Source organism: Triticum aestivum, chromosome 4D, assembly GCF_018294505.1.
Source record: "Triticum aestivum cultivar Chinese Spring chromosome 4D, IWGSC CS RefSeq v2.1, whole genome shotgun sequence".
In the NCBI taxonomy this organism is placed as follows: Eukaryota; Viridiplantae; Streptophyta; class Magnoliopsida; order Poales; family Poaceae; genus Triticum; species Triticum aestivum.
In genome coordinates, this window is record NC_057805.1 from 469,912,857 (window position 1) to 469,984,945 (window position 72,089).

A 72,089-nucleotide genomic window follows, 5' to 3' on the forward strand; every position below is an offset into this window, starting at 1 on the left:
TTGGCACATACAAATTTGCTTAGAACATCAAAAGAATACGACATATAGGTAGATATAGTGGACTCATGTGACAAAACTGGTTTAAAGATTTTTGAATGCACAAGTAGAGATCATACTTAGTGCAAAATGAAGGCTAGCAAAAGGTTGAGAAGCGACCAACCAAGAAACGAATAATCTCATAAGCGAGCGTTAAGCATAACTAACACTGAATAATGAACCACAAGTAGGATGTAATTTCATTTCATGACTATTGACTTTCGTGATGGTGTCTAGATTGGATCTGGCGGTTCTGGACTCTGCGGTGGCTGGAATTGATTTTCGTCGACTCCCTAGGGTTCTGGAATATTGGAGTATTTATAGAGCAAAGAGGTGGTCCGGGGGGCACCCGAGGTGGGCACAACCCACCAGGGCGCGCCTGGGCCTCCTGGCGTGCCCTGGTGGGTTGCGCTCCCCTCGGAACACCCCCAGGCGCTGCCTTGGCCCATTCTGTGTCTTCTGGTCCATAAAAAATCTCCGTGAAGTTTCGTTGCATTTGGAATCCGTTTGGCATTGATTTCCTGCGATGTAAAAAACATGCAGAAAACAGCAACTAGCACTTCGCACTATGTCAATAGGTTAGTTCCAAAAAATGATATATAAGTACTATAAAATGATTATAAAACATCCAAGATTGATAATATAACAGCACGGAACAATCAAAAATTATAGATACGTTGGAGATGTATCACGCCGTACTAAGCAAAATAAGATGCATAAAAGATAAACATCACATGCAATCAAAATATGTGACATGATATGGCCATCATCATCTTGTGCTTTTGATCTCCATCTTCAAAGCACCGTCATGATCTCCATCGTCACTGGCTCAACACCTTTATCTCCATCGTTGCATCGTGGTCGTCTCGCCAACTATTGCTTCTACAACTATCACTAATGCATAGTGATAAGGTAAAGCAATTACATGGCGTTTGCATTTCATACAATAAAGAGACAACCATAAGGCTCCTGCCGGTTGTCGATAACTTTTACAAAACATGATCATCTCATACAATAACGTATATCACGTCATGTCTTGACCATATCACATCACAACATGCCAAGCAAAAACAAGTTAGACGTCCTCTACTTTGTTGTTGCAAGTTTTACGTGGCTGCTACGGGCTTCTAGCAAGAACCGTTCTTACCTACGCTTCAAAACCACAACGGGGATTTATCAAGTTTGCTATTTTAACCTTCAACAAGGACCGGCCGCAGTCAAATTCGATTCAACTAAAGTAGGAGAAACAGACACCCGCCATCCACATTTATGCAAAACTAGTTGCATGTCTGTCGGTGGAACCGGTCTCATGAACGTGGTCATGTAAGGTTGGTCCGGGCCGCTTCATCCAACAATACCGCTGCATCAAAATAAGACATTGGTGGTAAGCAGTATGACGATCACCACCCACAACTCTTTGTGTACTACTCGTGCATATCATCTACGCATAGACCTGGCTCGGATGCCACTGTTGGGAGACGTAGCATGCAATTTCAAAAAAAATCCTACGCTCACACAAGATCTATCTAGGAGATGCATAGCAACGAGAGGGGGAGAGTGTGTCTACGTACCCTTGTAGACCCAAAGCGGAAGCGTTTGACAACACGGTTGATGTAGTCAAACTTCTTCTCGTTCCGACCGATCAAGCACCGAATGTACGACACCTCCGAGTTCTGCACACGTTCAGCCCGATGACGTCCCTCGAACTCTTGATCCAGCAAAGTGTCGAGTAAGTAGATGTGTTCCGTCAGCATGATGGCGTGGTGACGGTGATGGTGAAGTGATCCGCGCAGGGCTTCGCCTAAGCACTACGAGAATATGACCGGAGGCGTAAACTGTGGAGGGGGCACCGCACACGGCTAACAATTGTTGGTGTGTGTTCTAGGTGCCCCCTCCCCACGTATATATAGGTGGGAGGGGGAGGGGAATAGTCTTGGGGCGCCCCAAGTAGGAGGAATCCTACTTGGGGCCATAGCCCAATTCGCCCCCCCTTACCATGTTTTTCTGAAGGGAAAGGAAGGAGGAGGGAGGAGGGAAGGAAGGGGGAGGCCGAATCCCTCCCCTTCCTTCTCTCTTCCCCTCTTCCCTTTCTCCCCCCTTATTGTCCTATATATAAATTTTACCTCTCGACCATTTCGAGACTCCTCGTCATGTCTGTGATCTCATCCGGGACTCCGAACAACATTCGGTCACCAAATCACATAACTCATATATTACTATATCGTCATCGAACAATAAGCGTGTGGACCCTACGGGTTCGAGAACTATGTAGACATGACCGAGACACCTCTCCGGTCAATAACCAATAGCAGAACCTGGATGCTCATATTGGCTCCTACATATTCTACAAAGATCTTTATTGGTCGAACCGTTATGACAACATACGTTATTCCGTTTGACCATCGGTATGTTACTTGCCTGAGATTGGACCGTCGGTATCCACATACCTAGTTCAATCTCGTTACTGGCAAGTCTCTTTACTCGTTCCGTAATACATCACCTCGCGACTAACTCCTTAGTCATTTTCTCGCAAGCTTATGATGTGTGTCATCGAGAGGGCCCAGAGATACCTCTCCGATTCGGAGTGAGAAATCCTAATCTCGATCTATGCCAACCCAACAAACACCTTTGGAGATACCTGTAGAGCGTCTTTATGATCACCCAGTTACGTTGTGATGTTTGATAGCACACAAGGCATTCCTCCGATATTCGGGAGTTGCGTAATCTCATAGTCGAGGGAATATGTATTTGACATGAAGAAAGCAATAGCAATAAAACTGAACGATCAATATGCTAAGCTAACGGATGGGTCTTGTCCATCACATCATTCTCCTAATGATGTGATCCCAATATAAAATGACAACTCATGTCCATGTTCAGGAAACCTTAACCATCTTTGATCAACGAGCTAGTCAAGTAGAGGCTCACTAGGGACACAATGTTTGTCTATGTATTCACACATGTATTTAGGTTTCCGACCAATACAATTCTAGCATGAATAATAAACATTTATCTTGAATAAGGAAATATAAAATATAAAATTTATTATTGCCTCTAGGGCATATTTCCTTTATTGGGAGCCTCCAATATTGGTTGTGGAGATTGCCCCAACCTTGTTTGTAAAGGTTCGGTTGCCGCCTTCAAGGGTACCACTAGTGGAATCACGACATCTTGTATTGTGTGATGGCGTGAGGAGAATACCATGGCCCTAGTGGCTTCTTGGGGAGCGTTGTGCCTCCACACCGCTCCAACGGATATGTACTTCCCCTCAAAGGGAAGGAACTTCGGTAACACATCCTCGCCTCCACCGGTTCCACTTGTGGTTACTTCTTACCATTACTTGTGCAAGCTTTACTTGTGTTGTATCTCTTGCTTGCTTGTGTTGTTGTTGTTGCTAGCATCATATAGGTTTTTCACCTAGTTGCATATCTTGACTACCTATTTGTTGCTAAACCTAATTTATTAAGAAAAGCTAAAAATTGGTAGTTGCCTATTCACCCCCTATAATCAACCATATCGATCCTCGTACCTCCTCCCCTCATGGTAAGAATGGTACGGGAACTCATGCCTCGGTTCCCCCTCCCTCGGTCTATGGAGGATCGGTCCCCACACCTCATATTAACAACCTTGGTCCTCCTCCTAAGCTTGTGAAGAATTATTTTGCTAATAGGGTTTTTTTGCATCAAGTCTCATTTGAATCACAGCTCAACAAATATTTGGAGAATCATCTAGCAAGGTTACTACCTGCGTGATCCAAACAACCTTGCCCCAAGAGAAGAGGCCAGATCCCAGATGTCGGGAGGGTCGGAGTTATCAGGGCGATACTCCGCGTGGGAGATTGGCAGATGAGTTCCATTCTCAAAAGATCGCGGGTTAGAGACCCCGTTCTCCTCATCCGGTGTCGAATTTGTGGTCGTTGGGCGAGCCGATCTGGCTTGGAGGTCGGCCTCGTCGGATGTCTCTGGCGGGCCGTCGTTCGACTCACTTTCTAGGAAGTATCTCAGCCCCTCGTCCTTAGGGGAATTCCCTGCAGGGACCGAAGAAGGGTCATGTTTCGCCCCCTGACTACGTGTTGGTGACCGAAACTTTGGGCGTGTGAGCGAGCCCTTTTGGTTCGAGGACATTGACCGGCGATCCCCTCGATCTCTTCGTCAATCGCACAGCGGAACTCTCAATGATAGCACCGGTGTCGGTGTCAAAACCAGGAGAGCTCGGGGTAGGGGTCCCGAACTGTGGATCTCGGACCGGGGGTAACGGGAACGAAGGAGACGATGTTTACCCAGGTTCGGGCCCTCTTGATGGAGGTAAAACCCTACGTCCTGCTCTTGTTTATATCAATGGAGATGTATCAAGTACAGAGTTGATCTACCTTGAGATCGCGATGTGTGGTCTAACTCTAGAGCTAGGTGAATGATTTTGCGTTGATGTCCCCTCTACGGGCTAAACCCTATGGCTTATATACACGCCAAGGACGTATCTAGGATTACAAGGTCGGTAGCTACGAGCCAGGCAGTGGCAGAGATCTTGGAGTATATGCCAAGTCTTCAGGGGAGGTAGTCTTAATCACGCCTCCTGCGTACGTCTTCCGGAGTCCATCTTGATCACGATTGAAGGCTTGCCTACCCAACCCGAGGAGAAGGGGCCGGCTGGGCTAGTACCCCTTATGCAGGACACTGTCACTGGGTACATCGAGCGTCTCACACCGCTTGTCCCCAATCACGCCTCTGGAACCCACCGACCTCCTTTGGCCCCAACCACGCTCGATAAGCCTGCCATGGCATCTGCCTTGAGCATACCACGATAGCCCCTGAATGAAATGAAATGGCACCACTATTGTCATGACAACGGCCATGAAATCCTGCAACACCCACACTATGCACGAGAATCTAGGCAGTCCCATTAGTTACGCCGGTACACGAGGCATCACCATACGATAAGGTATGCTAACCAATGGGATGTGACCTAGGTGGGGCTTACGACCCCTAATGTCCTTCGCACTGACTGACAATCAAAATAAAGTAATCTAGCTCAACCAACTACAGTGTCTGATGTGATCCTGGGTCGACACCCCCTTGATACGTCTCCAACGTATCTATAATTTTTGATTGTGCCATGCTATTATATTATCTGTTTTGGATGTTTTATATGCATTAATATGCTATTTTATATTATTTTTGGGACTAACCTATTAACCTAGAGCCCAGTGCCAGTTTCTGTTTTTCCTTGTTTTTGAGTTTCGCAGAAAAGGAATACCAAACGGAATAAAACTTTCGCGATGATTTTTCTTGGACCAAAAGACACCCCGGAGAATTGGAGTTCAAGTCAGAAGAGCCATGAGGCGGCAACAAGGGGGGAGGGCGCGCCCCCTACCTTGTGGGCCCCTCGGTGACCCCCCGACCTAGATCTTCCTCCTATATATTCACATATTTTTCCCAAACCACCAGAAGCATCCACGAAAACACTTTTCCACCACCGCAACCTTCTGTTCTCGTGAGATCCCATCTTGGGCCCTTTTCCGGCACCCCGCCGGAGGGGGATTCAAGCACAGAGGACATCTACATCAACTCTATTGCCCTTCTGATGAACCGTGAGTAGTTTACCACAGACCTACAGTTCCATAGCTAATAGCTAGATGGCTTCTTCTCTCTCGTTGATTCTCAATACCATGTTCTCCTCGATGTTCTTGGAGATCTATCCGATGTAATCTTCTTTTGCGATGTGTTTGTCGAGATCAGATGAATTGTGGATTTATGATCAGCTTATCTATGAATATTATTTGAATCTTCTCTGAATTCTTTTAAGCATGCTTTGATATCTTTGTAATTATCTTCGAACTATCGGTTTGGTTTGGCCAACTAGATTGGTTTTTCTTGCAATGGGAGAAGTGCTTAGCTTTGGGTTCAATCTTGCGGTGTCCTCACCCAATGACAAAGTAGGGGTAATGAGGCACATATTGTATTGTTGCCATCGAGATTAAAAAGATGGGGTTTACATCATATTGCTTGAGTTTATTCCTCTACATCATGTCATCTTACTTAAAGCGCTACTATGTTCTTCATGAACTTAATACTCTAGATGCAGGCAGGAGTCGGTCGATGTGTGGGTAATAATAGTAGATGCAGGCAGGAGTCGGTCTACTTGACACGGACGTGATGCCTATATTGCATAATCATTGCCTTGGATATCATCATAACTTTGCGCTTTTCTATCAATTGCTTGACAGTAATTTGTTCACCCACCGTGTTATTTGCTATCATGAGAGAAGCCTCTAGTGAAACCTATGGCCCCGGGTCTATTTTCCATCATATTAGTTTCCGATCTACTATTTTGTAATCTTTTATTTTCAGATATATAAACCAAAAAACCCAAAAATATTTTATCTTTTGTTTAGTTTTATTTATCTATTTCTATCAGATCTCACCTTTGCAAGTGACCGTGAAGGGATTGACAACACCTTTATCGCGTTGGGTGCAAGTGTTTGATTGTTTGTGCAGGTATTGGTGATTTATGCATTCTTCTCCTACTGGATTGATACCTTTGCTCTTAACTGAGGGAAATACTTATCTCTACTTTGTTGCATCACCCTTTCCTCTTCAAGGGAAAAACCAACGCAAGCTCAAGAAGCAGTAGGAAGAATTTCTGGTGCCGTTGCCAGGGAGATCTACGCCAAGTCAAGACATACCAAGTACCCATCATAAAACTCTCATCTCTTGCATTACATTATTCGCCATTTGCCTCTCATTTTCCTCTCCCCCAACTTCCAAAACGATTTTCTGTAGCGACCCGACCCGAATGGATCAAGTCTCTGTGCTTAAGTGTCATCCCTGGATCGGTATGCTGACACACACAGTACTCGAGGATTTATAACAGAGGTAAATCACATGTATAAAGTAACGTAAATACTATTACCTCAATCCAAATAGCGGAAGTAACAAGGTTGTGGATTCCCATCAACACCAACGGCAAAGTTGAGTGTAGAAATCGTAACCCTAACGTATCACTTACTCGTCGTAAGAATTCTGCAACATGAAACGTTGCAGCCCGAAAACGGGTCAGCACATGGAATATGCTGGCAAATTCACACCATAGAGAAATGATGAACAATGGCTATCACTACATGCATATATGGCTGGTGGAAAAGCTCTATGGTTATAATGTTTTTGCGAAAAGCCAATTTTTCCCTACTGCAAAGGAATAAATTTTATTTAACTATCATGGTGGTTGTGAAACATTGAGATGGTTGACAGCATCTCAATCCCAATTAAGTATCATCATTAACCCAACAAATTAATTAAAGTAACATGATGAGATCAACGGGATAATCCAAGAACTAGATACTCAAGATGTCCATAACCGGGGACACGGCTAATCATGATTAGTTTGTACACTCTGCAGAGGTTTGTGCACTTTTCCCCACAAGACTCGATCTCCTCCATTGGATTTCTCGCACTGCATGGTGTTTGAGAAACGGATGACCGAGACACAGTCTTTCAGAAGCATTAACTCTAACCTTGGGTAGACCGTACCACCTACACCCCCTACATCTGCTAGCCTGCCACTGGAAGAGGTCATGCAACATACTCAACTATGCTAGAGCCCATAATAGCTTGTGGCTGCACACGGAAGTTTCTAGCATGAATAATCTTATGATCCCTTTGAGTCTGGGTGGCGGTCCATAGGATGATCACACAGGTACTCCGGATATCCAAAAATACAGGCACCACTGGGTTCTCCAGGTGCCTCAGTCCACCCAGATGTTTAGTTAAGTAGCCACCTTAAGTTGAACCATTAATTAACAATCTCACATCTGTCATGGAAATTCACTCAAACCCAATCCACGTCTACGAGCATAGCATAACAATATAAGCAAACATAGAAGTAACTCCCAAAGGTTTGGTAATAAACAGGGCAATAGGTTCCTACCTCATCAACTACTTCCCAATACCCACATGTTATCAATCCTACTCATGCAAATGTTTGAGGGTTGAATCTAATGCATAAAAACTGGGTATGAAAGGGATATGATCAAGGTGTGAACTTGCCTGCGATGTTAATGAAGATGATTCGCACTCAATACTCTGATAGATCTACTCGTCACACTCCGGTCAATCTATCGTAAGCAAGCAATAGTAACCACACATAAGCAATCACTCAAAAGATCGAGAAGAACGAAGAAGACACTTCGGAAAACATCAAAACCAAGCAAATAACTCTTGCAACATAAAACAATTTCTAACAGTACCAAAATTATGTGAATTTGGCCTTATCAGAAAGTTTAGGTCAAGAGCTTCGCTTTGCAAAAAGAATCAACTCAAACGGAGTTACGGAACTTAAGTTATGAACAAAAGAAGTTTGAATATGAATTTGAACAAATTTCGAAATTTGAAAATTTCAAAAGTTGACGTGACAGGTTAACTGGATAGGTGAAAACAAGACGAAACTATAGGCGCTGGTTTCATCTAATTTGGATGAACGAGTAAAAAGTTATGGCTATTTGAAAAATCAGGGCCAAGCTGTTTTGCAGAAGAAAATAATAGCTACGGATAAAAGAATTCTAGATCTAACGTATAAATATAGAGAACGAATAAATATACCTTTATAAGGTATAGAAAAGACGACTTCGGAGTGTGGAGACAATTTCCAAAAGTCCCGTCGAAGAGGAGAAATATATTTTTAGCTAGTCAAATCAAAATATTGATTTAACACGCAATGGATAATTTTTGGAGGCTCTATGGGTCTATATTTATAGGTGGAAAAGAGGTTTAGGGGTTAAAGGCTAGGCAATATGGGACTAAACGTAGACGAACAAATAAAATAAACGGGGAACCGCATGGGCTAAAAGAACCACGCGCCGGCTGCGCGCCCACGTACGTGGCGCTGCAGTTTCTTTTTTTTTTGAAATTGAAAAAAAAGAAAAGAAAAACTATGGAGAGAAAAAAATGGGGAAGCATTATGGCCGGCTGGGCCTGGCCCATTTAGGAGAGAAAAAAACGATGGGACGCCAGTTGCTATTATGCAGCGCAAGGGCGATAAATAAATATGGGCCGTACGTATTGTTTTTTATTAGAAACAGAAAGGAAAACTGTATAACGAAAACAAAAATAAAATTGTACATAGGCATATTATATATCAAAATTTTCAGAAAAAGACTTTCTACAACATGCACATTTTTCTAAAGGCAAATAAAATCCTCAAAAATTCAAATAAATCAAGCAGTGCTACTGCCTTAATAAAATCCAATAAAAATCATTTTAAAAATACGAAAATGATTTCAAATTTATTTCTCTCCAATTTTCTGATGTAGGGAATCATTTTACCCTAATTTCTGTATATTTTATTTTTGGAGAAAAATAATTTGAATAAAACCCAAATAACTCCGAATTGAAAATAATTTCCAAAAGGACTTTAATTAGATCCTTTTAAACTTCCAACTCATATTTCATATGTTTTGAAGAAGTCATTTTATCTTCTCTCATGAAAATCATTGAGTTGCTTGAAGTTTCTGAATTGGAAATATTTTCAAATGATATTCAAATATTTTCAACACCCCTTTTCATTTAAATAAATGGAAGAAGTCATGTCATCTTCTCTCGAGGGTTTTGTGATGAAAAGAATTTGAATTCATGGAGATCATAAAAGCAAAATGAAAGTTTGGGAAAGTCCTTTTATTCCCTCTCATTTAACTTTCAAAAGATTTCGAATTTCACTCACTTTCAGTCAATCAATCACACAACAATCCAACAAAATCAAATCTATCTATTTATTATAACATTCCAAAATTTAGAATTTTGGGATGTTACAAACCTACCACCCTTAAAATGAATCTCGTCCTCGAGATTCGGAGAGGCTAGAAAGAAATAGGTTAGGTTTGGGGTCTCCTCAAAATCCATCGATCATCTCGGGGGTCTGGGGTGCTACCACCCTTAGAAACATTGTCACGGTTCCACCAAAACTCGTATACTCCATCCTTATTGTTGACAGTGTCGGTCTTCTCAGATCGTAAGGATAATTCCTGGGCTCTTCCGGTAGTGGCATAACCTTTTCCTCAATTCTTCTGTATCCTTTCATCTTGGTATGGTTCTTCCATGACTAGGTCTTCTTAGCTGACGGGTCAGGCGCCAATACTAAACAACTATCGACATCTCATGGTGGTCAACAATTTATGGTTTCTCCTGCAGGAAATGGGTCTGGGTTGATCCTCACCGTATAACCTACGATTGGCAACAACTGCCGTGTACAAGGGAAAATACTTATACCATTCTAAGGTTCAAACAAGGTTTAATACCGTCGTCTCTCTACTATAGGTAGGTCACTCAGATTTACCATCCCATATAGCAAAGCGAACAATAAGAGTAAGTCGGTATGGTGATCAATCCATCCCGCACCCAAATCATTACCTTGTATATGGTTTAGCGAATCTCGCATTCTAACACTCGGTCATCCTCGCAAGCATTGCAGAATTTCTCTTGTCGACGAACCAAGTTCGGATAAATCCATGGATTCTGCAAGCCAAACAAACATCTATCGTTCCTTCACAACTCTCAGGTTTTGCGTAACTCCTATAAGATCGTTTGTCGATAAAATCGTAACTTCTTCCAGGGTTTTCCTTCAGCAAGAATGTGCTTGCTTCTTGGCAGGTCCTGGGGCCTGTGGGTTATGGCCCATCTCATCACTTGTAAACCTTGAACTTATCATCGGGCAACTGATCCTTAATCCAACATCCAACTTCCTAGTATTCTTAAATCCATCCAATTGTACTGTCTTCCTTCCTTCTATTGGCACCAAACTAGGACATGAATACTCAGACTCATTATGGAATTTCCATTGATCCATATTTCCAACATCATACCTCCTTTATATCCAATAGTAATTCATCTCTTCATCCTCGGGGGATATCCCACATACCGAGATAAAAAAACTTATACTTATGAAGTCCATACTCCACTTCGTGGAACATCATTATCCTTTCCAGGGTCAAGCGTCCTTACAGGGGAATATTGGCCATCTCTGCATGGCACTTCTTCAACTGGGAAACGTGAAACACATCATGAACTCCTGACAGTCCTTCGGGTGACTCCAGCTTGTTGGCCACTTCTCCCATACGCTCCAAAACTCGGTATGGTCCTACAAATCTCGGGGCTAACTTTCCCTTAACTCCAAATAGTTTAACTCCTCGCAGAGGGAACACACGAAGACATGCTCTGTCTCCAATTTCATAGACTACCTCCTTTACATCCAATAATACTCCATACCCTCATATTCTTGGGGTATCCAACATATCAAGATAAAACTCATACTTATTTTGTTCGAAATCCACTTCGTGGAATATCATTACCTTTTTCCAAGGGTCAAGTTTCCTCACAGGGTACTACCACCTTTAAAATGCACAATCTTCCATAGACCATATTTCTCATATCCTCGAAAATGGTCAAAATCTTTCTTCATAGAGTAACAACTCATAAAATCCAAATCAATACCAATGATGCTAACTTTATTGATTCTCAAATTATTACAATCTCCTGCATTCCATTACATGCCTCAATCCGACACCTCACTAATAAAAGAAATGTCCACACTACTACTACTATATTTCTCGTTGCACTCAACTATTTATCACAAGTCTCCGTCTCCTTGGGGCATTCTCTGGCAAAGTGCCCTGCTTCATCACAACGGAAACATATTACTTCTGACATATCTCGGGGTTTCCTTGTGATTATATAGCCTCCTGGGGTCCTCATCTTCCCTTTTGGGCAATCATTGTGGTAGTGTCCTGAATTTTTGCACCTGAAACATGTGATATGACTCAGGTCTCTCTTTGTAGAAATTGGGTTGTTCCTGGGATCCAATCTACTTCTCTTCCTGGACTTTTCCGTTCCAATCAGGGCTTCTATTTCCTGTGGGTCATACTCTACTTCCTCTGTCGGGAATTCTACTAAATCCCCATTCAGACAATTTTGGGAGATGTGTCCTTCTTCTCCACATGAATAGCATGACTTGGTGCAGGGTTTAATTGGTTCTTCTTTGGGTGTGTCCTCCACCTCTTCCTTCATCACAGATTCCTCTAAACTTTCCATGAGGGCTCTTTTCATTGCTTCTTTCTTCTGCTGGATGGTCCTTTGTACCATGGGGTAGATGTGACACTGAGCAGGGTAGTGGGTAGTCCCTTCACACAAGAAACAAGTGATCTGCCTAGTTGGGCATTCTTCAGCTGGGTGACTTCCTTCACAATTAGGGCATTCATCCTTGTGTTCCTTATGGTTGTGTCCTATTTCTCCACAAGGCTTGTATGCACAAGGTTTCTTCATATCCTTTCCATAAGGCTTCAATTTCTGGGACACAAGACGAGATCTTTGTAGAGTCCACTTAAATTCTTTCCAAGTGGTTACTCCTTGCCATCCATTGATGGTTTGGTACATCCTCCACCAAGTAGCAGCACCTCTTTCAAAACATTGAAGAGCATGCCGGGTCATATCCTTTCCGACTATAGGGTTATTCTTCATGTGATCCTCCATGTTCTGAATCCATCGGTCCGTCTCCAATTGACTCATCGGTCCAGAAAATACAAGCTCATCTCCATTCATCCTCTATTGGGTCCATGGGTTTGGGGTGAGATAAGAGAGGTCGAGAGGGATGCACACAATACAAACAATAGTTTTAAAAGACAGGTTTTTATTGTGGCTGTCGGAAAAACAACAAACAAATGACAGCTCACAAACGTCGCATCTAACGTAGGTATAACAGGGGTTTGGTCTTCTAAAGGTCAAAAATCTTCAAAGTCGCCAAACTCTTGAAGTCTTGTTCATGTCTCCGATGGCTTCTTCCAATCATGCTTGTCCTTTCTCAAGTTCTTTTGCCAAATCATCTCTGTTGACGCGAAGTCTCTCCTGACGTCCTTTAATATTTCTGGAGTTGCGCTCCAACTTCTGGGTCTCAACATCCTTGACATGAACCATGATCCTACTGTCCTTCAGCTCCTGACGAGTCTCCGTTATCTCGAGGTTTTGCTTTCCCAGCTTGGCTACTTTCAGTTTCTGGGTTCTGAGTTCTTCACGAAACACTTCTTTGTCAAAAACTTCTTGATGTAATACTCCAGATCCTGGTGATACACCGGTCTAAAGTTAAAACTGCATCTTGCTGATAGGTGCTCCATCAGCCTTCTACCATCCAATCCTTCCATGCATATGCATGCTTAACTCGGCATGGTGACAATAGCATAAGCGGATGATAACATCATGGATAGCCGTGTTTATGCCCATGTTACTGCCATGAGCTTTCATTCCATAACTGATATCTCCTGTCTTTGGGTTTTCTTAACAAAACTTTGAGTTTCTAACTCTCCATGTTTCGGTCTTTCTCCGATACACCTTGATCTCGGGCATTGACGGCTTCCATAGTCTGCCAAGTTCCATAAGGGTAACCTTCCTAGGTCATACACATCTGGCAATTCTTCAGAGCCTTCAAATTCTCCCAGTCTTCGGAGTCTTCAACCGTTGTAGTTTCCATTATCATAATGCACGGTAAAATCCTCTTCATTCCGAATGGTCTTAGTTGTCCGATATCTTGTACTTCTTGAAGTGGTCTCATCCGTCGAATCTTCGAGTGGTCCAAAAGGAAAAAGGGTATGGTCTCACTAAAAGGGAACATTTGAATAAGCTCGGAAAAGGAGAGAGGTAAAAGATCTTTTTGAAAAGGAAAGTTTTAGGGAAAATCCTTCCTATGGGCTTGCCAGTTTCTAGGGTCACGTCCTACAGTCAACATGTGCTCTGATACCATCTTGTAGCGACCCGACCCGAATGGATCAAGTCTCTGTGCTTAAATGTCATCCCTGGATCGGTATGCTGACACACACAGTACTCGAGGATTTATAACAGAGGTAAATCACATGTATAAAGTAACGTAAATACTATTACCTCAATCCAAATAGCGGAAGTAACAAGGTTGTGGATTCCCATCAACACCAACGGCAAAGTTGAGTGTAGAAATCGTAACCCTAACGTATCACTTACTCGTCGTAAGAATCCTGCAACATGAAACGTTGCAGCCCGAAAACGGGTCAGCACATGGAATATGCTGGCAAATTCACACCATAGAGAAATGATGAACAAGGGCTATCACTACATGCATATATGGCTGGTGGAAAAAGCTCTATGGTTATAATGTTTTTGCGAAAAGCCAATTTTTCCCTACTGCAAAGGAATAAATTTTATTTAACTATCATGGTGGTTGTTAAACATTGAGAAGGTACCTCCAACTCAATCCCAATTAAGTATTATCATTAACCCAACAAAATTAATTAAAGTAACATGATGAGATTCACATGATAATCCAGGAACTAGATACTCAAGATGTCCATAACCGGGGACACGGCTAATCATGATTAGTTTGTACACTCTGCAGAGGTTTGTGCACTTTTCCCCACAAGACTCGATCTCCTCCGTTGGATTTCTCGCACTGCATGGTGTTTGAGAAACGGATGACCGAGACACAGTCTTTCAGAAGCATTAACTCTAACCTTGGGTAAACCGTACCACCTACACCCCCTACATCTGCTAGCCTACCACTGGAAGAGGTCATGCAACATACTCAACTATGCTAGAGCCCATAATAGCTTGTGGCTGCACACGAAAGTTTCTAGCATGAATAATCTTATGATCCCTTTGAGTCTGGGTGGCGGTCCATAGGATGATCACACGGGTACTCCGGGATATCAAAAAATACAGGCAACACTGAGTTCTCCAGGTGCCTCAGTCCACCCTGATGTTTAGTTAAGTAGCCACCTTAAGTTGAACCATTAATTAACAATCTCACATCTGTCATGGAAATTCACTCAAACCCAATCCACGTCTACGAGCATAGCATAACAATATAAGCAAACGTAGAAGTAACTCCCAAAGGTTTGATAATAAACAGGGCAATAGGTTCCTACCTCATCAACTACTTCCCAATACCCACATGTTATCAATCCTACTCATGCAAATGTTTGAGGGTTGAATCTAATGCATAAAAACTGGGTATGAAAGGGATATGATCAAGGTGTGAACTTGCCTGCGACGTTGATGAAGATGATTCGCACTCAATACTATGGATAGATCTACTCGTCACACTCCGGTCAATCTATCGTAAGCAAGCAATAGTAACCACACATAAGCAATCACTCAAAAGATCAGAAAGAACGAAGAAGATAGTTCGGAAAACATCAAAACCAAGCAAATAACTCTTGCAACATAAAACAATTTCTAACAGCACCAAAATTATGTGAATTTGGCCTTATCAGAAAGTTTAGGTCAAGAGCTTCGCTTTGCAAAAAGAATCAACTCAAACGGAGTTACGGAACTTAAGTTATGAACAAAAGAAGTTTGAATATGAATTTAAACAAATTTCGAAATTTGAAAATTTCAAAAAGTTGACGTGACAGGTTAACTGGATAGGTGAAAACAAGACGAAACTATAGGCGCTGGTTTCATCTAATTTGGATGAACGAGTAAAAAGTTATGGCTATTTGAAAAATCAGGGCCAAGCTGTTTTGCAGAAGAAAATAATAGCTACGGATAAAAGAATTCTAGATCTAACGTATAAATACAGAGAACGAATAAATATACCTTTATAAGGTATAGAAAAGACGACTTCGAAGTCTGGAGACAACTTCCAAAAGTCCCGCCGGAGAGGAGAAATATATTTTTAGCTAGTCAAATCAAAATATTGATTTAACACGCAATGGATAATTTTTGGAGGCTCTATAGGTCTATATTTATAGGTGGAAAAGAGGTTTAGGGGTTAAAGACTAGGCAATGTGGAACTAAACGTAGACGAACAAATAAAATAAACGGGGAACCGCATGGGCTAAAAGAACCACGCGCCGGCTGCGCGCCCACGTACGTGGCGCTGCAGTTTCTTTTTTTTTGAAATTAAAAAAGAAAAGAAAAGAAAAACTATGGAGAGAAAAAAATGGGGAAGCATTATGGCCGGCTGGGCCTGGCCCATTTAGGAGAGAAAAAAAATGATGGGACGCCAGATGCTATTATGCAGCGCAAGGGCGATAAATAAATATGGGCCGTACGTACAGTTTTCTTTATTAGAAACAGAAAGGTAAACTGTATAGCGAAAACAAGAATAAAATTGTACATAGGCATATTATATATCAAAATTTTCAGAAAAAGATTTTCTACAACATGCGCATTTTTCTAAAGGCAAATAAAATCCTCAAAAATTCAAATAAATCAAGCAGTGCTACTGCCTTAATAAAATCCAATAAAAATCATTTTAAAAATACCAAAATGATTTCAAATTTATTTCTCTCCAATTTTCTGATGTAGGGAATCATGTTACCCTATTTTCTGTATATTTTATTTTGGAGAAAAATAATTTGAATAAAACCCAAATAACTCCAAATTGAAAATAATTTCCAAAAGGACTTTGAATTTGATCCTTTGAAACTCCCAACTCATATTTCATATGTTTTGAAGAAGTCATTTTATCTTCTCTCATGAAAATCATTGAGTTGCATAAAGTTTCTGAATTGGAAATATTTTCAAATGAATTCAAATATTTTCAACACCCCTTTTCATTTAAATAAATGGAAGAAGTCATGTCATCTTCTCTCGAGGGTTTTGTGATGAAAAGAATTTGAATTCATGGAGATCATAAAAGCAAAATGAAAGTTTGGGAAAGTCCTTTTATTCCCTCTCATTTAACTTTCAAAAGATTTCGAATTTCACTCACTTTCAGTCAATCAATCACACAACAATTCAACAAACAATCAAATCTATCTATTTATTATAACATTCCAAAATTTAGAATTTTGGGATGTTACATTTTCGAAAAGATTTGCCCTTTTCTTTCGCCCCTCTTCCGTTCGTCTTTTCGTTTGCTTTTTGTTTGCTCGTTTGTTAGATTGCTTACTTTGTCACGATGGCTCAAGAAAATACCAAATTATGTGACTTTTCCAATACTAATAAAATTATTTTATTAGTACTCCGATTGATCCCGCCACTAGTGCGGAATCTTATGAAATTAATGCCGCTTTGCTGAATCTTGTTATGAAAGATCAATATTCCGGCCTTCCTAGTGAAGATGCCGCATCCATCTGAATAATTTCGTTGAGTTGTGTGATATGCAAAAGAAGAAAGATGTGGATAATGATATTATTAAATTGAAGCTATTTCTGTTTCACTTCGAGATCGTGCTAAAACTTGGTTTTCATCTTTGCCTAAAAATAGTATTGATTCATGGAATAGGTGTAAAGATGCTTCTATTTCCAAGTATTTTCCTCCCGCTAAGATCATCTCCCTTGGGAACGATATTATGAATTTTAAGCAACTTGATCATGAACATGTTGCACAATCTTGGGAGAGGATGAAATAGATGATACGAAATTTCCCTATTCATGGTTTGAATTTGTGGATGATTATACAAAAAAATTATGCCGGATTGAATTTTGCTTCTAGAAATCTTTTAGATTCGGCCGCGGGAGGTACTTTTATGTAAATTACTTTAGGATAAGCTATTAACCTCCTAGATAATATTATGGTTAATTATTCTCAATGGCATACGAAAAGATCTTCCACTCGTAAAAAAGTGCATGCGATTGAAGAGATTATTGTTTTGAGTGGGAAGATGGATGAGCTTATGAAATTATTTGCTAGTAAGAGTGAATATATTGATCCTAATGATATGCCTTTGTCTAATTTGATTGAGAATAATAATGAATCTATGGATGTGAATTTTGTTGGTAGGAACAATTTTGGTAATAACGCGTATAGAGGTAATTTTAATCCTAGGCTGTTTCCTAGTAGTTCCTCTAATAATTATGGTAATTCCTAGAACAATTCTTATGGAAATTATAATAAGATGCCATCTTATTTTGAGAATAGTGTTAAAGAATTTATGAGTTCACAAAATAATTTCAATGCTTTGGTTGAAAAAAATTGCTTAAGATTGATGATTTGGCTAGGAACATGGATAGAATTTCTCCTGATGTTGATTCTTTGAAAATTAGATCTATTCCACCCAAGAATGATATCAATGAATCTCTAAATGCTATGAGAATCTCCATTTATGAGTTCAAAGAAAGAACCGCTAAGATACATGCTAAGCGAGATTGGTTTGTAAAAGCCTGTTCTTCTAGTTTTTGTGAAAATAATGATGAAGATCTTAAAGTGATTGATGTGACTCCTATTGAATCTTTGGTTTCCAATATAAATCTTAATAAATATGGGACTGGAGATGATTCAACTTTAGTTAAAAGGCCTCCCAATGATTCGGAGTTTTTAGATCTAGATGCAAAAATTGATAAAAGTGGGATTGGAGAGGTTAAAACTTTAAGTAGCGATGAACCCACTCTTTTGGACTTCAAGGAATTTAATTATGATAATTGTTATTTAATAGATTTTATTTCCTTGTTGCAATGCATGTTGAATTCTCCTCATGCTTATAATCAAAACAAAGCTTTTACTAAACATATCGTTGATCCTATGATGCAATCTTTTGAAGAAAAGCTTGAATTGAAAGTTTGTATCCCTGGAAAACTTTATGATGAGTGGGAACCTACTATTAAGATTAATATTAAATATTATGAGTGCCATGCTTTGTGTGATTTGGGTGCTAGCGTTTCTACGATTCCAAAAACTTTATGTGATGTGTTAGGTTTCCGTGAATTTAATGATTGTTCTTTAAATTTGCATCTTGCGGATTCCACTATTAAGAAACCTATGGGAAGGATTAATGATGTTCTTATTGTTGCAAATAGGAATTACGTGCCCATAGATTTCATTGTTCTTGATACAGATTGCAATCCTACATGTCCTACTATTCTTGGTAGACCTTTCCTTAGAACGATTGGTGCAATTATTGATATGAAAGAAGGAAACATTAGATTTCAATTCCCGTTAAGGAAGGGCATGTAACACTTTCCTAGAAACAAAATTAAGTTTCCATATGAATATATCATGAGAGCTACTTATGGATTGCATACCAAAGATGACAATTTCTAGATCTATGTTGTGTTTTTATGCCTAGCTAAGGGCGTTAAACAATAACACTTCTTGGGAGGCAACACAATTTTATTTTTATGTTTTTTGTTTTGTTCCCATTCTTGAATAAAATACACATTATTACCTCTGTAGTAATTTTGTTTTGGTGTTTGAATTAGTGTTTGTGCCAAGTAATACCTTTGGCATAGCTTACGGTGATAGTTGATTTGATCTTGCTGAAAAACAGAAACTTTTGCGCCCAATCCCAGAATTTTTAAAAATCACGGAAGCGTGAAAAAATATGTTTTTTTACACAAGATTGATATACGAATGTCCTCCGTTTTCCTAATTTTTTAGAATTTTGGAGTTACATAAGTATTCGAAGTATCCAGATTACTACAGACTGTTCTGTTTTTGACAGATTTTGTTTTCTATGTGTTGTTTGCTTATTTTGATGAATCTATGGGTAGTATCGGGGGGCTATGAACCATGGAAAAGTTGGAATACAATTATCAAACCAATATAAATAAAGAATGAGTTCACAACTGTACCAAAAGTGGTGATTTATTTTCTTATACAAACGGATCTTATGAGATTTTTTTTTTGAGTTTTGTGTTGTGAAGTTTTCAAATTTTGGGTAAAGATTTGACGGACTAAGGAATAAGGAGTGGCAAGAGCCTAAGCTTGGGGATGCTCAAGGCACCCCAAGGTAATATTAAAGGACAACCAAGAGCCTAAGCTTGGGGATGCCCCGGAAGGCATCCCCTCTTTCGTCTTCGTCTATCGGTAACTTTACTTGAGGCTATATTTTTATTCACCACATGATATGTGTTTTGCTTGGAGCGTCTTGTATGATATGAGTATTTACTTTTTAGTTTTCCACAATCATCCTTGCTTTACACACCTTTTGAGAGGGACACGCATGAATCATGATTTATTAGAATACTCTATGTGCTTCACTTATATCATTTGAGCTTGGCAATTTTGCTCTAGTGCTTCACCTATATCTTTTTAGAGCACGACGGTTGCTTTATTTTGTAGACATCATTGAACTCTCATGCTTCACTCATATTATTTTGAGAGTCTTTAAACAGCATGGTAATTTGCTTTGGTTATGAATTTAGTCCTAATATGATAGGCATCCAAGAGGGATATAATAAAAACTTTCATATAAAGTGCATTGAATACTATGAGAAGTTTGATTCCTTACGATTGTTTTGAGATATAAAGATGGTGATATTAGAGTCATGCTAGTGAGTAATTGTGAATTGGAGAAACACTTGTGTTAAGGTTTGTGATTCCCGTAGCATGCACGTATGGTGAACCGTTATTTTACGAAGTTGGAGCATGATTTATTTATTGATTGTCTTGCTTATGAGTGGCGGTCGAGGACGAGCGATGGTCTTTTCCTACCAATCTATCCCCCTAGGTGCATGCGCGAGGTACTTTGTTTCAATGACTAATATATTTTTGCAACAAGTATGTGAGTTCTTTATGACTAATGTTGAGTCCATGGATTATGCGCACTTTCACCCTTCCACCATTGCTAGCCTCTCTCGTATCGCGCAACTTTCTCCGGTACCATACACCCACCTATTACCTTCCTCAAAACAGCCACCATACCTACCTATTATGACATTTCCATAGCCATTCCGAGATATATTGCCATACAACTTCCACCGTTCCGTTTTATTATGACACATACCATCATTGTCATATTGCTTTGCATGATCATGTAGTTGAAATCGTATTTGTAGCAAAGCCACCTTTCATAATTTTTTCATACATGTCACTCTTGAGACATTACACGTCCCGGTACACCACCGGAGGCATTCATATAGAGTCATATTTTGTTCTAAGTATCAACTTGTAATTCTTGAGTTGTAAGTAAATAAAAGTGTGATGATCTCCATTATTAGAGCATTGTCCCATGCGAGGAAAAAAATAAAAGAGGCCAAAGAAGCCAACAAAAAAAGAGGCCAAAGAAGCCAAACAAAAAACGAGAGAAAAAGAGAGAAGGGCCAATGTTACTATCCTTTTTCCACACTTGTGCTTCAAAGTAGCACCATGATCTTAATGATAGAGAGTCTCCTATGTAGTCACTTACATATACTAGTGGGAATTCTTCATTATAGAACTTGGCTTGTATATTGATACGTCTCCAACATATCTACTTTTCCAAACACTTTTTCCCTTGTTTTGGACTCTAACTTGCATGATTTGAATGGAACTAACTCGGACTGATGCTGTTTTCAGCAGAATTGCCGTGGTGTTATTTTTGTGCAGAAATAAAAGTTCTCGGAATGACCTAAAACTTCATGGAGAATATTTTTGGAATAAATAAAAAATACTGGCGAAAGAATCAGCATCAGGGGGCCCACACCCTGTCCACGAGGGTGCAGGGCACGCCCACCCCCCTGGGGCGCGCCCCCTGCCTTGTGGCCCCCCTGAGACTCCACCGACCTCAACTCAAACTCCATATCTTCACGTTCGGGGAGAAAAAAATCGGAGAGAAGTATTCATCGCGTTTTACGATACGGGCCGCCACCAAGCCCTAATCTCTCTCGGGAGGGCTGATCTGGAGTCCGTTCGGGGCTCTGGAGAGGGGAATCCGTCGCTGTCGTCATCATCAACCATCCTCCATCACCAATTTTTATGATGCTCACCGTCGTGTGTGAGTAATTCCATCGTAGGCTTGCTGGACGGTGATGGGTTGGATGAGATTTATCATGTAATCGAGTTAGTTTTGTTAGGGTTTGATCCCTAGTATCCATTATGTTCTGAGATTGATATTGCTATGACTTTGCTATGCTTAATGCTTGTCACTAGGGCCCGAGTGCCATGAGTTCTGATCTGAACCTATTATGTTTTCATGAATATATGTGAGTGCAAGTCAATAGTCACCTACTATGTGTTATGATCCGGCAACCCCGAAGTGACAATAATTGGGACCACTCCCGGTGATGACCGTAGTTTGAGGAGTTCATGTATTCACTAGTGTTAATGCTTTGGTCCGGTACTCTATTAAAAGGAGGCCTTAATATCCCTTAGTTTCCAATAGGATCCCGCTGCCACAAGAGGGTAGGACAAAAGATGTCATGCAAGTTCTTTTCCATAAGCACGTATGACTATATTCGGAATACATGCCTACATTACATTGATGAACTGGAGCTAGTTCTGTGTCACCCTATGTTATAACTGTTGCATGAGGAATCGCATCCGACATAATTATCCATCATTGATCCATTGCCTACGAGCTTTTCACATATTGATTTTTGCTTAGTTACTTTTCCGTTGCCACTGTTACAATTACTACAAAAACTGCTACTCTTACTTTTGCCACCGTTACCGTTACTTCCATACAACTTCGCTACTAAATACTTTGCTGCAGATATTAAGTGTTTCAGGTGTGGTTGAATTGACAACTCAGCTGCTAATACTTGAGAATATTCTTTGGTTCCCCTTGTGTCGAATCAATAAATTTGGGTTGAATACTCTACCCTCGAAAACTGTTGTGACCCCCTATACTTGTGGGTTATCAAGACTATTTTCTGGTGCCGTTGCCGGGGAGCATAGCTCTATTCTTTGAGTCACTTGGGATTTATATCTGTTGATCACTATGAGGAACTTGAATGACAAAAAAACCAAGATTTATCCCTCAACTACGAGGGGAGGTAAAAATCTACCATCTAGTTCTGCACTTGATTCACCTTCTGTTATGAGTAAACTTGCGACACCTACTCCTGCTATTGATTCTGATATGTCGCATGTTATTGATGATGCCACTTCTGCTTTGCATGATACTTATGATGAGACTACTTCTATGCTTGATAATACTGTGCCATTAGGTGAATTTCTTGATGAACAACTTGCTAGGGTTAGAGAGAATGAAATTATTGAAACTGATAATATTGATGAAGGTGATGATGAAGATTCTCCCCCTAGATATGAATTGCCTGGTGTGCCTGAGGGTTACGTTATGGATGAAGAAACTGCTAGACACCTTTTTGCTTGCAAAGATAGATATGATCTTAAGAAACTATTAGCTAAGCTGAAAGAAAAATCTTTGAATGCTAGAATGAAATATGACCCTGCTTTTGCTACCTCACCTATCTGTATTTCTGATAAGGATTATGATTTCTCTGTCGATCCCGAGTTAATTACTTTGGTTGAATCTGATCCTTTTTATGGCTATGAATCTGAAACTGTTGTGGCACATCTTACTAAATTAAATGATATAGCCACTCTATTTACTCATGAGGAAAAAATTCGTCACTACTATATCCTTAAGCTATTTCCGTTCTCATTAAAGGGTGATGCTAAAACATGGTTTAATTCTCTTACTCCTGGTTGTGTGCGGAGTCCCCAGGATATGATTTATGACCTCTCTGCTAAATATTTCCTCGCTCATAGGAAACAAGCTGCCTTAAGGGAAATATATAATTTTGTGCAAATTTAATAAGAGAGTCTCCCACAAGCTTGGGGAAGGCTTATCCAATTACTTAATGCTTTGCCTGATCATCCTCTGAAGAAGAATGAAATACTTGATATCTTTTATAATGGCTAACCGATGCTTCCAGAGACCACCTGGATAGTTGTGCTGGTTGTGTTTTAAGGGAAAGAACTGTTGAGCAAGCTAAATTGCTATTGAATAATATATTGAGTAATGATAATGATCGGACACTTCCTGAACCAACTCCTAAGCCAACTCTGAGGAAAAGGGGTATTCTATTTCTCAGTCCTGAAGATATGCAAGAGGCAAAGAACTCTATGAAACAAAAGGGTATTAAAGCTGAAGATGTTAAGAATTTATCACCTATTGAAGAAATACATGGTCTTGATAACCCGACATAGGTAGTAAAAGTAAATTCTCTCTATAGATTTGATGAAGGTGATATCCCTCGTAATAAGTCTACTAGCCAATGCCTGGATGAGTTTGATAATTTTATTGTTAAACAAGAAATTTTTAATGCCTATGTTGGTAGGCAATTGAAATGTAATGCTTATATGATTGAACGCTTGAGCGATTATATGTCTAGAGTTAAAGGTGAACTTAAACTTATTAGTAAACATGCTTCTATGGTTACCACTCAAGTAGAACAAGTGCTTAAAACTCAAGATGATCTGCTCAATGAATTAAATAATAAGAAAAATGATAATGTTGTTAGAGTTATGACTAGAGGGGGTAAAATGACTCAGGAACCTTTGTATCCCGAGGGCCACCCTAAGAGAGTTGAGCAAGATTCTCAGAGAACTAATGTTGATGCACCTAGTCCTTCTAAGAGAAAGAAAAAGAAAATGATAGGACTTTGCATACTTCTAGTGAACCTGTTGTTGACACACCTGAGAATCCCAATGATATTTCTATTTCTGATGCTGAAACACAATCCGGTGATGAACATGAACCTAGTGATAATGTTAATGAAGATTTCCATATTGATGCTCAACCTAGCAATAACAATGATGTAGAGATTGAACCTCCTGTTGATCTTGATAACCCACAACCAAAGAATCAATGTTATGATAAGAGAGACTTCATTGCTAGGAAGCACGGTAAAGAAAGAGAACCATGGGTTCAGAAACCCATGCCTTTTCCTCCCAAACCATCCAAGAAAAAGGATGATGAGGATTTTGAGTGCTTTGCTGAAATGGTTAGACCTATCTTTTTGCGTATGCGTTCGACTGATATGCTTAAAATGAATCCTTATGCTAAGTACATGAAAGATATCGTTACAAATAAAAGAAAGATACCAGAAGCTGAAATTTCCACCATGCTTGCTAATTATACTTTTAAGGGTGGAATACCAAATAAATTAGGAGATCTAGGAGTACCAACTATACCATGCTCCATTAAAAGAAACTATGTTAAAACTGCTTTATGTGATCTTGGAGCCGGTGTTAGTGTTATGCCTCTCTCTTTATATCGTAGACTTGATTTGAATAAGTTGACACCTACTGAAATATCTTTGAAAATGGCTGATAAATCAACTGCTATATCTGTCGGTATTTGTGAGGATGTGCCTGTTGTGGTTGCAAACGTTACTATTTTAACGGACTTTGTTATTCTTGATATTCCCGAGGATAATAGTATGTCGATTATCCTTGGTACACCCTTTTTGAATACTGCAGGGGCTGTTATTGACTGCAACAAAGGCAATGTCACTTTTCATGTTAATGGTAATGATCATACGATACACTTTCCGAGGAAACAACCTCAAGTCCACAGTGTCAATTCTATTAGAAAAATTCCAACGATTACTATTGGAGGTTTTGAATTCCCTCTTCCTACTGTCAAGAAGAAATATGATATTCTTATTATTGGGGACGTACATATCCCCGTAGAGGTAACCTAGTGTTATTCGAAAATTCTCCGGTTTCATGCGATTCGGAAAGAGTTTGTTAACAAGACTTGATCAACCTTGTTAGTGGATTCCTTTTGATGAGCATGAGATGGATGAAGTTAGAAAGCACAACTCTCTGTACCCTCCTTTTACTTTCTGTTATTTAGATTAAATAAAGCAAAAATAGTATTTTCTGTCTGTTTTCTGAATTATCCTTGCAATAAAAAATACCCAGGAAATAAAAGTTCTCCAAACGTCCTGAAAATGAAATATGAATTTTTGTAGAATATTTAAGAATATCTGCCACTGAGAACACACCAGGGGGACCCACCATCTGGCCATGAGGGTCCAGGGCGCGCCCCCTTCCTCGTGGGCCCCACGTGGACCCCCTCCACTTATTCCAGCACCCACTCACTTCGTCTTCCTCCAGAAAAATCCTCCCATAGCTCAAACTCGTGTTCTAGCCCATCTTGCTGCCATTTTCGATCTCCTTGCTCAAAGCTCCATTCACAAAACTGCTTTGGGGGATTGTTCTTCGGTATGTGACTCCTCTAGTGGTGCAATTAGTTTTTGTTCTAGTGCTTTATTTATTGCAAATTTTTGCTGCTAAGGTGACCCTGTTCTTGAGCTTGCATGCCAAATTTATATGGTCCCAAGTAGTTCTAATGCATGATATAGTCTCTAGGCACTTATGGGAGTAGTTGCTATCAATCTTGTTTAGTTTTGTTCACTTTTAGAATTTGAGTCACTAAAAATTTCAAAAAAAAATCAGAGAAAGAAAAATGTTTAGGAAAATGTACCAAGGTGGTTCCTCAAGGAAGCAAGGACCAAGGCTCGCGATACGTGAGCCGGACGATGAACCCCCGAGGGAAGCCAAGTGCGGCCTTGTGAATGGCCGTCAGAAGAGTTTATGGTCACGGCAGACATCAAGAATTAATTTGACGCGTATGTGCGTAATGCTGATCTTGAGGACTTCGTGTCAGATAAGAGCCCGCAATACTGCTACCTAACTGATTCCTTTGTGAGAAGGTTTAAATTTACATCCTCGCGCAATTCTCACACTATTTTATTTGATCTTTATGATAAATCATATACCATGGATTTAGAAGATTTTAATATTGCTTGTAAACTCCCACAGTGGGGCAATGTTAGTGAACATCGCAAATCTGAATATAAAGACTTTCTTGGTAGTATCACTGTGGGGGAATCTAGAGAAAGCACACAAGCTACCATAGGGAGCATTCATTTCCCTTCCATCCATTATTTTGCTCTCTTTATAGGTAGATGCATTAACGGTAAAGATGAGGCTTGTCACATGTACGTTCCAGATCTTTGTGTCCTCAAGAGTGTGGTATTAGGTGATAAACAATATAACTTGGGGGCTATTGTTGCACGAAGGTTGCATCTTAACGGTACAAGTGGAGATTTGTTTGGTGGAATTTATGCAACTCGTGTAGCTAATTATCTTGATGTACCCATACATGAAAATGATGTGGAATTGCCTTCTGCTTATCTAGATTATAGTGCCATGGTTCGCCATCAGTTTGTTGAGAGGAATGAACAGTTCCTCTAGTACCGACTAATCTTTGACAGACGGCGCACTGTCCATGTTGCCCTCCCTGCTCCTACTTTCTTTGACTTTTAGGCAAAAAGGAGATATGTTATAACCAGGGAGGAGGCGAACGAATATGAGAGGAGGACGAAGGCAGCTCGCCTCCGAGCTGCAGCTCTTGAGGAAGTAGCTGCTGCATCTCAGTACAACCCCAGCTACGACTTTGGATATCCGCCAGGCCAGCAATGGCCATAGACCAACTTAGGCCAAAAGCCTAAGCTTGGGGGAGTACGTATTTCTCACCAACATTACATTCATCTTCACACACTAATGCCAGTTGTCGGTGCTCATACTTTTTCATTGTACTATCCATGCTAGTTTATTTTCTTTTCTAAGCCTTCTTCTTGTGTGTTTGAAAAACCTTAAGAAAAAACCAAAAAATTTAGTTGTAGCTTTTAGCTAGTTTACTTTCCATGCCTGTAGTAGTAGTAATTAAAAGAAAACCCAAAAAATATTTCTTGTTCTTCTTTTGCTTGTTGGGAGCTTTCCCGTGTAAATAGTTTTATTTCTTTTCTTTTCTTTGGGGGTCGAGAGGAGAAGACCACGATGAAAATGATGAGTGGCTCTCATATGCATTATTGTTGATTTAACCAAGAGCCCATATTACCTTGACTTCTCCTTTATATTAAATGCTTGCAGATTCCAGCTTAGTCCAATGCACGTGCACTATTATTATTATCCACACCGTTCAGTCGTGCAAGTGAAAGGGAATAATGACGATATATGATGGACTGATTGAGATGAGAGAAGCTGGTATGAACTCGACCTATCTTGTTTTTGTAAATATGATTAGTTCATCGTTCCTGATTCAGCCTATTAGGAATGAAACATGTTTGCAATGACAATTAGAGATTATACTTGCTCATGCCATGCTTAATTAGCTAGGAGTTTATAATGATTTACCTTGCGTGAACATGCTATTAAAATAGTTGTGATGTGGTATGATAGGGTGGTATCCTCCTTTGAACGATTCGAGTGCCTTGACTTGGCACATGTTCACACATGTAGTTGAAACAAAATCAACATAGCCTCCACGATATTTATGTTCATGCTGATTTATATCCTACTCATGCTTGCACTCATTGTTGATTAATCTTAATGCATGTTCATGGCTGTTGTCGCTCTCTAGTTGGTCGCTTCCCAGTCTCTTTCTAGCCTTCACTTGTACTAAGCGGGAATACTGCTTGTGCATCCACTTCCATAAAACCCCAAAGTTATTCCATATGAGCCACCATACCTTCCTATATGCGGTATTTACCTGCCGTTCCAAGTAAATTTGTATGTGCAAAACTCTAAACCTTCAAATGAAATTCTGTTTTGTATGCTCGAATAGCTCATGTATCAACTAGGGCTGTCTATATCTTCCATGCTAGGTGGGTTATTCTCACGAGGAGTGGACTCCGCTCCTCATTCACGAGAAAATGGTCGGTAACCGGGATGCCCGGTCCCATGCTCAAATCAAAATAATTGCAAACAAAACTCCCCCGGGATTGTTGTTAGTTGGAGGCACCCATTGTTTCGGACAAGCCATGGATTGATGTTTGTTGGTGGTGGGGGAGTATAAACTTTACCATTCTGTTTGGGAACCTCCTATAATGTGTGTAGCATGGAAGATATCGAGATCTCTTGGTTGTTATGTTGACAATGAAAGTATGCCACTCAAAATATTATTTGTCTCTATTTCAAAACTCGAGCTCTGGCACCTCTGCAAATCCCTGCTTCCCTCTGCGAAGGGCGTATCAATTTAATTTTATGTTGAGTCATCACCCTCTTATTAAAAAGCACTAGTTGGAGAGCACCGCTGTCATTTGTATGCATTATTATTAATTTACATTGAGTATGACTATGACTGGATCTCTTTTACCATGAATTACAATGTCTAGTCAGTCCTTGATCTTCAGGGGTGATCTGCATTTATGTTTTGCGGTCTCAGAAAGGGATAGCGAGATACCATCTTGTTATATCATATTATGATTGTTTTGAGAAAGTGTTGTCATCCGAGATTTATTATTATGGCTCGCTAGTTGATTATGCCATTGATATGAGTAAATATGAGACCTAAATGTTATTGTGAATATGGTTAGTTCATAATCTTTGCTAAAAACTTGAATGCTGGCTTTACATATTTGCAGCAACAAGATCAAACAGAGTTTGTAAAAGTTTTTCCTTATCACTTTCAGTTTGTCAACTGAATTGCTTGAGGACAAGCAAAGGTCTAAGCTTGGGGGTGTTGATACATCTCCAACGTATCTACTTTTCCAAACACTTTTGCCCTTGTTTTGGACTCTAACTTGCATGATTTGAATGGAACTAACCCGGACTGACGCTGTTTTCAGCAGAATTACCGTGGTGTTATTTTTGTGCAGAAATAAAAGTTCTCGGAATGACCTGAAACTTCACGGAGAATATTTTTGGAACAAATAAAAATACTGGCGAAAGCATCAGCATCAGGGGGCCCACACCCTGTCCACGAGGGTGCAGGGTGCGCCCACCCCCCTGGGGCGTGCCCCCCTGCCTCGTGGGCCCCCTGAGACTCCACCGACCTCAACTCCAACTCCATATATTCACGTTCGGGGAGAAAAAAATTGGAGAGAAGGAGTCATCACGTTTTACGATATGGAGCCACCGCCAAGCCCTAATCTCTCTCGGGATGGCTGATCTGGAGTCCGTTCGGGGCTCCGGAGAGGGGAATCCGTCACCGTCGTCATCATCAACCATCCTCCATCACCAATTTCATGATGCTCACCGCAGTGTGTGAGTAATTCCATCGTAGGCTTGCTGGACGGTGATGGGTTGGATGAGATTTATCATGTAATCGAGTTAGTTTTGTTAGGGTTTGATCCCTAGTATCCATTATGTTCTGAGATTGGTGTTGCTATGACTTTGCTATGCTTAATGCTTGTCACTAGGGCCCGAGTGCCATGAGTTCAGATCTGAACCTATTATGTTTTCATGAATATATGTGAGTTCTTGATCCTATCTTGCAAGTCAATAGTCACCTACTATGTGTTATGATCCGGCAACCTCAAAGTGACAATAATTGGGACCACTCCCGGTGATGACCGTAGTTTGAGGAGTTCATGTATTCACTAAGTGTTAATGCTTTGGTCCGGTACTCTATTAAAAGGAGGCCTTAATATCCCTAAGTTTCCAATAGGACCCCGCTGCCACGGGAGGGTAGGACAAAAGATGTCATGGAAGTTCTTTTCCATAAGCACGTATGACTATATTCGGAATACATGCCTACATTACATTGATGAACTGGAGCTAGTTCTGTGTCACCCTATGTTATAACTGTTGCATGAGGAATCGCATCCGACATAATTATCCATCATTGATCCATTGCCTTCGAGCTTTTCACATATTGATCTTTGCTTAGTTACTTTTCCGTTGCCACTGTTACAATTACTACAAAAACTGCTACTGTTACTTTTGCCACCATTACCATTACTTCCATACAACTTTGCTACTAAATACTTTGCTGCAGATATTAAGTCTTTCAGGTGTGGTTGAATTGACAACTCAGCTGCTAATACTTGAGAATATTCTTTGGCTCCCCTTGTGTCGAATCAATAAATTTGGGTTGAATACTCTACCCTCGAAAACTGTTGCGATCCCCTATACTTGTGGGTTATCATATATTCCAACGACGGGCTTCCTCAAATTTCCCTAGGCTTAGTGAGCAAGCAAGTTGGATGCACACCCACTTGGTTATTTTGAGCTTCCATAAACTTATAGCTCTAGTGCATCCGTTGCATGGCAATCCCTACTCACTCACATTGATATCTATTGATGGGCATTCTCCATAGCCCGTTGATACGCCTAGTTGATGTGAGACTATCTCCTTCTTATTCATCTTCTCCACAACCACCATATTCTATTCCACCTATAGTGCTATGTCCATGGCTCACGCTCATGTATTGCGTGAAAGTTGAAAAGGTTTGAGAACATCAAAAGTATGAAACAATTGCTTGGCTTGTCATCGGGGTTGTGGATGATTTGAATATTTTGTGTAATGAAGATGGAGCATAGCCAGGCTATATGATTTTGTAGGGATAAGCTTTCTTTGGCCATGTTATTTTGAGAAGACATAAATGCCTTGTTAGTATGCTTGAAGTATTATTGTTTTTATGTCAATATTAAACTTTTGTTTCGAATCTTATGGATGTGAACATTCATGCCACAATAAAGAAAATTACATGGATAAATATGTTAGGTAGCATTCCACATCAAAAATTCTGTTTTTACCATTCACCTAATCGAGGACGAGCAGGAATTAAGCTTGGGGATGCTTGATACGTCTCCAATGTATCTATAATTTTTTATTGTGCCATGCTATTGTATTATCTGTTTTGAATATTTCATATGCATTAATATGCTATTTTATATTACTTTTGGGACTAACTCTTAACCTAGAGCCCAGTGCCAGTTTTTGTTTTTTCCTTGTTTTTGAGTTCCGCGGAAAAGGAATACCAAACGGAGTCCAAACGGAATAAAACTTTCGCGATGATTTTTCTTGGACCAGAAGACACCCCGGAGACTTGGAGTTCAAGTCAGAAGAGCCATGAGGCGGAGACAAGGGGGGAGGGCACGCCCCCTACCTTGTGGGCCCCTCGGTGACCCCCTGACCTAGATCTTCCTCCTATATACTCACATATTTTCCCAAACCACCAGAAGCATCCATGAAAATACTTTTCCACCGCCGCAACCTTTTGTTCCCGTGAGATCCCATCTTGGGGCCTTTTCCGACATCTTGCCGGAGGGGGATTCGATCACGGAGGGCATCTACATCAACTCTATTGCCCTTCTGATGAAGCGTGAGTAGTTTACCGCAGACCTACGGGTCCATAGCTAGTACCTAGATGGCTTCTTCTCTCTCTTTGATTCTCAATACCATGTGCTCCTTGATGTTCTTGGAGATCTATCCAATGTAATATTCTTTTGCGGTGTGTTTGTCGAGATCCGATGAATTGTGGATTTATGATCAGCTTATCTATGAATATTATTTGAATCTTCTCTAAATTCTTTTATGCATGATTTGATATCTTTGTAATTCTCTTCGAACTATCGGTTTGGTTTGGCCAACTAGATTGGTTTTTCTTGCAATGGGTGAAGTGATTAGCTTTGGGTTCAATCTTGCGGTGTCCTCACCCAGTGAAAAAGTAGGGGTAGCGAGGCACGTATTGTATTGTTGCCATCGAGGATAAAAAGATGGGGTTTACATCATATTGCTTGAGTTTATTACTCTACATCATGTCATCTTACTTAAAGCGTTACTCTGTTCTTCATGAACTTAATAGTCTAGATGCAGGCAGGAGTCGGTCGATGTGTGGAGTAATAGTAGTAGATGCAGGCAGGAGTCGGTCTACTTGACATGGACGTGATGCCTATATTGCATAATCATTGCCTTGGATATCATCATAACTTTGCGCTTTTCTATCAATTGCTCGACAGTAATTTATTCACCCACCGTGTTATTTGCTATCATGAGAGAAGCCTCTATTGAAACCTATGGCCCCCGGGTCTATTTTCCATCATATTAGTTTCGGATCTACTATTTTGCAATCTTTTATTTTCAGATCTATAAACCAGAAAACCCAAAAATATTTTATCTTTTGTTTAGTTTTATTTATCTATCTCTATCAGATCTCACCTTTGCAAGTGACCGTGAAGGGATTGACACCCCCTTTATCGCGTTGGGTGCAAGCGTTTGATTGTTTGTGCAGGTATTGGTGATTTGTGCGTTCTTCTCCTACTGGATTGATACCTTGGTTCTTAACTGAGGGAAATACTTATCTCTAGTTTGCTGCATCACCCTTTCCTCTTCAAAGGAAAAAACCAACGCAAGCTCAAGACGTAGCACCCCTTCATCAAGATTCAAAATGCCTTGCAGGAGATCTATTTGCGAAAGCTAGCTTCATAGAAAAATTCTGCGGAGGCCCGATATCTACTTCAATGACTCAAAGATCAGAGATCAGTTGTCGCATAGCTGGGGAAGCCGGCCTTAGGATCCTTTGCCGGCCCTAAAACCCGGCGGAACACTTTACACATTGAACCAAGGGGAAGTCGAGGCAAGATCTTATTTTTAGAGAGCTTCATGAACTGGGCAAGACCCCGTCATGCTACGGGAAGACAACGTGCTTAGATGTGGCTTAGCCCAGAAGCTGCCAAGTCCATGATCCCATACAAGGGCTACTAACAGTGTTAGCACCCTAGGGTGCCCCAAGGCACCTGAAGTCGGCCCACCAAGATAGCCCAAGGCACCCTAGGTCGCCGAAACTGCAACTAATCCCTGGGTGGTTTTGGTAATTAATAACAACATACAAGTCATTGATCTAATGCTCATTGATAATAGATTTTAGAGAAGATCAATGATTGGCGTGTGATACGTCTCCAACGTATCTATAAGTTTTGATTGTTTCCTGCTGTTATATTATCAATCTTGGATGTTTTATATGCATTATTATGCTATTTTATATCATTTTTTGGGACTAACTTATTAACCCAGTGCCAAGTGGCAGTTGCTATTTTTTCCTTGTTTTTGTCTTTATAGAAAATCAATACCAAATGGAACGAAACTTTTTGAAGATTTTTCTTGGACCACAAGACACCCTGGAAGCTTCAGGAGGAGGCCAGAAGAGCCACGAGGTGGCCACAAGCTCATGGGGCGCGCCCCAGGGGGGCGCCCCCAAGCTTGTGCCCCCCTGTGCCATTTCCAACCCTAATATTTCTTCTATAAATACCCAAGTATTGCCCGTAGACCAAGGGGCACACCAAAAATACTTTTCCGCTGCCGCAAGTTTCTGTAACCGTGCGATCCCATTTGGGGACCTTTTCTAGAACTCTGCCGGAGGGGGATTCGATCACGGAGGGCTAATACATCAACCTTGCTGCCCTTCCAATGATGTGTCAGTAGTTTACCACAGACCTACGGGTCCATAACTAGTAGCTAGATGGCTTCTTATCTCTCTTTGATCTTCACTACAATGTTCTCCTCCATGTTCTTGGAGATCTATTCGATGTAATCTTCTTTTGCGGTGTGTTTATCCTTACAAGCAAGGAGGTCCCTTTCTACCTCTCCATCCATAACATAACCCTCAGGTATATCTGGTAATTCGTATCTAGGAGAGCTAGGTCTAATAGGTGTTTCATAATTTTCCAATTTTGTAATCTCATCAGTTTCAACATTCTCAATTTCTTTAACTTTAGCAAGTTGTTCATCAAGAAATTGACCTAGTGCCATAGTGATATGTCTTCGACGTATCTATAATTTTTTATTGTTCCATGCTATTATATTATCCATCTTGGATGTTTTATATGCATTATTATGCTATTTTATATCATTTTTGGGACTAACCTATTAACCCAGTGCCTAGTGCCAGTTGTTGTTTTTCCTTGTTTTGTCTTTTACAGAAAATCAATACCAAACGGAACGAAACTTTTGACGAGTTTTCTTGGACCAGAAGAAACCTAGGATGCTTCGAGAGGAGGTCAGAAGAGCCATGAATGGGACACAAGCTCACCAGGTGTGGCCTAGGGGGGAGCCCCCTGAGCTTGTGGGCCCATCGTGGCACCTCTAACCCTAATCTCAGCTCTATAAATACCCAGATATTCCATGAATACCAGAGGGCACACCAAAAATACTTTCCCGCTGCCGCAAGTTTCTGTCCTCGTGAGATCCCATCTGGAGACATGTTCCAGTACTCCGTGATGGCTCGTGTCTGCATCAGTTTTCCCCGAAGAGGGAGGGATGATGTAGCACAGCTACGGTAGGTATTTCCTTGAGTGATGAAACCAAGGTTATCGAACCAAGCAACACTATGTAAACGGTACCTGCACACAAAGAACAAATACTTGCAACCCAACACGCGAGAGGGGTTGTCAATCCCTCTCGGGTAAAAGATAGATTGATTTGTATGATTTTGGATAAATAGATCTCTCGATAAAACAAAACAAAATAAATAAAGAAAAAGTGCAGCAAGGTATTTTTGGGTTTTTAGAATAATAGATATGAAAACAAAAGCAAATAAAAATTGATCTCGAAGCAAATATGATAAAGAATAGACCCAGGGGGGCGTAGATTTCACTAGTGGCTTCTCTCAAGAAAATAGCATACGGCGGGTAAACAAATTACTGTTGGAAAATTGATAGAACTTCAAATAATTATGATGATATCCAGGCAATGATCATTATATAGGCATCACGTCCAAGATTAGTAGACCGACTCCTGCCTGCATCTACTACTATTACTCCACACATCGACCACTATCCAGCATGCATCTAGTGTATTAAGTTCATGGAGAAACGGAGTAATGCAATAAGAACAATGACATGATGTAGAAAAGATCTATTCATGTAGGAATAGACCCCATCTTGTTATCCTTAATAGCAACGATCAATACGTGTCTTGCTGCCCCTTCTGCCACTGGAAAAGAACACTGCACGATCGAACCCATCACAAAGCACCTCTTCCCATGGCAAGAAAAATCGATCTAGTCAGCCTAACTAAACCAAATATTCGAAGAAGAAATATGAGGCTATATGTAATCATGCATATAAGAGATCAAAGAAACTCAAACAACTTTCATGGATATTTAAAGATAGATTTGATCATAAACTCAAAGTTCATCGGATCCCAACAAACACACATCAAAAAGAGTTACATCAAATAGATCTCCAAGAGACCATTGTATTGAGAATCAAAAGAGAGAGAGGAAGCTATCTAGCTACTGCCTACGGACCCATAGGTCTTCAATGAAATACTTGCGCATCATCGGAGAGGCACCAATGACGATGATGAACCCCTCCGTGATGGTGTCTAGATTGGATGTCGTGGTTCTGGAACTTACGACGACTGAAATTGTGTTTTGTCGACTCCCCTAGGGTTTCTGGAATATTTGGGTATTTATAGGGCAAGAGGCGGTGCGGCAGGCCACTGAGGTGGGCACAACCCACCAGGGCGCGCCTGGGCCCCAGGCACCCCCAGGTGGGTTGTGCCCCCCTCGGGGCACCCCTCTGGTACTTTTTTGGCCCATCTTGTGTCTTCTGGTCCAAAAAATCTCCAAAAAGTTTCACTGCGTTTGGACTCCGTTTGGTATTGATTTTCTGTGAAGTAAAAAACAAGCAAAAAACCGCAACTGGCACTAGGCACTATGTCAATAGGTTAGTCCCAAAAAATGATATAAGTTGCTATAAAATGATCGTAAAACATCCAAGAATGATAATATAACAGCATGGAACAATCAAAATTATAGATACGTTGGAGACGTATCACTCCGCCGGAGGGGGATTCGATCACGGAGGGCCTCAACATCAACCTTGCCGCCCTTCCGATGATGTGTGAGTAGTTTACCACAGACCTACAGGTCCACAGCTAGTAGCTAGATGGCTTCTTCTCTCTCTTTGATCTTCAATACAATGTTATCCTTGATGTTCTTCGAGATCTATTCGATGTAATCTTCTTTTGCGGTGCGTTTGTTGAGATCCGATGAATTGTGGGTTTATGATAAGATTATCTATGAATATTATTTGAGTCTTCTCTGAACTTGTTTATGCATTATTTATAGAGCTCATGTATTTCTCTCCAATCCATTGGTTTGGTTTGGCCAACTAGATTGATTTTTCTTGCAGTGGGAGAGGTGCTTCCTAATGGGTTCAATCTTGCAATGCTCAATCCCAGTGACAGAAGGGGACATGACATGTAATTGTATTGTTGCCATTAAGGATAAAAATATGGGGTTAGTTCCTATTGATTGGATCTATCCCTCTACATCATGTCATCTTGCTTAAGGCGTTACTCCGTTCTTGTTAACTTAATACACTAGATGCTTGCTGGATAGCGGTCGATGTGTGGAGTAATAGTAGTAGTTGCAGACAGGAGTCGGTCTACTTGTCTCGGATGTGATTGAACCCTTCTGTCACTGGGATTGAGCATTGCAAGATTGAACCCATTACAAAGCACCTCTCCCATTGGAATAAAAATCAATCTAGGTGGCCAAACCAAATGAATAGATCGGAGAGAAATACAAAGCTATCTTAATCATGCATAAAAGAATTAAGAGTAGACTCAAATAATATTCATAGATAATCGGATCATAAATCCACAATTCATCGGATCTCAACAAACGCACCACAGAAGAAGATTGCATCGAATAGATCTCTAAGAACATCATGGAGAACATTGCATTGAAGATCAAAGAGAGAGAAGAAGCCATCTAGCTAATAGCTATGGACCCGTAGGTCTGTGGTAAACTACTCACACATCATCGGAAGGGCAGGAAGGTTGATTTGGAGGCCCTCCGTGATGAGATCCCCCTCTAGCGGAGTACCGGAACAGGTCTCCAGATGGGATCTCATGAGGACAGAAACTTGCGGCGGCCAAAAGGTGTTTTTGGTTGCCCTCTGGTATACGGGGAATATTTGGGTATTTATAGAGCTGAGATTAGGGTTATAGTTGCCATGATGGGCCCACAAGCTCGGGGGGCGCCCCCCTAGGGCGCGCCTCATGAGCTTGTGGCCCATCTGTGGCTCTTCTTTCCTCCTCCCGAAGCTTCTTAGGTGTCTTTTGGTCCAAGAAAATCTTTGAAAAGTTTTGTTCCGTTTGGTATTGATTTTCTATAAAAGACAAAAACAAGGAAAAAATAGCAACTGGCACTGGGCACTAGGTTCATAAGTTAGTCCCAAAAATGATATAAAATAGCATAATAATGCATATAAAACATCCAACATGGATAATATAATAGCATGGAACAATAAAAAATTATAGATATGTTGGAGACATATCGAGCATCCCCAAGCTTAATTCCTGCTCGTCCTCGAGTAGGTAAATGATAAAAAATAGAATTTTTGATGTGGAGTGCTACCTAACATGGTTATCATGTAATCTTTCTTGTTGTGGCATGAATTTCAGATCCATAAGATTCAAACAAAAGTTTAATATTGACATAAAACAATAATACTTCAAGCATACTAATAAAGCAATCATGTCTTCTCAAAATATCATGGCTAAATAAAGTTATCCCTACAAAATCATATAATCTTGTCATGCTCTATCTTCTTAACAGAAAGTATTTGTCATGCACAACCCTGATAACAAGCCAAGCAATTGGTTCATACTTTTTAATGCTCTTAAGCTTTTTCAACTCTCACGCAATACATGAGCATGAGCCATGGATATAGCACTATATGTGGAATAGAATATGATGCTGGAGGTTGTGTGGAGAAGGCAAAAAGGAGAAAGTCTCACATCGACGAGGCTAATCAATAGGGTATGGAGATGCCCATCAATTGATGTCAATGCAAGGAGTAGGGATTGTCATGCAACGGATGCACTAGAGCTATAAGTGCATGAAAGCTCAAAAAGGAAAACTAAGTGGGTGTGCATCCAACTTGCCTGCTCACGAAGACCTAGGGCACTTTGAGGAAGCCCATCATTGGAATATACAAGCCAAGTTCTATAATGAAAAATTCCCACTAGTAATATATGAAAGTGAGAAAATAGGAGACTCTCTATTATGAAGAACATGGTGCTATTTTGAAGCACAAGTGTGGAAAAGGATAGTAGCATTGTCCCTTCTCTCTTTTTTTCTTGTTTTTTTTCTTTTGGGCTCTTTGGCCTCTTTTTTTATTAGTATTTTTAATTTGGGCTCTTTGGCATCTTTTTTATATTTTAATCCGGAGTATCATCCCGACTTGTGGGGGAATCATAGTCTCCATCATCCTTTAGTCACATGGGACAATGCTCTAATAATGATGATCATCACACTTTTATTTACTTACAACTCAAGAATTATAGCTCGATACTAGAACAAAGATATGACTCTATATGAATGCCTCTGGCGGTGTACAGATGTCTACTACACAACTTGTTCTTGTAGACTCGTGTTGGGCCTCCAAGTGTGATAACCCACAAGTATAGGGGATCAGTTGTAGCCTCTTTCGATAAGTAAGAGTGTCGAACCCAATGAGGAGCTAAAGGTAGAACAAATGTTCCCTCAAGTTCTATCGACCACCGATACAACTCTACGCACGCTTAACGTTTTTACCTAGAACAAGTATGAACCTAGAAGTACTTTGTAGGTGTTGTTGGATAGGTTTGCAAGATAATAAAGAGCGCGTAAATAAAAAGTAGGGCATGTTTAGATAAAGAAACAACTAAGTTAGTTTTGGTATAGAGCTTTTTGTCACAAGAGAGTTATTTGTCCCTAGGCAATCGATAACTAGACAGGTCATCATTATTGCAATTTTATATGAGGAAGAGGCATAAGCTAACATACTTTCTCTTCTTGGATCATATGCACTTCTGATTGGAACTCTAGCAAGCATCTGCAACTACTAAAGATCATTAAGGTAAAACCCAACCATAGCATTAAAGTATCAAGTCCTCTTTATTCCCATACGCAAACAACCTACTTAATCGGGTCTGTGCTCTTGTCACTCACGCCACCCACCATAAGCAAATCATAAACATATTACAGACCCTACAGCGGGGATCCCTCACGCTTGCGCGACATGGAGAGCACCATAGGACAGCACCAATAATAAAACATGCAACTCAAACCAATCACGATCATCAATGAACCCATAGGACAAAACGGATCTACTCAAACATCACAGCATAGCCATACATCGTTGGGAAATAATATATAGCGTTGAGCACCATGTTTAAGTAGAGACTACAGCGGGTAAAAGAGGGGTTACACCGCTGCATAGAGGGGGAAAGAGTTGGTGATGACGGCGGTGAAGTTGTTGGTGTTGATCGTTGTAGCGATGATGGCCCCGGCGGCGTTCCGGCGCCACCAGGAGAGAGGGGGAGAGATCCCCCCTTCTTCTTCTTCCTCGACCTTCCCCCTAGATGGGAGAAGGGTTTCCCCTCTAGTCCTTGGCTTCCATGGCGGCGGAGGGGCGGGAGCCCCTCCGAGATTGGATCTCTCTCTCTCTCTCTCTCTCTCTCTCTCTCTCTCTCTCTCTCTCTCTCTCTCTCTCTCTCTCTCTCTCTCTCTCTCTCTCTTTCTCTCTCGGTTTCCTTCCGTTTCTGCGCTCCCTGATTCTGCCCTTTCACCGTTTCTTAAATTCTCGGAGATCCGTAACTCCGATTGGGCTGAAATTTTGACACGATTTTTATCCAGATATTGGCTTTCTTGTGGGGAAAGAAGGGCACCAACCGCCTTACGGAGTGGCCACGAGGGCCCAGGGCGCGTCCCTCACCCTCATGGGTCCCTCGGGCATCGTCTCGCGTTGATTCCACTTCCCAAAATTCACATATATTCCCAAAAAATCTCCGTATGTTTTTATCCCGTTTGGACTCCGTTTGATATGGATTTTCTGCGAAACAAAAAACATGCAACAAACAGGAACTGGCACTGGGCACTGGATCAATATGTTAGTCCCAAAAATAGTATAAAAAGTTGCCAAAAATATGTAAAAGTTGTAGAATATTGGCATGGAACAATAAAAAATTATAGATACGACAGAGACATATCAGCATCCCCGAGCTTAATTCATGCTCGTCCTCGAGTAGATAAATGATAAAAAAGATAATTTTTGATGTTGAATGCTACCTAGCATAATCTTGATGATGTAATCTAATCATGGCATGAATATTAAGACACGAATGATTCAAAGCAATAGTCTATCATTTGAGATTAAGACAACAATACTTCAAGCATACTAACAAAGCAATAATGTCTTCTCAAAATAACATGGCCAAAGAAAGTTATCCCTACAAAATCATATAGTCTGGCTATGCTCCATCTTCACCAAACAAAATATTTAAATCATGCACAACCCCGATGATAAGCCAAGCAATTGTTTCATACTTTTGATGTTCTCAAACCTTTTCAACTTTCACGCAATACATGAGCGTGAGCCATGGACATAGCACTATAGGTGGAATAGAATATGATGGTGGAGGTTGTGTGGAGAAGACAAAAAGGAGAAAGTCTCACATCGACGCGGCTAATCAACGGGCTATGCAGATGCCCATCAATCGATATCGATGCAAGTGACTAGGAATTGCCATGCAACGGATGCACTAGAGCTATAAGTATTTGAAAGCTCAAACTGAAAACTAAGTGTGTGTGCATCCAACTTGCTTGCTCATGAAGACCTCGGGCATTTGAGGAAGCCCATCATCGGAATATACAAGCCAAGTTCTATAATGAAAATTCCCACTAGTATATGAAAGTGATAACTCAAGAGACTCTCTATATGAAGAACATGGTGCTACTCTGAAGCACAAGTGTGGTAAAAGGATAGTAACATTGCCCCTTCTCTCTTTTTCTCTCATTTTTTTGTTTTTTTGGTGGGCTTCTTTGGCCTCTTTTTTTTAAGTCCGGAGTCTCGTCCCGATGGGGGAATCATAGTCTCCATCATCCTTTCCTCACTGGGGCAAATCTCTAATAATGATGATCATCACACTTTTACTTACTTACAACTCAATATTACAACTCGATATCTAGAACAATATGACTCTATATGAATGCCTCTAGAAGTGTACCAGGATGTGTGATGATCTAGCATAGCAAAGATATCAAAAAATGGACAAGCCATGAAAATATCATGCTAGCTATCTTACGATCATGCAAAGCAATATGACAATGAATGCTCAAGTCATATATGAAGATGATGGAAGTTGCATGGCAATATATCTCGGAATGGCTATGGAAATGCCATGATAGGTAGGTATGGTGGCTGTTTTGAGGAAGATATAAGGAGGCTTATGTGTGATAGAGTGTATCATGTCACGGGGTTTGGATGCACCGGCGAAGTTTGCACCAACTCTCGAGGTGAGAAAGGGCAATGCACGGTACCGAAGAGGCTAGCAATGGTGTAAGGGTGAGAGTGCATATAATCCATGGACTCAACATTAGTCATATAGAACTCACATACTTATTGCCAAAATTTATTAGCCATCGAAACAAAGTACTACATGCATGCTCCTAGGGGGATAGATTGGTAGGAAAAGACCATCGCTCATCCCCGACCGCCACTCATAAGGAAGACAATCAATAAATAAATCATGCTCCGACTTCATCACATAACGGTTCACCATACGTGCATGCTACGGGAATCACAAACTTCAACACAAGTATTTATACAATCCACAATTACCCACTAGCATGAATCTAATATCACCATCTTTATATCGCAAAACTATTGCAATGAATCAAACATATAATATTCAGTGATCTACAAGTTTTATGTAGGATTTGATGACTAACCATGTGAATAACCAATTCCTGCTAACTCCTAAATAGATATAAGTGAAGCAAGAGAGTTTAATTCTTTCTTCAAAAGATATGCCAACGCTCTAACAAATATAAGTGAAGCAAAAGAGCATTCTACAAATGGCGGTTTTCTATGTGTAGGGAAACAGGCAATCCAAACTTCAAATGATATAAGTGATGCACATGAAGCATTCTATAAAGCCATACTCAAAAGATATAAGTGAGGTGAAATGAGCATTCTATAAATCAACCACGGACTATCTCATACCAGCATGTTGCATAAAATAAAAAGGGAAAAACTAAATGCAAAAGATGCTCCAAGATTTGCACATATCACATGAACGAAAGGAAACCGAAAACATACCGATACTTGTTGAAGAAAGATGGGATGCCTTCCGGGGCATCCCCAAGCTTAGACGCTTGAGTCTCCTTGAATATTTACTTGGGGTGCCTTGGGCATCCCCAAGCTTGAGCTCTTGCCTCTCCTGCTTCTCCTCGCATCGAGACTTCCTCGATCTTTGATCACTTCATCCACACAAAACTCAACAGAAAGTTCGATAAGATCCGTTAGTATAATAAAGCAAATCACTACTCTAAGTACTATTGCAAACCAATTCATATTTTGTTTTTGCATTTTCGCTACTGTAATATAACTTTTCCATGGCTTAATCCACTGATAGAAATCGATAGTTTCATCAAAACAATGCATCAAAAACAGAATCTGTCTTAAACATGACAGTCTATAGTAATCTGAACATTCACCATATCTCTGTTACTCCAAAAATTCTGAAACAATTAGGAAAAATAAACAATTTGTATAGAAAGACAGTGCAAAAAGTTTCAGAACCGTTTGACGTTCCAGTAAAAAAATGTAAGATCGCGCACTACAGCCAAAGTTTCTGTTTTGCACCGCACAAACCCACAAACAATGTAAACATCCTAAAGGCAAATCTTGGCACATTATTTTTATAATACAATGGAATTGTACAAGGGGATAATTATTTTTGTTGAAAATTTTCTGTAATTAAGATTCAAAAAGTTTCCGTGAGCATAAACAAAGTTCAAGGACGCCCCCCACTTTCACAATGCTCGTCTATCTCCTTTCACTTTTCTTTTTGTGAAGTTTTAAGTTCCCCTCTATATTTTTTCGTTTTTAAACTTTATAAAAGCACTCAACAGAAATAAATGACTCTCTAAAACTTTCGGGTTGTCTCCCTAGCAGCGCTTTCTTGAAAGCCATTAAGCTAGGCATAAAGTGCTCAAACGCACCCGGATCCCAAGGTATATCAAAGCCAATTTTAATTAACAATGATTTGGCATTTAGTATTGAGCACAAAGCAACATATATCAAGCAATGACGAAGTCTAACTCTCTTCCAATGCATCGGCATGTCATACAAGAACAATTCATGCACAACAAGTAAAGGCCAAAACATAGCATAAGCAGTTTCTTGCAATTCTATCGTGTTGGAAACATAGAGAGGTGGAGATATAGTTCCTCTATCATAATAATTGCAAGTAGGAGCAGAAAGCACATGCATATTATATTCATCAAAATCATCATGTGCAACGGTAAAAGGCAACCCATCAATATAATCCTTAACAAGAGCAAACTTCTCTGATATAGTGTAGTTGGAGAGTTCAAAAAGATAATAGGACTATCATGTGTGGGTGCAATAGCAACAATTTCATGTTTAACATAAGGAACAATAGCAAGTTCATCTCCATAAGCATCATTCATATTGGCATCTGGGCCACAAGCATAGCAAACATCAAGTTCATCAAAAAGGGATATTTCAAAAGAATCAACGGGATCATAGCAATTATCATGGCATTCATCCTTGGGTAAGCATGAAGGGAAATTAAATAATGTATGATTTGAAGAGTTACTCTCATTAGAAGGTAGGCACGGGTAGCTAATCCGTTCTTCCTCCTTTTGTTCTTCACTCTCCTCGTCATCTTTTTCATCCAATGAGCTCACAGTTTCATCAATTCCTTCTTCCATAGACTCCTGCAAAATATTAATCTTTCTTGGACAGCGGAGACGTTCTCAATAAATTCATCAATATCATAATTGTATTTATAATTCTCATAGCAATATTTAAGGATAGCTAAATTTCCAGGTCTATAAACTGAATCATCAAAATCTTCAAACTATTTAAACAAAGATTCAATTTCACATGCACCCTTAAAAGCAACAAATTCTTCTATTCGTTCCACATCATAGTAATCATATATACCTCTAGCATAAGAAGCCAAGGTTTTATTATCATTAAATCTACATGAAAAGGGAAGGTGTGGAGCCTTCATCCTAGAGCAACAAGTATAATCATATCTCAAGCATAGTTGCCGAGCATACAAATGCAACATATGAATTTGATCCCATAATAGTTTCCCTTTTTGAGTCAAGCGATAATCCCTAAAGTATTCACGTTGATCCAACGTGTCTCCCATTATATAATTGAATGGGGTTTTCTCAGGATTATTAAAGTAATGCATAATATCTTTCACATAATGAGCATCGAGGGTTTTAGGAGGTTCCCCATCTCCATGAGTAGCAAGTACACCTATTTTTTTTGTACTTCGTGTTCCATATCCATAACTAAAGATAGAGAACAACTTAGAACAGAAAATAAAAACTACTTAGTGATAAAGCAAACAAGCACACACGAGAATATTCACCCCACGCTATTGTCCCCGGCAACGGAGCCAGAAAAAGGTCTTGATAACCCACAAGTATAGGGGATCCGTTGTAGCCTCTTTAGATAAGTAAGAGTGTCGAACCCAACGAGGAGCTAAAGGTAGAACAAATATTCCCTCAAGTTCTATCGACCACCGATACAACTCTACGCACGCTTAACGTTCGCTTTACCTAGAACAAGTATGAAACTAGAAGTACTTTGTAGGTGTTGTTGGATAGGTTTGCAAGATAATAAAGAACCTGTAAATAAAAAGTAGGGGCTGTTTAGATAAAGAAACAACTAAGTTAGTTTTAGTAGAGAGTTTTTTGTCACAAGAGAGTTTTTTGTCCCTAGGTAATCGATAACTAGACAGGTCATCATTATTGCCATTTTATATGAGGGAGAGGCTTAAGCTAACATACTTTCTCTTCTTGGATCATATGAACTTATGATTGGAACTCTAGCAAGCATCCTCAACTACTAAAGATCATTAAGGTAAAACCCAACCATGGCATTAAAGTATCAAGTCCTCTTTATTCCCATACGCAAACAACCTACTTACTCGGGTCTGTGCTTCTGTCACTCACGCCACCCACCATAAGCAAATCATAAACATATTGCAAACCCTACAGCGGGGATCCATCACGCTTGCGCGACACGGAGAGCACCATAGGACAGCACCAATAATAAAACATGCAACTCAAACCAATCACGATCATCAATGAACCCATAGGACAAAATGGATCTACTGAAACATCATAGGATAGCCATACATCATTGGGAAATAATATATAGCGTTGAGCACCATGTTTAAGTAGAGATTACAGCGGGTAAAAGAGGGGTTACACCGCTGCATAGAGGGGGGAAGAGTTGGTGATGATGGCGATGAAGTTGTTGGTGTTGATCGTTGTCGCGATGATGGCCCCGGCGGTGTTCCGGCGCCACCAAAAGAGAGGGGGAGAGAGCCCCCCTTCTTCTTCTTCCTTGACCTTCCCCGTAGATGGGAGAAGGGTTTCCCCTCTGATCCTTGGCTTCCATGGCGGCGGAGGGGCGGGAGCCCCTCCGAGATTGGATCTCTCTCTATGTTTCCTTCTGTTTCTGTGCTCCCTGATTCTGCCCTTTCACCGTTTCTTAAATTCCCAGAGATCTATAACTCCGATTGGGCTGAAATTTTGACACGATTTTTATCCAGATATTGGCTTTCTTGCAGCGAAAGAAGGGCACCAACCGCCTTACAGAGTGGCCACGAGGGCCCAGGGAGCGCCCCTCACCCTCGTGGGCCCCTCGGGCATCGTCTCGCATTGATTCAACTTCCCAAAATTCACATATATTCCAAAAAAATCATAATTTTTTATCCCGTTTGGACTCCGTTTGATATGGATTTTCTGCGAAACAAAAAAGATGCAACAAAGAGGAACTGGCACTGGGCACTGGATCAATATGTTAGTCCCAAAAATAGTATAAAAAGTTGCCAAAATTATGTAAAAGTTGTAGAATATTGGCATGGAACAATCAAAAATTATAGATACGACAGAGACGTATCAAAGTGTCGGTGTCAAAACTGGCAGATCTCGGGTAGGGGGTCCCAAGTTGTGTGTCTGAGGATCGATGGTAACAAGGGACAGTAGGTACACGATGTTTACCCAGGTTCGGGCCATCTTAATGGAGGTAAAACCCTACATCATGCTTGATTATATTTGGTGTGTATAAGGGTTACAAGAGTTGATCTACCTCGAGATCGTAATGGCCAAACCCTAGCTGTCTAGCCTATGATTATTATGATAGCCTCTACGGACTAAACCCTCTAGTTTATATACACGCCGGAGGGGCCTAGGGTTGCACAGAGTCGGTTTCCAGAAGAAGGAAATAGTACATCCGGACACCAAACTTGCCATCCACGTATATAGGAGTCCTACCCGGACACGGGGCACAGTCTTCTGCTTTATCTTCACGGCCCATCAGTCCGGCCCATGTCGAATAGACCGGACACCCGAGGACCCCATAATCCAGGACTCCCTCAGTAGGCCCTGAACCAGTATTCGATGACGATGAGTTCGGCACGTGGATTATCTTCGGCATTGCAAAGCGGGTTCCTTCTCCTGAATACTTTAAGTTAACTTCATGCATAAAGGAACTGTATCCAGCTCTGCATAATCAATACAACCCTTAGCCACGAAGACAAGATGTCAAAATAGGAGCAGTGTCTTTTACTGACAACTTTTTCAGCGAAGCGTCACACTTGACTCTTTAACATTTCGAACCATTTTCACGCCTCCTGTTTCGCATTTCGAGGTCTAGCCTTCATTGGCACGTCTCGTCAAAACACAGATCATGCCCGCCCATTACGGCATTCTCATCAATATGGTTTGGGTAACCCAACCGCGCCTTACGCATGATCTCGTTGGGAAAGGCAAGGTTTATGGCTTGAGAGGGGGACGTTTGGTATTTTCACCATCTATAAGAGGATAAAGATCCCTCCTTTTTTCCCACGCCTGCCTCTAGCTCCTGTCTTCCAACCTCCAAGTTCTAGCGCCCACAACTCCGATCTTTCCCACCGCTGCCACCCTCCCCAGTAATGGCTGGGTCCGGTTCCAAGGACAAGTGGGAGGCCTCCTTCGTCACCGAAAAGGATGTCAAGGATCTCCAGAGCGTGGGCTATCTGTCCGCGGATATCGCGCATAGGATCCCTGACAAAGATCAGGTTATTCCTACTCCGGAGCCTGGTGAGAGGGTCGTGTTCATCCCCCATTTCCTCCGTGGGCTAGGGTTTCCCCTCCACCCCTTCGTCCGGGATCTTATGTTCTACTACGGGTTAGATTTCCATGAACTAGCCCCTAATTCCTCCCTCCACATATCGGCGTTCATTGTCGTGTGTGAGGCTCTTCTCCACATCCCCCCATACTTCGGCCTGTGGCTCAAGGTCTTCAACCTGAAGCCGAAGGTGGTCGACGGAGAACATGCGGACTGTGGCGGGGCTATGGTAAGTAAGCTCCCCAACGCCGTCTGGCCCAAAGGGGTATTCGTAGAGACAGTCAAGGTGTGGCAGCAGGAGTGGTTCTACATCACCGAACCCCGCGACACCAATTGGGCGGCCACACCTGACTTTAGATCCAGGCCCCCCATGAGACTCACCTCATGGACCACCAAGGCCTTCATTGGGGGTCCCAACCGGAGGTGAAGATGCTACAAAAACGCATCTCCAACATGTTGGGCGCAAACACTGGTCTCACAAACGTCATTCAAGTGATGCTCTTCCGCTGCATCCTTCCCTGCCAGCTCCGGGCCTCCCCCATGTGGGAGTTCAATTCGGAGGAGCCACGGACCCTGTTGCGCTTCTTCGGCACCACGCACGAAGATATATGGAAGCAGCTCTTCAAGGCCTAGAAAAACTGGCCGAAGAAGACTGAGGACATCGGACTCGACATCGAGAACCTGGCCTCGGTGGTAAGCATAATCTTTCCGAAGACCTATTCGGTCAATACTTCAGATATAATAAAGATTATATTGCCCGCCTTCCGTACAGGGCTGGACGGCAAAGGCGGAGCGGATCAACTATCCGGCACCGCTACCCGAGAACCCTGTCACACCCCAACTAACGGAGGTGCTGGTCCCGGCACCCTATCAGGCGCCGGAGAAGAAGATCAAGAAGTAGAAAGGCAAGGAGCCCAAGGGCGGCCCCCGCCACAAAGGTCCTTCTGACACAGTGTCCAGAGAGACCGAAGCCGTCTCTTCCCACGAGGGAGACGAGGAAGAAGAGGAGGAGGAGGTGGAAAGCGACTCCCCCATAAGGGGAGGAAGAAGAAGAGGGTGGCCTCCGAAGACCCGGAGGGGGAGGCGCCCAAGAGAGGGAAGGTGACCCTCCCGGATAGTTCGGACTCAGAGTCCGAACTAGTCCCCAAGAAACCTCCCAGGGTGAAGCCCCTGGCCGAATCATAAGTATTCAGAGACTCACTGTTTATCTTCGGTCTACCTGCTTCTATTATGTAAGTTATTTTGTTATTTGCCTTTCAGCCCTCCCCGCGTGCTCCCGCAAACTCCATTATCGGAGTGGAATTCTCTGCCGCCTGAAATGGCTGAGAGTGACACGCCCCCACGAGCCCCCTCGCCTATCGCCATGGAGGACAGCGAAGTGTCGTCCCGAAGGACCTTTCCTGTCCGAGAGGGGGTGAACGAAGCCATCGAGAGAGTGCCCGAGGTTAATACCTCGGTCGCCAAAGACCTAGGGGAGGCGGCCCCTATGACAACCGATGGCGAGGAGCCCCAACAATCCGGGGCCCAGCCGAACACCATTTTGGAGACCAACATGGCTCCGGGATTGGATAAGCAGCCCTCTACGAAGAAGGGGGGAGGAGCACCAGATCCATCGGCAGCCTCCATCAATCCGGAGGTGCCCCACGCTCTAGAGGAAGCACTGCAATGTGCTTCCGTTGTGGAGGAGCACTGCACCCTGAAGGGTGCGGTTATGGAGAAGGTTCAGTCCACTAAAAACGGACTGAACGAAGCCTTCTGCAGCCTACTGACAGGCTTTGAGGTATGCGACGTAAATGTTCTAAAAACTTTTCATATAATAGAATAAATAGTAGGAGTTTGAGGTATAGACAGTAACCCCTGAGGCTCTGTCCGGTTTAGAAAAAAACCGACAGAGAATCCACATAGTAATCAGGATAGTAACATACTGTGCTACCATTGTAACAGGCCTCCATGTTGTCGGCTACCGCCCAGGCCGCAGAAGTTTCTGAACTCAATCGGAAGCTTCAAGTGGCCGATGAGGGGCTCGACCGCATCAACAAGCGGTTCGATGAAACTCAAGGTATGTATACAATGTTAAGAAGGAATTTATTTTCATATCAGAAGCGATATGTATATTGAGAGGTTAACTCGTAGAATTCTTTGATTATGACCATAGGTGGCACAGCCGAGGTCGAGACCCTCAAAGGCGCCCTTGCCCAAGCCAAGAAGGAAGCAGAAGCAAATAAGGCAGCCACTGATAAAGCGGTTGCTGAAGTAGAGGCCGAACAAGTTGCCCGCCGCCAACATGAAGCTCGGGTGGCCGAGGGCGAGCAGGAGCTGAAGTATGCCATCGGCAAATGCGAAACATTGGAGCAGAAGACTTCGGCCCAGTCCTCCGAGCTTGCCAAGGCTCTCCGTGATGCCAAAGAGGCACGGAGCGAGTCCCAGAGCGCTCGCGAAGAGATCCACCAGGCGAGGCAGATAGCGGCTGGTAAGGCCTTTCTTTTGCAAAGTATCTTTGGAGGTCATAGGTACGCTTTGCTCACACGAGCGTGGAGTTCTCTAGGCGCATTTGTGGATCTTCCGAAGAGTGCCGCCAATGCCGCACAGTTCTTCTGAACCCAGGAGGGGAACTCGACCGAGAAGTTGTTCTGGTCGCAATATCTCGCGCCTGAACACCCGACGCTTCTGAACGACCAGCTAAAGCAGCTGACGGAGGTGCATAGGGTGGCAGGCCTGACCATGAAGGACCTAATAGTCCAACTCTGGCCGGCCGAGCCGATTCCTAGCAGCTACTTCGGTTTGGTGAAGCGGCTTGTCAATGCGCGGCCGCAAATTGATGATGTAAAGAGCTCGGCCTGCATAGAGGGTGCCCGGATGGCCTTCGCCCGCGTCAAGATGCAATGGGCGAAGATGAAGGCCACCGAAGTGGCGACCGCAGGTCTGCCTGAAGGCAAAGATCATCGGAAGCCGGAGAGGTACTTCGACGATGTCCTAGAAGGAGCCCGAGTAATAGAGGGCCAATGTTCTAAGGACGTAATATTTCATTAAATGTGTTCGGGTTGTACAACTATGTTGTGAACCTATGCTGTTATATGGCTATGTTTGCGCCTTTTGTTTCAAGTGATTTTTCCTCCTGTGCGGCCGTTTATTGTTATATTTCTGAAACTTGCCAGTCGTCGGCTTCAGCCCCCATGTAGATGCTACAGGGGTGTTCGACATAACGCGTGACCACACTTTATCCAACAACTTGGTCCATAAAGGAGGTGTCCGCGAGGTGAACCAGGCAATCGGACTATGCGGCTTTATTACTTTCACTTAGCCATAGGAGTTTGACTGTGGAGCTAAGTAATAGCCCCTTGTGCGTGTGCGGCTATCCGGACTATGGTGCCTTTTCCACGCGACTGGACGAAGACCAGCCCCTCGTATAACACGGGGTGAATTGCTAACGATTTGTAGTATAATACTAAGTCGCTGGATCGCCGACCAGCTCTCGCTTATCATGACAGTCAGTTTTCGGCTTTCTCTACTGAGGTACTTGACCGGACGAACCAGAAATACAATCGCAGTAGTTCTCCCTTTACTACCTTAGCCGAACGAGCGGAACGTAAGGTGGTAAGCACAGGAGCCGGGCAACCCAACTATAGACCAAAGACATGATTCAGAGCCGATGCATATAATGCAATATCCGGGACGCCGAAGAGTTCCCTATAGGTGTTCGGACTTGAAATGTGCAGGGCCGAATACAGCCCCCGGTGTTAAGGCCGGACTAAAGCACGTGTGGCAGTCTGAAGTAGGGAGGGAATATAGATGATAGCATAAAATAATGTGGAGGCCAAACAAAAGTGGAGATCAACTGTTTCCTTTATACCCTGATTAATACGTCGAGCCGTGTTGTTACAGATAATGCCATGAATATCGAGACCATTTTACATGCCAAGAGTTTACACAAGGGAAAGGTTTACACAGGGCCTAAAAGTAGTGGTTTGAAGATCCCAATGGTGCCCTGCCGCACGTCTGCGCCGTTTCTCCTTGGTAGGAAATCCTTTGAGAGGAGTTGTCGATGGTCGTCTGCAAGAAAGAGGTACCTAGAAAAGAGCCCCCGTACAACCGTAGATCAGGTAGGTTTTTTAACGAACCTACGGTGGAAAAATAGTTGAGGTCCGAATAGGGTCAAGCTGTGCTGTGGACCTTTTCCGCGGTGTGCCTCCGGCGCTACCCAAGGTATTTTAAGTGCGTAGTTATGTATGCGTGGTACATATGCCGCGACCTTATGGGGCGATCGACGGAGGCTAAACTGCTATTCAAGCTCCTGCTCCACCGAGCTATTGCATTGTAATACGGATCGGACTCGCTTAGCAGTGTCATGGGTCTTGATGACTGATGAGCTGTTCGGCTTGATGAGGCCGCCCTGTACTTCGGCTGCTAGGGCCACCGTGTGCTCCTCAGTATGGAGGGAGCGCTCCATATTCCCATTTACAGTGATGACACCATGCGGTCCAAGCATTTTGAGCTTCAAATAAGCATAGTGTGGGACAACATTAAAGCGGGCGAAAGCAGTTCGTTCGAGTAGTGCATGATAACCTCTGCGAAAAGGGACGATGTCGAAGATCAATTCCTTGCTTCGGAAGTTGTCTGGAGAGCCGAACACTTCTTCCAGTGTTAAGTAGCCCGTGCAGCGGGCCTCCACGCCGGGTATCACTCCTTTAAAGGTAGTGTTGCTAGGCTTGATTCTTGACGGTTCGATACCCATCTTACGGACAGTGTCTTCGTAGATCAAGTTGAGGCTGCTGCCGCCATAAGGACTCTAGTGAGATGGTATCCGTCGATGATAGGATCAAGTACCAGGGCCGCCAAACCTCCGTGACGGATACTGGTTGGGTGGTCCCTGCGATCAAAGGTGATCGGAGAAGCCGGCCATGGGTTGAATTTTGGGGCGACAAGCTCTACAGCGTAGACGTCCCTTAATGTGTGTTTGCGCTCCCTCTTGGGGATGTGGGTGACATAGATCATGTTCACCGTTTTCACCTTGGGGGGGGGAACTGTTTCTGTCCCCCAGTGTTCGGCGGGCGAGGCTCATAATCATCCTCGCTTTGAGGTCCTTTCCCCTTATGTTCGGCATTTAATTTGCCGGCCTGTTTGAAAACCCAGCAGTTTCTGTTGGTGTGGTTGGCAGGCTTGTCAGGGGTGCCATGGATCTGGCAAGGTCTCTCTAATATTTTGTCCAAGTTGGATGGACCGTCTCTATTACCTTTGAACGGCTTCTTCCGCTGACCGGGTTTAGAGCCACTGAATTCGGCGTTCACTGTCGTATCCTCTGTTTCTTCGTTGTTTTTCCGACGCTTCTTTTTGCTGCGTCGTGGCCTTCCATTGCCATCCCTGGCCTCAGAAGTGCCGGGGTCGCTGGAACTGTTGCTTCTACGAGCCAACTAGCTATCTTCGCCCGCACAGAAGCGGGTCATAAGTGCAGTAAGAGCTGCCATAGTCTTCGGCTTTTCCTGACCGAGGTGTCGGGCGAGCCATTCATCACGGATGCTATGCTTAAATGCCGCTAAGGCTTCGGCGTCCGGACAGTCAACGATTTGATTCTTTTTAATTAAGAACTGATTCCAAAGTTCGCGAGCTGACTCTCCGGGTTGCTGGACTGTGTGACTCAGGTCATCAGCATCCGGTGGCCGTACATAAGTGCCCTGAAAGTTGTCTCGAAAAGCATCCTCTAGGTCTTTACAACTTCCAATGGAGTTCTCTGGGAGGCTGTTCAACCAGTGCCTTGCTGGTCCTTTCAGCTATATAGGTAGGTATTTGATGGCGTGGAGATCATCTCCGTGAGCCATGTGAATGTGTAGAAGAAAATCTTCAATCCATACAGCGGGATCCGTCGTTCCATCGTATTGCTCAATGTTCACGGGTTTGAACCCTTTCGGAAATTGCTGCTGCATTACCTCATTGGTAAAGCACATGGGGTGTGCGGCACCTCTGTATCGGGCGACATCGCGACGGAGTTCGGATGACATTTGTGTTCGGTGCTGATCCTGGACTTGGTTATGTTTGTCGTGCTAGGCTTGATGGTCGTCGTCTCGTGTTGGGTTACGTTCTCTTGATCCATAGATTGATCTGGTCTGGCCGGCTCTATTGGTCAGGTTCGGACGTAGGTCGTACGTGTAGCCCGGAGCCGCTGTCTCCTTGCCTCTATGGCGAGGGGGCGCGGGCTGGTATTCGACATAATTGGCCGTTTTGTCCCGTCCACGTGGTGGTCGGTCCGGCTGATCAGCATGATTGTATTTTGACGGTATTGGCTCCAAGGCCTCATCGTTGAATTGTGGCATTAGCCTGCATTTGGGATAACTTTTTGTTTCGTACTCAAAGCCATATCCTTCTTCGGCACCTAGGACCTTGGTCCATCTATCGTTGAGCGTATCTTGTTCGGCCTGAATCTACTGATGTTTCTTTTTCAGGCTCTGTGCGGTGGCGATGAGCCGTCGCTTGAAGCATTTTTTGTTCAAGGGGTTCCTCTGGGATGATAAAATCTCGTCACTGAGGCTAACATCCTCTTCGCAGACAGGTAAGTAGTTACTATCTTCCGAATCCTAGTGATCAGCGAGTTCTTTGGGGCTGTATTGACCCTCTTCCCTCTCATCCTGCTTGAACGCAGGCTCGACGGGGTGGCCGGGGTCTTCGGCATTGTCGGGAGTGTAATTATCTCCGGTGCCAGTATTGCTTTCCCTTCCCCGACGCGATCGTGAGCGGCGCTGCTGACGCCGGCGTTTTGGTGGTTCATCGACGGGCTTATCCTCATATGGATCCTGAGTGCCCTCATCGTCCTTCTTCTCAGGCGTGTCCACCATGTATACATCGTAAGTAGAAGTCATGGGCGGGTTTTGACCTGGTTCGGCTTCGACATCGTCGTCCATACAATCGATGTCTTCGGAGGCGTAGTCTAGCATGTCGGTTAAATCCTCGATAGTGGCTATTAAGTGGGTGGTGGGTGGGATGTATAATTCCCTACTCTCAGCCCCCAGTTCAAGCTGGGCGTAGTTCGGAGATGACACTTCCGTGATGGCGAGAGATTGTATTAAGCCCAGTGTTTCATTAAAGAGCGAAAGCTAGACAGGCGTCTAAGGATCTGCGGACCAAGGCTCGGTGATAACCACCTGACAGAGTCCAATGGACGCAGACTGATAACCCACAAGTATAGGGGATCGCAACAGTTTTCGAGGGTAGAGTATTCAACACAAATTTATTGATTCGACACAAGGGGAGCCAAAGAATATTCTCAAGTATTAGCAGTTGAGTTGTCAATTCAACCACACCTGGATAACTTAATATCTGCAGCAAAGTATTTAGTAGCAAAGTAGTATGGAAGTAACAGTAACAATAGCAAAAGTAATATTTTTGGGTTTTGTAGTGATTGTAACAGTAGCAACGGAAAAGTAAATAAGCGGAGAACAATATGTGAAACGCTCGTGGGCATTGGATCGGTGATGGAGAATTATGTCGGATGCGGTTCATCATGTAACAATCATAACATAGGGTGACACAGAACTAGCTCCAATTCATCAATGTAATGTAGGCATGTATTCCGAATATAGTCATACGTGCTTATGGAAAAGAACTTGCATGACATCTTTTGTCCTACCCTCCCGTGGCAGCGGGGTCCTAGCGGAAACTAAGGGATATTAAGGCCTCCTTTTAATAGAGTACCGGACCAAAGCATTAACACATAGTTGCTACCTCTTGAGCACTGCGTTGGTTTTCCCTTGAAGAGGAAAGGGTGATGCAGCAAAGTAGCGTAAGTATTTCCCTCAGTTTTTGAGAACCAAGGTATCAATCCAGTAGGAGGCTACGCGCGAGTCCCTCGCACCTGCACAATACAAATAAATCCTCGAAACCAATGTGATAAGGGGTTGTCAATCCCTTCACGGTCACTTACAAGAGTGAGATCTGATAGATATGATAGGATAATATTTTTGGTATTTTTGTAATAAAGATGCAAAGTAAAGAAAGCAAAATAAAGACGGCGCCAGAAATAGCTTGTTGTAGGGAGATTAATATGATGGAAAATAGACCCGGGGGCCATAGGTTTCACTAGTGGCTTCTCTCAAGAGCATAAGTATTTTACGGTGGGTGAACGAATTACTGTTGAGCAATTGACAGAATTGAGCATAGTTATGAGAATATCTAGGTATGGTCATGTATATAGGCATCACATCCGAGACAAGTAGACCGACTCCTGCCTGCATCTACTACTATTACTCCACTCATCGACCGCTATCCAGCATGCATCTAGAGTATTAAGTTGATGGAAACAGAGTAACGCCTTAAGCAAGATGACATGATGTAGAGGAATAAATTCATGCAATATGATAAATACCCCATCTTGTTATCCTCGATGGCAACAATACAATACGTGCCTTGCTGCCCCTACTGTCACTAGGAAAGGACACCGCAACATTGAACCCAAAGCTAAGCACTTCTCCCATTGCAAGAAAGATCAATCTAGTAGGCCAAACCAAACTGATAATTCGAAGAGACTTGCAAAGATAACCAATCATACATAAAATAATTCAGACAAGATTCAAATATTGTTCATAGATAATCTTGATCATAAACCCATAATTCATCGGTCTCAACAAACACACCGCAAAAAGAAGATTACATCGAATAGATCTTCACGAGAGAGGGGAAGAACATTGTATTGAGATCCAAAAAAGAGAGAAGAAGCCATCTAGCTACTAACTATGGACCCGAAGGTCTGAAGTAAACTACTCACACTTCATTGGAGAGGCTATGGTGTTGATGTAGAAGCCCTCCGTGATGGATGCCCCCTCCGGCGGAGCTCTGGAACAGGCCCCAAGATGGGATCTCGTGGGTACAGAAGGTTGCGGCAATGGAATTAGGTTTTTGGCTCCGTATCCGATTGTTTGGGGGTACGTAGGTATATATAGGAGGACGGAGTACGTCGGTGGAGCAACAGGGGGCCCGCGAGGGTGGAGGGCGCGCCCTGGGGGGTGGGCGCGCCCCCTACCTCGTGGCCTCCTCTTTGTTTTCTTGACGTAGGGTCCAAGTCTCTCGGATCATAATCTTCCTAAAAATCGTGTTCCCGAAGGTTTCATTCCGTTTGGACTCCGTTTGATATTCCTTTTCTGCGAAACTCTGAAATAGGCAAAAAACAGCAATTCTGGGATGGGCCTCCGGTTAATAGGTTAGTCCCAAAAATAATATCAAAGTGAATAATAAAGCCCAATAATGTCCAAAACAGTAGATAATATAGCATGGAGCAATCAAAAATTATAGATACGTTGGAGACGTATCAAGCATCCCCAAGCTTAATTCCTACTCGTCCTCGAGTAGGTAAATGGTAAAAATAGAATTTTTGATGCGGAGTGCTACTTGGCATAATTTCTATGTAATTCTTCTTAATTGTGGTATGAATATTCAGATCCGAAAGATTCAAGACAAAAGTTTAATATTGACTTAAAAATAATAATACTTCAAGCATACTAACAAAGCAATCATGTCTTCTCAAAATAACATGGCCAAAGAAAGTTATCCCTACAAAATCATATTGTCTGGCTATGCTCTATCTTCACCACACAAAGTATTTAAATCGTGCACAACCCCGATGACAAGCCAAGCAATTTTTTCATACTTTTGACATTTTCAAAACCTTTTCAATCTTCACGCAATACATGAGCGTGAGCCATGGACATAGCACTATATGTGGAATAGAATGGTGGTTGTGGAGAAGACAAAAAAGGGGGAAGATAGTCTCACATCAACTAGGCGTATCAACGGGCTATGGAGATGCCCATCAATAGATATCAATGTGAGTGAGTAGGGATTGCCATGCAACGGATGCACTAGAGCTATAAGTATATGAAAGCTCAACAAAAGAAACTAAGTGGGTGTGCATCCAACTCGCTTGCTCACGAAGACCTAGGGCATTTTTTAGGAAGCCCATCATTGTAATATACAAGCCAAGTTCTATAATGAAAAATTCCCACTAGTATATGAAAGTGACAAAATGAGAGACTCTCTATCATGAAGATCATGGTGCTACTTTGAAGCACAAGTGTGGTAAAAGGATAGCATTGTCCCTTCTCTCTTTTTCTCTCATTTTTTTATTTGGGCCTTTTATCTTTCTTTTTTATGGCCTCTTTTCCCCTTTTTTAATTTTATTTTTCGTCCTGAGTCTCATCCCGTGGGGGAATCATAGTCTCCATCATCCTTTTCCTCACTTGGGACAATGCTCTAAAAATGATGATCATCACACTTTTATTTTCTTACAACTCAACAATTACAACTCGATACTTAAAACAAAATATGACTCTATATGAATGCCTCCGGCGGTGTACCGGGATATGCAATGAATCAAGAGTGACATGTATGAAAGAATTATGAATGGTGGCTTTCCCACAAATACGATGTCAACTACATGATCATGCTAAACAATATGACAATGATGGAGCGTGTCATAATGAACGGAACGGTGGAAAGTTGCATGGCAATATATCTCGGAATGGCAATGGAAATGCCATGATAGGTAGGTATGGTGGCTGTTTTGAGGAAGGTTATGGTGGGTGTATGATACCGGCGAAAAGTGTGCGGTATTAGAGAGGCTAGCAATGGTGGGAGGAAGAAAAGTGCGTATAATCCATGGACTCAACGTTAGTCATAAAGAACTCATATACTTATTGCAAAAATCTACAAGTTATCAAAGCAAAGTATTACGCGCATGCTCCTAGGGGGATAGATTGGTAGGAAAAGACCGTCACTCGTCCCCGACCGCCACTCATAAGGAAGACAATCAATAAATAAATCATGCTCCGACTTCATCACATAACGGTTCACCATACGTGCATGCTACGGAAATCACAAACTTTAACACAAGTATTTCTCAAATTCACAACTACTCAACTAGCATGACTCTAATATCACCATCTTCATGTCTCAAAACAATTATCAAGCATCAAACTTTTCATAGTATTCAACACACTCATAAGAAAGTTTTTACGAATCTTGAATACCAAGCATATTAGGATTATTTAAGCAAATTACCACGCTATTTAAGACTCTCAAAATAATCTAAGTGAAGCATGAGAGATCAATAGTTTCTATAAAACAAATCCACCACCGTGCTCCAAAAGATATAAGTGAGGCACTAGAGCAAAACTATATAACTCAAAAGATATAAGCGAAGCACATAGAGTATTCTAACAAATTCCAAATCATGTATGGCTCTCTCAAAATGTGTGTACAGCAAGTATGATTGTGGTAAACTAAAAAGCAAAGACTCAAATCATACAAGACGCTCCAAGCAAAACACATATCATGTGGTGAATAAAAATACAGCTCCAAGTAAAGTTACCGATGGAAGTAGACGAAAGAGGGGATGCCTTCCGGGGCATCCCCAAGCTTTGGCTTTATGGTGTCCTTATATTATCTTGGGGGTGCCATGGGCATCCCCAAGCTTAGGCTCTTTCCACTCCTTGTTCCATAATCCATCAAAAATCTTTCACCCAAAACTTGAAAACTTCACAAGACAAAACTTAACAGAAAATCTCGTGTGCTCCGTTAGCGAAAGAAAACAAAAGACCACTTCAAGGTACTGTAATGAACTTATTATTTATTTATATTGGTGTTAAACCTACTGTATTCCAACTTCTCTATGGTTTATAAACTATTTTACTAGCCATAGATTAATCAAAATAAGGAAACAACACACGAAAAACAAAATCTGTCAGAAACAGAACAGTCTGTAGTAATCTGTAACTAACGCAAACTTCTGGAAATCCAAAAAATCTTCCAAAATAGGACGACCTAGAAAATTTGTTTATTGATCAGCAGCAATTGGAATCAGTATTTTATCACGTTCTGGTGAGTTTTAACAATTGTTTTCGTGAACAGAAAGTTTCTGGAAATTACAGCAAGATCAAATAACTATCATCCAAGAAGATCCTATAGGTTTAACTTGGCACAAACACTAATTAAAACATAAAAACACATCTAACCAGAGGCTAGAACAAATATTTATTCCTAAACAGAAGCAAAAAGCAAAAAAAACTAAAAATAAAATTGGGTTGCCTCCCAACAAGCGCTATCGTTTAACGCCCCTAGCTAGGCATAAAAGCAAGGATAGATCTAGGTATTGCCATCTTTGGTAGGCAATCCATAAATGGCTCTCATGATAGATTCATATGGCAATTTTATTTTATTCCTAGGGAAGTGTTCCATGCCTTTCTTTAATGGAAATTGGAATCTAATATTCCCTTCCTTCATATCAATAATTGCACCAATCGTTCTAAGTAAAGGTCTACCAAGAATAATAGGACATGAAGGATTGCAATCTATATCAAGAACGATAAAATCTACGGGCACATAATTCCTATTTGCAACAATAAGAACATCATTAATTCTTCCCATAGGTTTCTTATTAGTAGAATCCGCAAGGTGCAAGTTTAGAGAGCAATCATCAAAATCACGGAAATCTAGCAAATCACACAAAGTTTTGGGAATAGTGGAAACACTAGCACCCAAATCACATAAACATAGACCTCATGATCCTTAATCTTAACTTTAATAGTTGGTTCCCGCTCATCATAAAGTTTTCTAGGGATAGAAACTTCCAACTCAAGCTTTTCTTCATAAGATTGCATCAAGGAATCAACGATATGTTTAGTAAACCCTTTATTTTGACTATAAGCATGAGGAGAATTTAGCACCGATTGCAACATGGAAATACAATCTATCAAAGAGCAATTTTCATAATTAAATTCCTTGAAACCAAAATAGTGGGTTTAGCAACATCTAGGGTTTTGATTTCTTCAATCCCACTTTTATCAAATTTAGCATCAAGATCTAAAAACTCCGAATTTTTGGAATGCCTTCTAGGTAAAGGTGGATCATATTCAGTCTCATCATTATCAAGATTCATATTGCAAAACAAAGATTTAATAGGAGACACATCAATAACTTTTAGATCTTCATCTTTATTTTGATAGAAATTTGAAGAACACGCTTTTATAAAGCAATCTTTCTTAGCACGCATCCTAGCGGTTCTTTCTTTGCACTCATCAATGGAAATTCTCATGGCTTTGAGAGACCCATTGATATCATGCTTAGGAGGAATAGATCTAAGCTTTAAAGAATCAACATCAAGAGAAATTCTATCAACGTTCCTAGCCAATTCATCAACTTTAAGAAATTTCTCTTCAAGCAAAGCATTGAAATTCTTTTGTGAGTTCATAAACTCTTTAACACTAGTCTCAAATTCAAAGGGCATCTTATTAAAATTTCCACAAGAGTTGTTGTAGGAATTACCATAATTATTAGAGGAATTGCTAGGATAAGGCCTAGGATTAAAGTTTCCTCTATACGCGTTGTTACCAAAATTATTCCTCCCCACAAAATTCACATCCATAGATTCATTATTATTCTCAATCAAAGTAGACAAAGGCATATCATTAGGATCAGAAGAAACACTCTTAGTGGAAAATAATTTCATAAGTTCATCCATCTTTCCACTCAAAACATTAATTTCTTCTATCACATGCACTTTTTTATTAGTAGATCTTTCAGTGTGCCATTGAGAATAATTAACCATAATATTAGGAGTTTAGTATCTTCTCCTAAAGTGATTTCCATAAAAGTGCCTCCCGCGGCCGAATCTAAAATATTTCTAGAAGCAAAATTCAATCCGGCATAAAAAAATTGTATAATCATCCACAAATTCAAACCATGAGTAGGGCAATTACGTATCATTAATTTCATCCTCTCCCAAGCTTGTGCAACATGTTCATGATCAAGTTGCTTAAAATTCATAATATCGTTTCTAAGAGAGATGATCTTAGCGGGAGGAAAATACTTAGAGATAAAGGCATCTTTGCACTTGTTCCAAGAATCAATACTATTTTTAGGCAAAGACGAAAACCAAGCTTTAGCACGATCTCTAAGCGAAAAAGGAAATAGCTTCTATTTAACAATATCATTATCAACATCTTTCTTCTTTTGCATATCACACAAATCAACGAAGCTATTTAGATGAGTAGCGGCATCTTCACTAGGAAGGCCGGGGAATTGATCTTTCATGACGAGATTCAACAAAGTAGCATTGATTTCACAAGATTCAGTATTAGTAAGAGGAGCAATCGGAGTGCTAAGGAAATCATTATTGTTGGTATTGGTAAAGTAACATAATTTGGAATTATCTTGAGCCATCGTGACAAGCAAGCAATCCAACACATGAGCAAACAAGAGACGGACAAAAGGAGGCAAACGGAAAAGAGAGGGCGAATAAAACGGCAAGGGTGAAGTGGGGGAGAGGAAAACGAGAGGCAAATGGCAAATAATGTAATGCGGGAGATAAGGGATTGTGATGGGTACTTGGCATGTTGACTTTTCCATAGACCTCCCCGGCAACGGTGCCAGAAATCCTTCTTGCTACCTCTTGAGCACTGCGTTGGTTTTCCCTTGAAGAGGAAAGGGTGATGCAGCAAAGTAGCGTAAGTATTTCCCTCAGTTTTTGAGAACCAAGGTATCAATCCAGTAGGAGGCTACGCGCGAGTCCCTCGCACCCGCACAATACAAATAAATCCTCGCAACCAACGTGATAAGGGGTTGTCAATCCCTTCACGGTCACTTACGAGAGTGAGATCTGCTAGATATGATAGGATAATATTTTTGGTATTTTTGTAATAAAGATGCAAAGTAAAGAAAGCAAAATAAAGACGGCGCCAGAAATAGCTTGTTGTAGGGAGATTAATATGATGGAAAATAGACCCGGGGGCCATAGGTTTCACTAGTGGCTTCTCTCAAGAGCATAAGTATTTTACGGTGGGTGAACGAATTACTGTTGAGCAATTGACAGAATTGAGCATAGTTATGAGAATATCTAGGTATGATCATGTATATAGGCATCACGTCCGAGACAAGTAGACCGACTCCTGCCTGCATCTACTACTATTACTCCACTCATCGACCGCTATCCAGCATGCATCTAGAGTATTAAGTTCATGAAAATAGAGTAACGCCTTAAGCAAGATGACATGATGTAGAGGAATAAATTCATGCAATATGATAAATACCCCATCTTGTTATCCTCGATGGCAACAATACAATACGTGCTTTCTGCCCCTACTGTCACTGGGAAAGGACACTGAAAGATTAAACCCAAAGCTAAGCACTTCTCCCATTGCAAGAAAGATCAATCTAGTAGGCCAAACCAAACTGATAATTCGAAGAGACTTGCAAAGATAACCAATCATACATAAAAGAACTCAGAGAAGATTCAAATATTGTTCATAGATAATCTTGATCATAAACCCACAATTCATCGGTCTCAACAAACACGCCGCAAAAAGAAGATTACATCGAATGGATCTCCACGAGAGAGGGGGAGAACATTGTATTGAGATCCAAAAAAGAGAGAAGAAGCCATCTAGCTACTAACTATGGACCCGAAGGTCTAAAGTAAACTACTCACACTTCATTGGAGAGGCTATGGTGTTGATGTAGAAGCCCTCCGTGATGGATGCCCCCTCCGGCGGAGCTCCAGAACAGGCCCCAAGATGGGATCTCGTGGGTACAGAAGGTTGCGGCGGTGGAATTAGGTTTTTGGCTCCGTATCCGATCGTTTGGGGGTACGTAGGTATATATAGGAGGAAGGAGTACGTCGGTGGAGCAACAGGGGGCCCACGAGGGTGGAGGGCGCGCCCCCCTACCTCGTGGCCTCCTCTTTTGTTTCTTGACGTAGGGTCCAAGTCTCTCGGATCATAATCTTCCTAAAAATCACGTTCCCGAATGTTTCATTCCGTTTGTACTCCGTTTGATATTCCTTTTCTGCGAAACTCTGAAATAGGCAAAAAGCATCAATTCTGGGCTGGGCCTCCGGTTAATAGGTTAGTCCCAAAAATAATATAAAAGTGAATAATAAAGCCCAATAATGTCCAAAACAGTAGATAATATAGCATGGAGCAATCAAAAATTATAGATACGTTGGAGACATATCCATAGTGAATACATGAACTCCTCAAACTATGGTCATCACCGGGAGTGGTCCCGATTATTGTCACTTCGGGGTTGCCGGATCATAACTCATAGTAGGTGACTATAGACTTGCAAGATAGGATCAAGAACTCACATATATTCATGAAAACATAATAGGTTCAGATCTGAAATCATGGCACTCGGGCCCTAGTGACAAGCATTAAGCATAGCAAAGTCATAGCAACATCAATCTCAGAACATAGTGGATACTAGGGATCAAACCCTAACAAAACTAACTCGATTACATGATAAATCTCATCCAACCCATCACCCTCCAGCAAGCCTACGATGGAATTACTCACGCACGGCGGTGAGCATCATGAAATTGGTGATGGAGGATGGTTGATGATGACGACGGCGACGGATTCCCCTCTCCGGAGCCCCGAACGGACTCCAGATCAGCCCTCCCGGGAGAGTTTAGGGCTTGGCAACGGCCCCGTATCATAAAACGCGATGAATCTTTCTCCCTGGTTTTTTCTCTCCGAACACGAATATATGGAGTTGGAGTTGAGGTCGGTGGAGCTCCAGGGGGCCCACGAGGCAGGGGGGGCGCGCCCAGGGGGCAGGCGCGCCCCCACCCTCATGGCAAGGGTGCGGGCCCCTGGCCTTGTTTCTTTCACCGGTATTTTTTATTATTTCCAAAAATAATCTCCGTGGAGTTTCAGGTCATTCCGAGAACTTTTGTTTCTGCACATAAATAACACCATGGCAATTCTACTGAAAACAGCGTTAGTCCAGGTTAGTTCCATTCAAATCATGAAAGTTAGAGTTCAAATCATGCAAGTTAGCGTCAGTCCAAAAGTGTTTGAAAAAGTAGATACGACGGAGACGTATCAACTCCCCCAAGCTTAAACCTTTGCTTGTCCTCAAGCAATTCAGTTGATAAACTGAAAGTGATAAAGAAAAACTTTTACAAACTCTGTTTGCTCTTGTTGTTGTAAATATGTAAAGCCAGCTTTCAAGTTTTCAGCAAAGATTATGAACTAACCATATTCACAATAACACTTAGGTCTCATGTTTACTCATGTCAATGGCATAACCAACTAGCGAGAAATAATAATAAATCTCGGATGACAACACTTTCTCAAAACAATCATGATATGATATAACAAGATGGTATCTCGCTAGCCCTTTCTGAGACCGCAAAACATAAATGCAGAGCACCTTTAAAGATCAAGGACTGACTAAACATTGTAATTCATGGTAAAAGAGATCCAGTCATAGGCATACCCAATATAAATTAATAGTAATGAATGCAAATGACAGCAGTGCTCTCCAGCTGGTGCTTTTTAATAAGAGGGTGATGACTCAACATAAAAGTAAATAGATGGGCCCTTCGCAGAGGGAAGCAGGCATTTGTAGAGGCGCCAGAGCTCGATTTTAAAGCAGAGATAAATAATATTTTGAGCGGCATACTTTCATTGTCAACATAGCAACCGAGAGATGGCGATATCTTCCATGCTACACGCATTATAGGCGGTTCCCAAACAGAATGGTAAAGTTTATACTCCCCCTCCACCAACAAGCATCAATCCATGGCTTGCTCGCAACAACAAGTGCCTCCAACTAGCAACAGCCCTGGGGGAGTTTTGTTTGCAATTATTTTGATTTGATTTGCATAAAGCATGGGACTAGGCATCCCGGTGACCAGCCATTTTCTCGTGAGTGAGGAGCGGAGTCCACTCCTCTTGAGAATAACCCGCCTAACATGGAAGATACGAACAGCCCTAGTTGATACATGAGCTATTCGAGCATACAAAACAGAATTTCATTTGAAGGTTTAGAGTTTGGCACATACAAATTTACTTGGAACGGCAGGTAGATACCGCATATAGGAAGGTATAGTGGACTCATATGGAATAACTTTGCGGTTTAAGGGATTGGGTGCACAAGCAGTATTCCCGCTTAGTACAAGTGAAGGCTAGCAAAAGACTGCGAAGCGACCAACTAGAGAGCGACAACAGTCATGAACATGCATTAAAATTAATAAAAATTGAGTGCAAGCATGAGTAGGATCCACCATGAACATAAATATCGTGAAGGCTATGTTGATTTGTTTCAACTACATGCGTGAACATGTGCCAAGTCAAGTCACTTAAATCATTCAAAGGAGAATACCACCCTATCATACCACATCACAACCATTTTAATAGCATGTTGGCACGCAAGGTAAACCATTATAACTCATAGCTAATCAAGCATGGCACGAGCAACTATAATCTCTAATTGTCATTGCAAACATGTTTATTCATAATAGGCTGAATCAGGAACGATGAACTAATCATATTTACAAAAACAAGAGAGGTCGAGTTCATACCAGCTTCTCTCATCTCAATCAGTCCATCATATATCATCATAATTGCCTTTCACTTGCACGACCGAACGATGTGAATAATAATAATAGTGCACGTGCATTGGACTAAGCTGGAATCTGCGAGCATTCAATAAACAGGAGAAGACTAGGCAATATGGGCTCTTGGTTAAATCAACAATAATGCATATAAGAGCCACTTCAACATATTAATCATGGTCTTCTCCTATCGACTCCCAAAGAAAAGAAATAAAACTATTTACACGGGAAAGCTCCCAACAAGCAAAAGAAGAACGGGAAATCTTTTTGGGTTTTCTTTTAATTATTACTACTACAGCATGAAAAGTAAACTAGCTAAAGCTACAACTAATTTTTTGGTTTTTCTTAAGGTTTATCAAACATACAAGAAGAAAGCATAAAAAGGAAATAAACTAGCATGGATATTACAGTGAAAAAGTATGAGCACCGACAACTAGCAATGAGTGTGCAAACATAAATGTAATGTCGGTGAGAAATACGTACTCCCCCAAGCTTAGGCTTTTGGCCTAAGTTGGTCTATTGCCACGGATGGCCTGGCGGATATCCAAAGTTGTAGTTGGGGTCATACTGAGACGCAGCAGTCATTGCATCGTGTGCTGCAGCTTGGAGGCGAGCTATCTCAGCCTTCCTCTTATACTCCTCCGCCTCCTCTCTGGTTATGTAATATCTCCCCTTTGCCTGAAAGTCAAAGAAAGTAGAAGCAGGGAGAGCGACGTGATAGGTGCGTCGTCTATCAAAGATTAGTCGGTACTGGAGGAACTGATCGTTCCTCTCAACAAAATGATGACGGACCATAGCCTCATAATCCAAATAAGTAGGAGGCAACTCAATATCATCCTCACGTATGGCTATACCCAGAAAAATAGCTATGCGGGTTGCATAAATTCCACCAAAGAAATCTCCATTAAATCTATTATGATGCAACCTACGTGCAACAATGGCTCCCAAATTATAATGTTTATCTCCTAACACAGCACTCCTGAGAATACTGAGGTCAGGGACACACATATGACATGCTTCATCCTTACCATTTACACACCTACCTATGAAGAGAGCAAAATAATGTATAGCAGGAAAATGAATGCTCCCCATGGTAGCTTGTGGTATGTCTCTAGATTCCCTCACAGTTATACTAGCAAGAAAATCTCTAAATTCAGATTTGTGAGGTTCACTAGCACTACCCCATTGTGGAAGTTTGCAAGCAGTGGTAAAATCCTCTAAGTCCATAGTATAAGAATTTTCATAAAGATCAAACAGGACAGTTTGAGAATTGCGTGAAGATGAAAATTCAAACCTCCTCACAAAGGAACTAGTGAGATAGTGGTACTGGTGGCACTTTTCTGCCTCGAAGCTCACAAGATCAGCGTTACGCAAGTATGCGTTAAATTCTTCCTTAATTCCAGCTTGATCCATGAAGTCCTCTGAAGGCCATTCACAAGGCCGCAGGGGAGCGTCCCTTGGTGGCTCATCATCAGCATCACGTATTGCAAGCCTGGGTCCTTGTTTCCTTGAAGAACCACCTTGGTACATTTTCCTAAGCATATTTCTTCCTCTGAAAAATTTCTGAAATTTTTAGTAACTTCAAATAAAAGTGAACCAAGCTCAACAAAATTGATAGCAACTACTCCCACAAGTTCCTAGAGAGTACATCATGCATTAGAACTACTTGGGACCATATTAATTTGACATGCAAGCTCAAGAACAGGGTCGCCTAGGCAGCAAAAATTTGCAATGAATAAAGCACTAGGACAAAAACTAATTGGACCATTGGAGGAGTCACATACCAAGGAACAATCCCCCAAAACAGTTTTGTGAGAGGTGCTTTGAGCAAGGAGATCGAAGATCGCAGCAAAATGAGCTAGAACTCGTCCTTGAGCTGGTTGGTGATTTTTTTGGGAGGAAGAAGAAGTGTGTGGGTGTAGGAATAAGTGGAGGGGGGCCACCGTGGGCCCACAAGGCAAGGGGCGCGCCCAGGGGTGGGCGCGCCCTGGACCCTCGTGGCCAGGTGCCAGCTCCCCCTGTTGTGTTCTCAGTGCGAGATATTCTCAAATATTCTAGAAAAAATCATATTTCATTTTCGGGGCATTTGGAGAACTTTTATTTTTGGGGTATTTTTTTATTGCACAGATAATTCAGAAACAGACAGGAAAATACTATTTTTACTTTATTTCAACTAAATAACAGAAAGTAAAAGGAGGGTACAGAAGGTTGTGCTTTCTAACTTCATCCATCTCATGCTCATCAAAAGGAATCCACTAACAAGGTTGATCAAGTCTTGTTAACAAACTCATTCCGACTAACATGGAACCGGAGAAATTTTGAATAACACTATGTTACCTCAACGGGGATATGCACATCCCCAATAATAAGAATATCATACTTCTTCTTGACAGTAGGTAGAGGAAATTCAAAACCTCCAATAATAATCGATGGAATGTTTCCAATAGAATTGATACTATGAACTTGAGGTTGTTTCCTCGGAAAGTGTACCGTATGCTCATTACATGAAAAGTGACATTGCCTTTGTTGCAGTCAATAACAGCCCTTGCAGTATTCAAAAAGTGTCTTCCAAGAATAATAGACATACTATCGTCCTCGGGAATATCAAGAACAACAAAGTTCGTTAAAATAGTAACATTTGCAACCACAACAGGCACATCCTCACAAATACCGACAGGTATAGTAGTTGATTTATCAGTCATTTGAAAAGATATTTCAGTAAGTGTCAACTTATTCAAATCAAGTCTACGATATAAAGAGAGAGGCATAACACTAACACCGGCTCCAAGATCACATAAAGAAGTTTTAACATAGTTTCTTTTAATGGAGCATGGTATAGTAGGTACTCCTGGATCTCCTAACTTCTTAGGTATTCCACCCTTGAAAGTGTAATTAGCAAGCATGGTGGAAATTTCAGCTTCTGGTATCTTTCTTTTATTAGTGACAATATATTTCATATACTTAGCATAAGGATTCATTTTGAGCATATCAATTAATCGCATACGCAAACAGATAGGTCTAATCATTTCAGCAAAGCGCTCAAAATCCTCATCATCCTTTTTCTTGGATGGTTTGGGAGGAAAAGGCATGGGTTTCTGAACCCAAGGTTCTCTTTCCTTACCGTGTTTCCTAGCAACAAAGTCTCTCTTATCATAATGTTGATTCTTTGATTGTGGGCTATCAAGATCAACAACAGATTCAATTTCTACATCATTATCATTGCTAGGTTGAGCATCATCATGAACATCATCATTAACATTATTACTAGGTTCATGTTCATTACCAGATTGTGTTTCAGCATCAGAAATAGAAATATCATTTGGATTCTCAGGTGGTTCAGCAATAGGTTCATTAGAAGCATGCAAAGTCCTATCATTTTTCTTTTTCTTCTTCTTAGAAGGACTAGGTGCATCTAAATTATTTCTCTGAGAATCTTGCTCAATTCTCTTAGGGTGGCCTTCAGGATACAAAGGTTCCTGAGTCATCTTACCAGTTCTAGTAGCCACTCTAACAGCATAGTCATTATTCTTATTATTTAATTCATTGAGCAAATCATTTTGAGCTTTAAGTACTTGTTCTACTTGAGTGGTAACCATAGAAGCATGTTTACTAATGAGTTTAAGTTCACCTTTAACTCTAGACATATAATCACTCAAGTGTTCAAGCGTATCGGAATTGTATTTTAATTGTCTACCAATATAAGCATTGAAGTTCTCTTGTTTAACAATAAAATTGTCAAACTCATCTAAGCATTGTCTAGCAGACTTATAACGAGGAATATCACCTTCATCAAATCTATAGAGAGAATTTACCTTTACTACCTGTGTCGGGTTATCAAGACCATGAGTTTCTTCAATAGGTGATGAAGTAAGATCATATTTTTCTTCGACAGGCGGTAAATCAAGACCATGTATTTCTTCAATAGGTGGTAAATTCTTAACATCTTCAGCTTTAATACCCTTTTCTTTCATAGATTTCTTTGCCTCTTGCATATCTTCAGGACTGAGAAATAGAACACCCCTCTTCTTCGGAGTTGGTTTAGGAATAGGCTCAGGAGTTGGCTCAGGAAGTGTCCAATTATTTTCATTTGTCAACATATTATTCAATAGATTTTCAGCTTCATCCGGTGTTCTTTCCCTGAAAATAGAACCAGCACAACTATCTAGGTAATCTCTGGAAGCATCGGTTAGTCCATTATAAAAGATATCAAGTATTTCATTTTTCTTAAGAGGATGATCAGGCAAAGCATTAAGTAATTGGAGAAGCCTCCCCCAAGCTTGTGGGAGACTCTCTTCTTCAATTTGCACAAAATTATATATTTCCCTTAAGGCAGGTTATTTCTTATGAGCAGGGAAATATTTAGCAGAGAAGTAATAAATCATATCCTGGGGACTACGCACACAACCAGGATCAAGAGGATTAAACCATATCTTAGCATCACCCTTTAATGAGAACGAAAATATTTTAAGGATATAAAAGTAGCGAGTTCTCTCATCATTAGTGAACAGGGTGGCCATATCATTTAATTTAATAAGATGTGCCACAACAGTTTCAGATTCATAGCCATAAAAAGGATCAGATTCAACCAAAGTAATTATATCAGGATCAATAGAGAATTCATAATCCTTATCAGTAACAAAGATAGGTGAAGTAGCATAAGCAAGATCATATTTCATCCTAGCATTCAGAGTTTTTTGTTTAAGCTTAGCTAATAATTTCTTAAGATCACTTCTATCATTGCAAGCAAGAAAGTCTCTTTTAGTTTCTTCATCCATAACATAGCCCTCAGGCACAACAGGCAATTCATATTTATTGGGAGAGCCTTCATCATCACATTCATCAATATTATCATTTTCAATAATTTCATTCTCTCTAGCCCTAGCAAGTTGTTCATCAAGAAATTCACCAAGTGGCACAGTAGTATCAAGCATAGAAGTAGTTTCATCATAAGAATCATGCATAGCAGAAGTGGCATCATCAATAACATGCGACATATCAGAATTAATAGCAGAAGCAGGTTTAGGTGTCACAAGTTTACTCAAAACAGAAGATGAATCAAGTGCAGAGCTGGATGGCAGTTCCTTACCTCCCCTCGTAGTTGAGGGATAAATTTTTGTTTTCTCGTCTTTCAAGTTCTTCATAGTGACCAGCAGATATAAATCCCAAGTGACTCAAAGAATAGAGCTATGCTCCCCGGCAACGGCGCTAGAAAATAGTCTTGATAACCCACAAGTATAGGGGATCGCAACAGTTTTCGAGGGTAGAGTATTCAACCCAAATTTATTGATTCGACACAAGGGGAGCCAAAGAATATTCTCAAGTATTAGCAGTTGAGTTGTCAATTCAACCACACCTGGATAACTTAATATCTGCAGCAAAGTATTTAGTAGCAAAGTAGTATGGAAGTAACAGTAACGATAGCAAAAGTAATATTTTTTGGGTTTTGTAGTGATTGTAACAGTAGCAACGGAAAAGTAAATAAGCGGATAACAGTATGTGAAAAGCTCGTAGGCACTGGATCGGTGATGGAGAATTATGTCGGATGTGGTTCATCATGTAACAATCATAACATAGGGTGACACAGAACTAGCTCCAATTCATCAATGTAATGTAGGCATGTATTCCGAATATAGTCATACGTGCTTATGGAAAAGAACTTGCATGACATCTTTTGTCCTACCCTCCCGTGGCAGCGGGGTCCTAGCGGAAACTAAGGGATATTAAGGCCTCCTTTTAATAGAGTACCAGACCAAAGCATTAACACATAGTGAATACATGAACTCCTCAAACTATGGTCATCACCGGGAGTGGTCCCGATTATTGTCACTTCGGGGTTGCCGGATCATAACACATAGTAGGTGACTATAGACTTGCAAGATAGGATCAAGAACTCACATATATTCATGAAAACATAATAGGTTCAGATCTGAAATCATGGCACTCAGGCCCTAGTGACAAGCATTAAGCATAGCAAAGTCATAGCAACATCAATCTCAGAACATAGTGGATACTAGGGATCAAACCCTAACAAAACTAACTCGATTACATGATAAATCTCATCCAACCCATCACCGTCCAGCAAGCCTACGATGGAATTACTC